The sequence below is a fragment of the Amborella trichopoda genome, chromosome 9 (assembly GCF_054954075.1).
Source record: "Amborella trichopoda isolate Santa Cruz 75 chromosome 9, AtrichopodaSantaCruz75HAP2 v2.0, whole genome shotgun sequence".
In the NCBI taxonomy this organism is placed as follows: Eukaryota; Viridiplantae; Streptophyta; class Magnoliopsida; order Amborellales; family Amborellaceae; genus Amborella; species Amborella trichopoda.
In genome coordinates, this window is record NC_142344.1 from 21,120,080 (window position 1) to 21,186,323 (window position 66,244).

The window sequence follows — 66,244 nt, forward strand, 5'->3', positions numbered from 1 at the left end:
TTTTCAAGAAATTGAATTCATTCATTTTGAAGACACAAAGCTTTGTTCAATGAATATGTTTACAAATTGATTAGAAAATATCTCTATTTCTGATTCTTGGTGATTTTTTATAAATACTGGTGGTTCTATTATAATGATGGGGTATGAGAAATGTATTTTCCCTAAATAGAGTCTTGCTCTTGTATTAGAAACCAATTTTCCTGGGCTCCAATCCTCTCCCCCTCCACCCCCGAGTCTCTATCTCTCACTCACTCTCTCTCTCCTTCATATTGAAATTTGCAACATTCACTTAATCAAAATAAACTGGCCTTCAATAATCTCCCTTGGTAATAAAAGATCACAATAAAATAGGAGCTGCTTCAGCAAGGCAATCCTGATAGGATATTGGACAGACAAAATGAGTTGGAAATAAGGGTTATCTTTTTGCAATAAAATCACCTCGGCCTTTATAAGTACAAGACTTACCTTAGTAGATAGCATTTGGGGTCCATTCAAGATGAAGTTGTTACTTGCCTTTGCTTTTCTTGTCCTTATTTCTACAGGTAGAGCTCTCTCTCTCTCTCTCGGATGGAAAACAAGGCAAAGTTTGTCTTTTGTCCTTTTCACTTGTAAGTAGTATCTATTGTAGTATATAGAGATAGGGGTATGAGAACAGTCATTCAAATATTCAATCTAGAGATAGATCTTAGATTTTCTCGGGTGATAATAGTTTGAAAAATCACTGATCAAGCTTAGGGATTGTTGATTATGATTAATGAATTAAATCTGTTCTTAAATCTATGCCTTTTTTAATTTGAAATATCTTTAATCACAAAAAAACTATGAAAAAAACTATGAAAAATTAATCCTTCATTTTTTTTGGTCGGTTCACCAATCTACTAATTCCGATCCACCCCACTATCTATGTTTAAACACTTAGTGATACAGAGGGACATTTTAGATCAAGATTATAGGACATGTAGGGTTAAGTTTTGGCTAGGAATTTGACACTTTTTGCTAATTTGATAAACTTTTAAGGAAAACATCTTTGTACAACCTCATTTTACGTTTCGTTTCTTAATGGATACAAAGTTTTAAAACATATCTGACGGCATGGAGATCATGTGTATCCTTGGACAAGCTTTAACCCTTTTGAACCTAATCTTTTAGCTAAAACAAAAGTTAAAATGATAAGTTGTTTTTTCTATTCGTTTCTAAACTCATCTCTCTATTCCTTTCTAAACCCCTCTCTCTCTCTCTCACCCCGGGTTTCTCCTCCACAAAAAGAAAGGAGAGAGAGGTTTGTGGAGAATCATGAGGAGAGAGAGAGAGAAAGTGAGATTTGAGAGAAACCCAAGAATGGAGAGAGAAAAAGGGATTTATAAATGAACAAAAAAAATTATGACTTTTTGTTTGGGCTTAAAATATAGGTCATATGAGGCAATGTTGATCTAGGGTGTTAGAAGATATAACACATAGAAATATTATGCCACCATATATGTTTTTAAACCTTGCATCTTTTGATAAATGAAACTTAAAAAGGTGTATGCAGTTGTTTTCCCAACCTTTAAATGGATCATATTCTAATCTTATTATATATTGTTTTTGCTAATTGGTAAAGGAAAAAAAAAAAAAAAATTTATAAATAAATCCTATTTGTAGTTTATAATTAAAAAGAGTTCCATTTACAAGTCTCATTTTTTGAGAATATAAAATAAATTTTGATTATATTGCTGAAATAGTGCTTTATTTTATTGGTATTTCGTAATTTAGAGTCAAGTCGCCCTTTTTAGTCCTGAGAAAGCGTTGCATTCACGTTCTTGTTCGTGAAGTGTGAAAATAATGTCAAAAGCATGGTGCATAATATTTGTACGATAGGGGCAATGATTCACACTGTATGACACTTATGGGGCAATCCACATGTTAGGAACCGATGATGAAAGTCTAATGTACACTTGTAGGAGATACCAAGGTTTTACATTTTGGCAAATTTTGGCTTTGTACTACTTACAATGATAAATGTCTCTTTCTTAAAAACGAAATTTCATAAATAGTTTTTTTAAAAAAAATATTTCTTTTATGTGATAGTTTTTCCATATAAAGTCAATACATGCATACTTGCTACTTGCCTGGGTAAGAGCCACCATACGTTCTCATTAAGCCAAAAGATTTTATGCTCTGGCGGAAGTATACTATCTATTTACTCCCTCCGGTAAAACCTAACATAAGAGTAAGTTTAGGATTCTAATTTTGGGGACATAACCTCTTAAACACTTAGATTAAATAAAAAATTTGGAATTAAAATATTTATAATCTAAAAATAATACTGTCTTAAGATTGAACAAATAATGTCCAATTTTTGAAGAAGGTGAGATCTAAATGCGAAAAACTTAAATTTCTTTTGAAAATGATCATCTAGTGTTTCTTATGCGGTTCCCAAATTTCAGATTGAAAAAATCCTTCAAAGTAAGTCTTTTGAATGAGGAAGTAGATGCGGAATAATATTTCCATGGGAGTGGACTAGAACATCCTCCCAAGTTTTTCAAAGGGCACAATGCACATGTTAGGTCGAATTTTTTTTAGGTTTTCTCTCTCAAAGTTTTAATGCATTTTATAAAGAACAATTCTTTTATGGGGCCTGGACCACATTTGTATAATATGTCGTCCAGAGATATAACGCATCCATCTTAAGATGGATGCAAATAGGTGGTCCATCTAAAAACAATTGTAACTAACGGTCCAAATGATTTTGAATGTAATTTGTATTTCTAATTTTTGAAATTTATTTATTTATTCATATTCATGATCTTTGTGTTAAAGATTATATGTTCTGCTGAAATTAGGATCAAATTATATTTACAACATATATTTATTACCAAGCTTACATTTCTACATGTGCGGGCTTGGCCTCATGCTAACCGCATCCTTTTATTAATGCAGGTGAAATGGTATCAATTGGTGAAGCAAAGAATGCACCGACACTTTACTACACCAATCTTTTGCTTCGGTGCCATTTGCCGTTATTCTGAGTAAAACATTTTAATAATACTCGGAGGCCTCAGTGCACCATTTCGTAATAAAGTTATGGATTTGAAGTTTTTGTTTTCTGGATTATTTTTTTTTTCTTTAAAGAAATTCTAAAAAAAAATACTTAAATTTTAATGGTGAAATTGGCTAGATCGGGCCCGTTTAGATGTATGGATATTTAGTAATAATGTTTTTCTCTCCACCCACTTGAGCATCATAGATATCTTAATTTGGTCGGCTAATATTTACAGGTGACCAAAATTTTAACACACAGCATCCTTACAAAAAGGAAGGGGGGGTGAAAAGGTTAACTTTTTAGTTACGTCAATTATATTTTAATTTTATCCATATACACATCTTCATTAATTTGTGATATATGTCTGTTAATGTTCATATTTAAATTTGAGTGCAGTTGGTGAACAATCAAATTAGAGCCCACCTTCAAATAGTGTCGAGAAATATGGTTTCAATAGCATAAATCTTGGTGATATGCTTAAAATATATTCTCATTGTTAATTATAAATTTAAAGCTTCAAAAGTAGTGCAGATCGAGTATATTTATGAAACTTGAAAATCTTGAAAATTGACGGTCCAAAAATGCGTTACAAAATGTATATTTTCAATTTTTGAAATTCATTGTTTTCTCATGTCCATGGATCTTGATGTCAAGATGATCAATTTGAGGATATTTTGGCATCAAAACAACCTCTTCTAGTGAAATTTTTAAGGTGGGCTCTAATTTGATTGCCTCGGCTCTATATAAACTTTTTCCTATAAATTTTATCACACCACAATCTTTAGCATTATAAACTTCAAGTATATATGTTTTTAGTATTTAGAGAAACAAAATCTTGGGGAAATCAAACTGACATTATGAGAAATAAAGGTCATTTTTTCAATATCCTTTTAAAACAACTTGTGAAAATATCTACTAAGGGTCAAATCGGCATACAAAATCATTAAAGGTATCAAATCATCCTATTTATTATTGGAAATGTTGTTTCTTAACTTTCATTTAGTACAGGAAAAATCGAACCGGAACAATCAACCTGACGAGGGGCCAGCCTAACCAGACTGTTAACCGGGTTGGTTTGGTGCAGTTGAATTTGTTTTTTAAAAGGGTCAAAACCCAAAAAGTCATTAAAAAAAAATGAAAAATATCTCCATATCGCCAATTTTTAGGTTTCATTTCTTGATAAAGCTAAGGTTTCAAAAGATATCTTCTAAGCCCCTGGCCACTTTAAACCTATTTTTTAACCTAAACAAATGTGAGAAAGACATGTTATTTCTAAACCCAATCTTTTATCTCTCTTCACTTATTTACCTCAAACTTCTCTCTTTCTCTCTCTACTTGCATCTCTCTCTCTCCTTCTGTGTTTCTCCAAACACCTCTCTCTCCTCCGGTAACCTCTTACCTCCATAAAACCCTTCTCTCTCTAGAAGTTTGGTAGGATGGTTTTTAGAAAAGGAATATCTTTTTATATTTGTTTCGCTTAAAAAAGTATGTTTAAATTAATTAAGGGGGTTAGAAGATATAAAATCTATAATTTTTATGCTCCAAGATATCTTTTAAACCTTGGATCTATTGTGAAATGAAACCTAAAATTAGGTGGTGTAGAGATATTTTTCCTAAAAAAATATAAAAATGTAGATTAAGTGTATACTATTTTATTACCTACATTTATCTTTAAAAAAATTAAGATAGGAAAATTGCATTATTCGCTTTAAGTTACAAAATATAAGCTAAAGTCTGTGAATAATAATACTCATGAGCCTCATGTAAGAAAGTGATACTTAGAGATGAACACTCAAGAGGCGAGGATCATGATAACTAAAATATATAAAAAAAATAAGTTAAAATATCTTTTAAGATTCAGAATATTACGATCATGTCAATAACAATACAAGCAACACAATTTTGTTACAATGTCTAAAAGAACATAACGGTATGTCAATAACAATACAGGCAACACAATTTTGTTATAATGTCTAGAAGAACATAATGGTACACGATTGCACATTTATGCATCTATGTAAATGAACAAATATCCTTTCTAACATCTAAAATCAACATTTTAACAACAATAATGCAAAAAAAATTATGATTAAGAAAAAATAAAATAAAAAACCTACCGTAATATTAGATTAAGTAAAATACATGCCACAAATTTTGATGTTATAGCATTAAAACAAAATTGGAGATAAATTTTAAAAAATCCCAGTTCTTTCCCATATAAATTGCAAACTAATGAGATAAAATTGAAGATAATTATTTCAAATTTTAAAAAAAAAAAATGCATAGCTATTTTGTTAGCAAAATAAAGTAGTAAACAATTACTCGAGCAACAAAAAGGTAATATAAAAAAATACTAAATGAAATGTCACATTAAATTCATATCGGCCGAATCGGGCTCCCTAGAAACCTATCTATCGGTGATCCGGATTTGGAATCGGCCGAATCAGTCCGATTAAACCTTAAAAAAAATCCAAAAGAATTATCAAAATTCTTTATAAACTTTTTTTAGGAATACAATAAGAAATACGGATATTAATATTATTAACTTTGATTATTTTTTATCAATTTGCGAATATTGAGATGTTCTTTGCCTGTATGAACTTATGTTAACCATTAAATTTGCATCGCATAAAAAAAAACATAGAATTATCATAGACAAAGTATAAAATCATACTTAGACTACAATAGAGAATGGATTAAATTGATGAAAAAATGGCTACTAAAATATCGAATTGGCGTAAAATCCTAATCCGCTAAAAAAAAAAACCAAAATTATTACAACCTAACTAACTCTAATCCAAAGTTATTACAACCTAACTAACTCTAATCCAAAATTATTAGAACTTAACTAACTACAATATTATATACTGAAATTGAAATTGTTGGTTTACATTTTATAATTATTCTATTATATAAATAATAACAAATTCAAAATATCTTATAATATCATCTAATTTAAATTGTATTATTGATAATTTTAAGAAAAATAGTACATTACATGACTTATAATACAAATAAATTAATAAAAAGCAAAATATTTGGTTATCAATGTAGAAATTTTTAGAATGTGTACCAATTTTCGAAATAACACTTTCATTTTTCAAAAATTTAATTTTTTAGATTTCTAGAATAAATTTAGTAGAAGAGATTGTCAATCGAGACATAGAGAGATTTCAAATGGTCTCATTGTATGAACCATATCTTAAAATTAATATTCCTAAATTTATGTTAAAGATTAACATGTTATAAAAATAAAAACTATAATTAGATTAGTTATTCCTAGGTAAAATACTTGTTGTATTAAGAAATGCCTTTTATTTTTTTGACAAGAAATACTTGTTGTATAAACTTTTTTTTTTGAAGAAAAAAAGAAGAAGATGTTGTATTTCCTTTTTTTGTGCTTGTTGTATTAGTTTTTATTTTTTTACAAAAAAATAATAAAATAATGCTGCCAAAGTACCTTTTATTTTTATACCTTTTATTATATTTTTTTGTCAAGAAAAACTTGTTTTATTACTTTTTTTTTTACAAGAAAAAAAAAAAAAGATGTTGTATTACCTTTTTTAAGTAAAACATATTTTTTCATTTCATTTTTTTGATGATATTATTTTCTTATTTTTAATTTTTTTAAAGAAAATAATTTTCTTTGAAGACAAAAAAGTTTTATTTTTTTTATGATATTATTTTTCTTTTTATTTTTTTGAAGACAATAATTTTCTTTGAAAACAAAAAAAAAAAAAAAAATTTATGATATTATTTTCTTTGAAGACAGTAATTTTCTTTCAAGACAAAAAAGTTTTATTTTTTTGATGATATTATTTTCTTCTTTTTATTTTTTTTGAAGACAATAATTTTTTTTTAAGACAAAAATTAAAAATGCAAGATAGCATCCCCAAAGTTCAACCTTGGGACATTCTAGGAAGAACCATAACTGATAACCACGGTACCCCATCACAAGTTGTTGAATAGCTTTGTATTATACTATTTATATTAAATAACGTTTCAACGCTATATCACTCGGCCCAAATCTCACATCGAAGAATTAGACAAACTTTGAAAGCTATAAATACCTCTTTAATACCCCTACTACCAACGTGATCAAGAAAAGGGGCCGACGTACGCCTGCAGTACATATTTTTAAACTAAATTATCAAAATATCATCATCCAGTGACTCGCTGACTTTTGATGTTAAAGTCTGCTTAGAATCGGGATTTATGACGTCATATGAACAATTTTCGGTTCAAAATCGGTGATTTTTCTCTAGAACCGGGTGATTCCCGGTATTACCCAAGAATCGATATGGCGTGACCGATTTCCGTGTCGACTCGGGCAAATCTGTTCAACTCGCCAATTTTTAAAACATTGATATCGACTATAAAAATTGAGCACCAAATTTTTACTTTTCGGCCAAATTAGAACTACAATCTCCTGATTAACTTTATAATGTCCAAAAGCCCCAAAATTTGATTAAGAAATGATAAAAAGATGACCCAAAATGGACCGATTGGCAGATTTTTTTCAACTCAAAAATGAAAAACTTAGTTGATGCCCTAATCTATAAGAATCGAGTACCAAATTTTTTATTTTTAACCAAATTAAGATTGCATTCTTTTGAGTAACGTTGTGATGTAGGAAATCTCTAAAATTTGACTGAGAAATAATAAAAAATGAGCCCCAAATTTCAGATTTTCGATGAAATTAGGACATCAATCTTCTGAGTAACTTTGTGATCTACAAAACACCAAGATTTTGATGGAGAAAGAATAAAAAATGAACCCATATCTCGAGTTTGGCAGTTTTTTTTTTTTAACCATGAAGAACACCAAAAAAAATGGTGTCAAAAATTTGACTTCCAATGTATTTATGATAGCAAATCCATCAATTTATAGTATAAAATCAATTATTTCAGTTAATAATTGGCTAAAAAGCCTAAAAATTATGGAAAAATTAAATCAAATTAAGTCAAATAAAAAATCACAGGTCCTGCTACAAATAATGAGCCATTGTTTCATAATGGCCATTATTTAAATAATGAGCCATTGTTTCATAATGGCCATTATTTACTTTATTACATCGTTTCATAAAAAACCCAGTTTGATTAGCAAAAAACCGAACGAAGCTAACCGGAACCTAGAGGATCCCAATTCTATTCTAACTCACCGGTTCCGGTTAGAACCAATTATTTTAACTTATACTGCTTTCACTTCACTCTTACCTTTTAGATAAAAATATCAAAGTACAGGTTCGGAACATGACATTTTGAATTGATATTTTACTTTAGAAAACAAAAAAAAGAACCAGTACAATTGAGCTTCAAATTCCAAACCAAATGCACCTAAATTTTATTAAACCGGTTCCAAACTTGGAAGTTCCTAATTTTTGGAAACGGTCAGAACTTAAAAGTTTTTATAATAAAAACTACAAAAAATCATAAATACAACATACAAAATATAAAATACAAAATACAAAATAGAAAATAGAGAAGAGAGAGATGGGAGGTTCTGGAGAAGAACAGAGAGGGCGACATTAAGGTGGGTGCCTCTTTCGAATGAGAGGGCACCTAAAAACACTTGCCTAAATAAGATGAGGGACAGATAACTCTCTTTGCCTAAATAAGATGACGGACAGATAACTCTCTTAGAAAGAGGGTTAGAGATTTTAGGAAAGCGATAGAACTAAAAAACTGAGGTTAGAGATTTTAGAAAAGAGAGAATGATAAACATTTATATATACTTCCCATATCTTTTACTATATTTTTAAGAAACGACATCCCAATAATATATTCAACCCCCTAGTTTCTACACGAGATCTCTCTCTCTCATCTCCATGTTCATCTCTCTCTAAATGGAAAATATTAGCTTGATATACATATTCTCTCTCTTAGGAGATTGACAATTCTCTCACTTCTATTATCTCTCTCTTCCCTTATGCGTACTCTCTCTCACGTTAGGATATAGAATGTCTCACGTTAGGATATAGAATGCAGTAGGTTTAGATAATGATAGAGTATAGTATCTTCCTCGATTTTGTTGATTTTTTTATATGAAAAATCGAAACACATTAATTTTAGGATATTGACCACTCTAGGATATTGACCACTCTCTCTCCCCCCCTTATGCGTACTCTAGCTTAAAAAAGTGGTATATAAATATAGGTGTGGCTTCTATATGTCTGGAACCTTATAAGGCGGCAACTACAAATTTTATCGTAACATATAATCTTGTTTTAAAATATTTTTAGGATTATGTTAAAATTTATTTTTATATCTAATTAGAAATTGTAAACTCCAAAAATGGCTAAAATCAAATAGATCTATAAAAAAATGAAAATCTTGAAAATGGACGGTCTAGATAATGTGTTACAAGATGCAATATTTTTAGGATTCAAAAACCTTTTTTTTTCATATTCATACATCTCAATGTCAAAATGATCAATTAGACGGTTTTTCAACATTAAAACAACCTTTCTCATAGATTTTTGAGGTGCATTTGTAATTCTACATTTTAAGGTTGCCACCTTATATAAACTTTTTCATATATATATATAGAAAATTCTTCCCAATGCATATAAGTGAAAATGAACAGTGATTTCATCTACCCTCATCACCGTCCAAAGTTCATCGTACGGTCACGATTGTCCGATAGTGTTTTATTTTTTATTTATTTATAAAATTTAAATCACTTGAAATTTTAGATGTGTCTTGATAAAAAATATATGAATATTCTAAAAATATTAAAAAAATATTTTACATAAAAAAATGACCAAAATAGCCCCATAATGTTTTGGGGGTATTTTAGCCATTTTTCATTTTTTGGATTATTTTTTTAAATATTTTTATTAGGTGCGGCTTGATGAGAAGAACATTCACCTAAAATTTCAAGTAATTTAGATCTATAAAAAAAACATTAAAATTCAAATACTCTCAACCGTCAGATCGGCCCAGATTCAATCTAAACCATTGGACTTTTATATATATATATATATATATATATATATATATATATATATATATATATATATATATATATATATATATATATATATATATATATATATAGGTGTGGTTTCCCCTTGGGAATACAAGATCATAATAAAATAGGAGCAGTTTTAAGCAAGACAATCCTAATACGATATTGGACAGACAAAATGAGTTGGAAATAATGGTTATCTTCACCAAGAAAATCACCTCAGCCTCTATAAATAAGTACACAAGTTACCTTAGTATATAGCATTTGAAAACGTGAAGAACTTGTGCTTTGGGGTCCATTCAAGATGAAGCTGTTACTTGCCTTTGTTTTTCTTGTCCTCATTTTTACAGGTACAGTTAGCTCTCTCTCTCTCATGGAAAACAAGGCAAACTTTCTCTTTGTCCTTTTTACTTGTATCCATTGTAGTATATAGAGATAGGGGTACGAGCACTATCATTCAATTATTCAATATTCAATGTGGAGATAGATCTTAGATTTTTCCCGAGTGATAATGGTTTAAAAAATCACTAATCAAGATTACGAATTGTTGAAATGATTAACGACTTAGATCTATTCTTAAATCTATGCCTTTTTCAATTTGAAATAGCTTGAATCACAAACAAAAAAAAAATAGAGAAAATTATGAAAAATTAATCCGTCATATTTTTTGGTCGGTTCACCAATGTGCTAATTTCCTACCCACCCTACCTATCCGTGTTTTAAAACACTTAATGATACAGAGGGACATTTTAGATCAAGAATATAGGACATGTAGGATTAAGTTTTGGTTAGGAATTTAACCTCTCTTGCTAATTTGATAAACTTTAAGGAAAATATCTCTGTACAACCTCGTTTTTACATTTCATTTCCTAACATATCCAAAGTTTTAAAACATATATGGCAGCATATCCAAAGTTTTAAAACATATATGGCGGCATAGAGATCAAGTGTACCTTTGGATAGACTTTAACTCCTTTGATCCTATCCTTTTAGCTATAATAAAAGTTAAAATGGTAACTTTTTTTTTCTATTCGTTTCTAAACTCCTCTCTCTCTCTCTATTCCTTTCTAACTCCCTTTTCTCTCTTCTCGCATATTCCCCTAGAAAAAGGGCAACAGAAGTTTAGGGAGAATCATGAGGAGAGAGAAAAAAAGAAATGTTTGGGAGAAACACTGGAATACAGAGAGAAAAAAGATTTAGAAAGCAAAAAAAAATATGATGACCTTTTGTTTGGGCTAAAAGTGCTGGTCAAAGGGGGTAGTGTTGGTCTAGGGTGTTAGAAGATATAACACATAGAAACTTTATGCCGTCGTATGTCTTTTTAAACCTTGCATCTTTACCTAAAAAAGTACACGTACATGTTTTTCCAACTTTTAAATGTATCATATTCTAATCTTATTGTATATTGTTTTTGCTAATAGGTAAAGAACAAAAAAAAAAAATTATAAATAAATCGTATTTATAGTTTATAATTAAAAAGAGTTCCATATATTTCATATTTTACTATCAAGTCTCATTTTTGAGAATATAAAGCAAAATTTGATTGTATTGCTGAAAAAATGTTTTATTTCATTTGTATTTCGTAACTTACAGACAGGTCCCGTTTTTTAGTCTTGAAAAAGCATTGCATTCACTTTTTTAGTCATGAAGTGTGAAAATAATGGCACAAACGCATGGTGCATAATATTTGTACGATAGGGGCAATGATTCACACTGTATAACACTTATGGGGCAATCCACATGTTAGGAACCGATTATGAAAGTCTAATGTACACTGGTAGGAGATACCAAGGTTTTACATTTTGGTAAATATTGGATTTGCGCTACTTGCAATGATAAATGTCTCTTTCTTAAAAAAGAAATGTCATAAATAGTTTGTTTTTAAAAAATATTTCTTTTATGAAAAAAAAATTCAAAGAGCCACCATACGTTCTTATTAAGCCAAAAGATTTTATGCTCTGGCGAGAGTATACTATCTATTTACTCCCTCGAGTAAAACCTAACATAAGAATACGTTTAGGATTCTAATTTTGGGGACATAACCTCTTAAACACTTAGATTAAATAAAACATTTGGAATTAAAATATTTATATACTAAAAATAGTACTGTCTTAAGATTGAACAAATATTGTCCAATTTTTGAAGAGGGTGAGATCTAAATGCCAAAAACTCAAATTTCTTTTGAAAATGATCATCTAGTGTTTCTTATGGGTTCCCAAATTTTAGATTGAAAAAATCCTTCAAAGTAAGTCTTTTGAATGAGGAAGTAGATGTGCAATAATATTTCCATGGGAGTGGACTAGAACATCCTCCGAAATTTTTCAAAGGGCACAATGCACGTGCTAGGTCGAATTTTTTTTAGGCTTTCTCTCTCAAAGTTTTAATGCATTTTATAAAGAACAATCTTGGACTGCATTTGTACAATATGTGGCCCAGAGATATAAAGCACCCATCCTAAAGATGGATGCAAATAGGTGGTCCATCTAAAAACAATTGTAACTAATGGTCCAAATGATTTTTAATGTAATTTTTATTTCTAATTTTTGAAATTTATTTATTTATTCATATTCATGATCTTCATGTGAAAGATTATATGTTATGTTGAAATTAGGATCAAATTATATTTAAAACGTATATTTATTACCAAGCTTACATTTCTACATGTGTGGGCTTGGCCTCATGCTAACCGTATCCTTTTCTTAATGCAGGTGAAGTGGTATCAATTGGTGAAGCCAAGGAATGCACCGACACTTTTACTACACCAATCTTTTGCTTCGGTGCCATTTGTCGATATTCTTGCAGGTCATCCAATCATGGGCATGGACATTGCGATAGCAATTTCAAGTGTACATGCACTTGGCCTTGCTAATACTAAGTAAAACATTTTAATAATACTCGGAGGCCTCAGTGCACCATTTCGTAATAAATTTATGGATTTGAAGTTTTTGTTTTCTGGATAAGTTTTTTTTTTTCTTTAAAGAAATTCTGAAAAAAAATACTTAAATTTTAATGGTGAAATTGGCTAGATCGGGCCCGTTTGGACGTATGGATATTTAGTAATGATATTTTTCTCTCCACCCACTTGAGGGTCATAGATATCTTAATTTGGTCGGCTAATATTTACAGGTAAGCAAATTTTCACACAGCATCCTTACAAAAACGAAAAGGGTGGGGGGAGGGGGGGCGATGGAGTGGAGGGGATTTTAAAAATTACAGGCTAACATTTTAGTTATGTCAATGATATCTTAATTTTATCCATTTGCACATCTTCTATAATGGGAGTTTTTAAAAATATTTATATCACTAATTTGTAATATATATCTTTTAATCTTTGTATTTAAATTTGAGTGCGGTTTGTTTAGAGCCGAGGCTCTAAACAATCAAATTGGAGCCCACCTTCTAATAGTGCCTAGAAAAATGGTTTCAAAACCAGAAATCTTGGTGATAGCCTTAAAATATATTCTCATTTTAATTATAAATTTAAAGCTTCAAAAGTAGTGTAGATCGAGTAGATCTATGAAATTTGAAAATTGACGGACCAAAAATGTGATACAAGATGCACTATTTCCAGAATTTGAAATTCATTATTTTCCTCATATCCATTCATCTTGATGTTGAGATGACTAATTTGATGATATTTTGGCATCAAAACAACCTCTTCTAGTGAAATTTTTGAGGTGGGCTCCAATTTGATTGTATAGAGCCTCAGCTCTATACAAACTTTTCCTTTTAAATTTTATCGCACCACAATCTTTAGCATTATAAACTTCAATTATATGTGTTTTAAGGATTTACAGAAACAAAATCTAGGGGAAATCAAACTTTGAGATTATGAGAAATAAAGGGCATTTTTTCAGTATGTTTTAAATCAACTTGTGAAAATAACTACTTGTGTGTCAAATTGGCGTACAAAACAATTAAAGCTATCAAATCATCTTATTTATTATTGAGAATGTCGTTTCTTAACTTTTATTTAGTATAGAAAAAATCAAACTGGAACAATTAAAAACGAGCCCAAATTAAAACCATCAAGAACCTTAAAAAAAGGGTACAAAAAATTGATTTCTGATGTATTTCTAGTTGCTAATCCAGCGATTTATAGGATAAAATAAATTATTTCAATCCATAATTGATTGAAAAAACCTAAAAAATGTGAAAAAATGGAATCAAATCGAAACAAATGAGAAAATCACGAGTTATGTTGTGTATGATGAGCCATTGATGCAAATCACATGCCACTGCTGCAAATAACATGCCACTATTTCATTATGTTGTTATTGATGTTATTACGTCGTTTATAAAGAAAACTAGTCCAATTAGCAAAAAACTAGTTGGCTAGTAAAAATTCCAGAAGGTTTGTGTACTTACCACTAGTTTTGGTCCGAAAATTTGCATGGGGGGAGGGTGAGAGTAAATCCTACTATTACTACCCCAAAACTGGGGATAACTAGAACCAGGAGGGTCCCGGTTTCGTTCTAACAAGGACAATAGTTTTTTAACTTCAAATTCCAAACCAATGCACCTAATTTTTTTTCTAAACTTTTCAAACTTGAGGTTCCTAAATTTTGGAAATGGTCATAACTTAAAGTTTCCAAAATAGAAAATTATACAAAAAGACACCTCTAATTAGTATTTGTTGGGAAGTAATGCCCTTCCCTTCTATGTGTGAATCAAAGGTAAAAACATATCTCACAGTGTATGTTTATGCAAATATCAAAAGATGTGTAATTTGCTAAGTGACAAGAAATATAGAAATCACAAATCACAAAAGAGAGTTCTATCAAGGACAATCACAACAAAAGATTTAATGTGGAAAACCCTTCAATGTGAAGGGAAAAACCACGGGGCAAATCTGAGACAGGAATCCACTAAATCAAATGAAGGTTACAATATAGTTTCTTAGGTTACAATAAAGTTTCTTCTCAAGTTTATTTGCCCAAAACTTGGTGCTTACAATCAAATGAGATAACAACAATAACTTGGAGAAGATACACCGTTACCTCACAAGTTCCAAAAAATTGTCTTTTTTCCCACCTCAAAAAAACCCCAAAGATGGCTTTCCAATGGCTTGGAAATGCAATCACAAAGCACACCAATTGTTTCCATAGATGAAGAGTACTCAGTGGTGGAAGATGCTCGCTAGTGGAGATGATCGCTCATGGAGATCGCTGGTGGATGGAAGTTGTTGCCCTCTCCATATTCTCTCTCTCTACCATGGTGAGAAAAACCCTTTTTGGGTTTTGTCCTTTAAATACCCCCAATGTTCTCTCTCTCTCTCTAACCCTTTCTTATTTTTTATCAAGTCCATGTATTTTTTTCTTTTTTTTTTCTTTTTTTTTTTTTTTTACTCCTTGTGGGTCTGGACCCCACAAGGTATCACCCAACAAACTCCCCCTCCAGACCCATGAGGAGGGCTCCGCCATATTGGATGCACACATGGCACCCATGCCTGTCAAAGCTCTGCATAAGTCATGCTTCTCCTTTGGCACTGTCTTCATCATCATGTCTGACGGATTCCGATCGGTATGGATTTTGTAAATCTTCATCAACACATTTTCTAAGACATCTCGAATCCAATGGTACCGCATCTCAATATGCTTGGTCCTAGAGTAGAATGTAGCATTCTTGCTCAGATCAATGGAGCTTTGACTGTCACATCTAACTACATACTCATTTTGCTGCAAACCCAACTCTATAAGAAAATGCTTCAACCATAGCATCTCCTTATAGGCTTATGTGGCAGCAATATACTCTGCCTTTGTAGTCGAGGGTCATATTTTTGCAACTTTGATTGTCAAGAAATGGTTCCTCCTGCAAAAGTAAACAACTAACTCGAACTAGACTTTCTTCTATCAAGATCTCCTGCCATATATGCATCAATATAGCCTTCCACCAAGGGTGATGAGTTTCCAAAACATAGGCAAACTTTAGATGTGCCTCTTAGATACCTTAGAATACATTTTACAGCTTCCCAATGTTGCTTGCCTGCATTTGGCAAGTATCCGCTACCTACATTGGTGGCATGTGTTATGTCAAGCCTTGTGCACACCATAATGTACATCAAACTCCCTACGGCTGATGCATAGGGGATCGTCTCTATTTCCTTCTTCTCTTCACTGCTGGTTGGAGATAACTTGGCACTCAACTTGAAGTGACTAGCTAATGGTGTACTGACTGGTTTGGCATTCTTCATGTTGAATCTTTCAAATACTTTCTCGATGTATTTTTCTTATGATAGCCACAACTTTTTGTTCTTCCTATCACGCTTGATTGTCATGTCCAAAATTTGTTTTACATCCCCTAGGTCCTTCATGTCAAAAGCCTCGTCTAATGATTTCTTCAACCTGTCAATCAAATTAGCATCTTGACCAACAATGAGCATATCATCAACAAATAACATGAGAATAATAAAGGAAGACTCAGAGTACTTTTTTAAAGTAAACACAGTAGCCTGCATTGGTTCTAGTAAAACCATGACTCATCATAAAAGAGTCGAACTTTTTGTACTATTGTCATGGAGCTTGCTTCAACCCATACAAGCTCTTCTTCAACTTGCATATCATGTCCTCCTTGCCCTTTAATAGGCAACCTTCTGGTTGTTCCATGTATATTTCTTCCTTTAGATCTCCATGTAAGAAAGTTGTCTTGACACCTAACTGCTCAATCTCCAAGTCTTGACTAGCAGCTAGTCCTAAGATAGTGCTAATGGAAGTAATTTTCACAACGGGAGAAAATATTTCATCAAAATCAACACCATTTTTCTACCCGAATCCCTTCACAACTAGCATTGCCTTGCACCTCATTTTCTTTTTGTCCTTCATTTTTCAACCTAAATACCCACTTGTTCTTTAAAACTTTTCGTCCTTTCGGTAGCTCAGCAAGCTCATAGGTTTTGTTCTTATACAAGGATTCAAGTTCTTTTTGCATAGCTTTCTTCCATTGTTCATTTTGCTCATGTACCATAGCTTCTTTAAAATTTTGTGGTTCACCACTTTCAATGAGTGTGACATACTCTGATGATGAATATTTTGTTGAGGCTTTTCATTTCCTTTGTGACCTTCTCACCATAGGTGGTTCTTCTTGAGGAGGCTGTTCCCCCTGCTCAACATCATCTTTGCACATCATCATTATGCACATCATCTATTTGAGTAGTCTCACCACCCCAAACTTGGTCATCTTCATATTGAACTTGTTGTCCATCATCATCATGTATGGGTAAAGGGACTTGTTCTTCTGACAGCTCATCTACAAGCCTCTTTGGTGGTTCTTCCTTATCAAAATCAGAAAGTGTTCGATTTTCACGAAAGATATTTCTCGGCTTCTGTGTAATTTCTTGGCCTTGGGATCCCATAACCTGTACTCAAATTCATCATCTCCATAACCCAGAAATATACATTGGGTTGCTTTGTCATCTAACTTGCTTAGATGCTCTTTAAGTACATGTATAAAGGCCTTGCATCCGAAGACTCTCAAGTATGAGTAGGATACATCCTTATCGGTCTACACTCTTTCTGGCACATCCCCTTCCAATGGTGCCGAAGGAGATAGATTTATCAAGTAGTACGTTGATTCATAGCTTTACCCCAAAACTCCTTTGGTAACATAGCTGCAAAAATCATACTTCTAACCCTTTCCATTATGGTACGATTCATTCTTTCTGCAACATCATTATGTTGCAGTGTGGAGGGAACAATCTTCTCATATCGTATGCCATGCTTGGCACAATAGTCCTCAAACTTCCTTGAGGTGTACTCTCCACCATTATCTGTTCAAAGGCATTTCAAGGACTTTGATGTTTGTCTTTTAACCATGACATGGAACTTTTGAAAAATTTCAAATACTTGATCTTTGTTCTTCATGGCAAAGCTCCAAACTTTCCTGGATGTATCATCAATGAAAGGGACAAAATAGAAAGCACCACCAAAGTTTTCACAGTCATAAGGTCACATACATTAGAGTAAGCAATATCCCGTTTAGTTTTAGCATGTGAAAAGGAAACTCTATGATGTGTTCCTACTAAACAATGATCACAAGGGGTTAAGGATGTACCTTTGAGACTTGAAATAGAATTTCTCTTCATCAAAATCTCCAAACTTTTCTCACTCATGTGACCAAGTCGTTGATGCCACAAGTTGGATAAAGATTCTTCAAGGGCCGTATTCACCTCACATTTGGATAGCTGGGCTTCTATCTTATAAAGAGAGCAGCATTTCTTGCTTCTTGCCACAACAAGAGAGCCTTTTTTTAACTTCCATACTCTATTGCCAAAATGTGACTCGTACCCTTCATCATCAAGCATTCTTGTTGAGATGAGATTCAATCTAAGGTCTGGAACATATCTCACATCTTTGAGGACCAACTTGTAGCCGGTATTGGTAGTAATGCAAACATCACCCATTCCAACAATTTTAAATACTTCATTATTTCCCATCCTTACCGAATCAAAGTCTTCTGACTTGTACATAGTAAAGAAATCTCTGTGGGAAGTAGCATGGAAGGATGCTCCTGAATCAATCACCCAATTTGAATCATCACATGCTACACTAACACAACCTTCACCACATGTTGAGAAGATTATACCGGATGCAATTGCAGTGGTTTCCTGATGTTATTTGTTTACATCACCACATTTTCCGTTTTTCGATCTCTTTTGAACTTCCGACACTCCATATGTCTCGACTTGGATCTCCTTTTTGATTTGCTTCAGTTATAATTTCTCTATTCTTTGGTCTCCCCCATTCTTCAGTGACTAATGTGTGTGAGTGGGAGGAATCTGAAGATTTTCTTCTCACTTCTTCATTTAACAAACTACTTGTAACTTGGCTCATGGAAACAATCCCATTGGGTGCCGAATTGCTAAGGGATATAACAAGGGTTTTCCAAGTGTGAGGCAATGAGCTCAACAACAACAATGCTTGCAGCTTATCATCTAGCACCATTTTCATAGCCACCAACTGATTTACAATACTTTGCATTTCATTCAAGTACTCGGCAACCGACCCATTCTCCTTAAACTTCAAGTTTTCTAATTAAAAATGTCTTATTTTCATTCGTCTTTCTCTCATACAAATCATGCAATTTCTTCCACAAGGAAATTGCACTAGTTTATGTTGATATATGGTGGAACACGGTATCATCCAACCATTGCCGAATGCAAGCAATTGATTTCCAGTCTAACTGCTTCCAATCATCATCAGTGATGGTTTCCGGCTTCTTCTCTATCCCCTCAATTGGCAAATAAAGGTCTATTGAATAGAGAAGGTCTTCCATCTTGGCCTTCCAAATTGACCAATAACCCCCATTTAAACTAATTATCCATGTAGAGGTATTTGAGCAGCTTGGCAAAGTTAAAAAGTTATGGTCCTCAAATTTAAGCAAGACTTTAGAGAAAGTGTCACACTTATATAGGGACTTCAAATGTGAAGTCTATTGTCTGTTTTGTAGCAGGTCCGTCAAGCTCCACATTACTTGTCAACTCCGTAATGCATTTTCCAGCTCTTGGGGCGGGTAATTGATTTCACGGTTTTGAAGGACATTTTTGGTAATGTGTTTCATTTCTTGCCTACCATGTTCATGCCCAAATACTAGAAATGTTGAATTTCCTAATAATCTATTTCTTTGTAATTGATTTACAGGTATCCAAATGGCTCATAAAAGTTTTAAGGGTATTTTGATCATTTTAATTTATTAAAATTATTTTTTAATACTTTTTTTAGGTGCACCCCATTGAGACTATTGCACGTATATTTATATGATTTGTAGAGAAAAAAAAAGTACAAAATACTTTGAGGAGTTGGATCTAGATCAAACTGTTAGTGGCTCACTTTATCTAAATTGGATGGCTGGATGGAGGGGGGGGGGGGAATATATAATTTCTATACAATAGAGGAAGTATAGAAAGCTTTCATTATTTGTTACATAGGAGAAACAGTAAGGACCACAATGTCCTTTTCTTTATGATTAGAGGTAGTGTTTTAAAAAACAGATCGGTGACCCAGATCACCCATCATTTGAAAAAATGGTCCAAATCAGAAGAACGATGATCTAGCCAAGTGAATTCGCTAATGAAAAGTAAAAAAATAGAAAAAATGATCATAATAATAAATAAGAGGTGGGATTGGATCGTCTAGTTCTCTAGTAGAACCGAGAAAAAAAATGGGTCTAGATCGGCTATTCTGTTAGGGAACCAGGCAGTTCCTAATAAGAACCGGCCAGTTATCGATATACTGTAGGAACCAGATCGGTCCCACCGATTCCAACCCAAAATTCCCATTTTTTAAAACCCTGATTAGAAGTTTAGAACATAAAGAACTGAGAAAAGCATAAAACAATCCATAAATTCTCAAGCCTCATTGTATCCTCGAAGTTAAAAAATGTACACGTTTTTCCTTGAGTATTTGTATATAAATTACATGAGGAAAATCTAAAAGAATGTGATTATAAATTATAAATCTAAAAATTCTAAAGTTTTTTTGACATATCCTTCTACGAGTGTTCACTTAACTGGAAAGCATACCGAATAAAGAGATATTAAGAGGGAAAAATATCATTAAAGTGGTGAAAAGATCCATTTGTTACTGCACAGTTTAAATTTTAAATTTTAAATTTCGTTCTTAATAGTAATTCTACGAAAAGATTGTTCAAAAATTTTCAAATCATCCCTGTTCACGTTGCGAATACCAAACAACAAGGCACATTTTAGTAATTTAAATAACTAATATACTCCTTATATAATAATAAAATAATTAAAATACCCCTATTTATTCAAGCTAAACAATATCAAACCAAGGCTATTTTTATCGTTTGGTTCAATTTTGAACAATCAATGGTATATTTATTCGTTATTTGGCTCAAGCCATTTAAGTGAGCCAAATTATTAAAATCCCCCACAGCTTCTCAAGATTTCCAACCCTAAACAAACTTGAGATATCTTTTAACCCTTTTAGTGATACAATAAGGTAATTTAAGCACTTTCAATAATATTTTATATGGCAATGGTCTTGTCCCCAGATTGCTTAGGTTTGGAAATGGCTGATACCCCACAAGGTTCAGGTCTTTATTTAGTTGGCTGCATTGAACAGGATTTTGACAATTGACAATTTAATCAAAAGGGGCAAGATTCTACCCAATGTGTGCTTCCTGTGTAAAGCTGATGGTGAGTCAGTTGCACACCTTATTCATTGTCCTTTTATGGTACGCATTTGGTATTGGTTGATTGATGTGTTTAATATAAATTTGGTTCTTCCTCAACATGTGGAGGGGATTGTTACTCAATTGTCTTTACCTTACTTGCCGAAGGTTGGTAATATTATTTGGAAGATAACAAAAGGGGCCATTTTGTGGGAAGTCTGGAAAGAGAGAAAGATAATGACATTTGAAGGGGTTTCTCTTCCCATAGACAGATTGATTCGCTCTATTAAAGTCACAATTTGGTCTTGGCTCTCTGTGAATAAGATGGCAAATTTACATAACCTTTTTCTTATGGGTATTGCTAGTAATAGACCAAAATGTTGTTGGTCAGTGCCCCCTACTAGTTTTCTGAAACTTAATTTTGATGGCAGTTCTTTGGGCAATCCTGGGTTAGCAGGTTATGGTGGGGTCGTACGGGATAGCTCTGGTAACATCATTCTTTCTTATGCGGGTCATTTAGGTTATGGAACTGCAAATTTTGCTGAGTTTAGTGCATTTTTCTATAGCTTAAAGATCCTTATTGATAAAAATTGTGGCAGCAATTATGTGATAGAGGGTGATTCGTTAAATGTGATTAAATGGTGTAAGAAGGAACAACGCATTCCTTGGGAGCTTCGATCTTTACGGTTGCAGATTATGGATCTATCTACCTCTCTGATTGTTCATGTGTATCGTGAAGCTAATATTGTGGCGAACAAACTGGCCAAGGGTGGTATTTTTTTATCTGATCTTGTTGTTGCTAATGATGTAATCTATTTCCCGTAGTTTGAATAAAAATTAGTAATATTTGTCATATATATATATATATATATATATTATGGGCATGGGGTTTTCTCCATGCCATTTGTACAATGTTTTGGATTAAATAAATTGTTTTCGCTACGATTTTTATAAATGACCAAAACATCACATTTTTTTACTTGGTTCCCCTTATTCCACATTTTGTAAAAGTCATCCACTCATTCTTGAAAGAAAGATGTATGCAATCTTATGGCGGGGAAATACAATTTTTTTTTTTTTTTAACAATAATCACCCCTTATAATTTTGGCAACAAGATCACTCACAGGTGGTCTTATTACAAACAATATAAATTCTAAAACAAAATAACACATTAATAAAATAAATCTCAACTACTTGATGCCATTCATACAAACTAATATTGTGCTTGAGAATATAAAATAAAAGAAGAAACAATTAAAAGAAAAGATGCCGGAGATTACCTCAACCGGGCTTTTTACACCCCACACCGAGTCCCCACATCCAATAACGCGGGATCCTCGAACCGGAAAAGCTAATTTCAGTCAAACTAGGTAACCACCCTTAAATCTCTACAAAACCCTAACTCCAAAAAAATTAGGCTCAAACCCTAATTTTCTCAACCCTTAGATTAGATCATGAGAGAGAGAGAGAGTCTCTATGTTGGGCGTGCCCCCTAAGGTCTTTTTTAGGAGAGAGAGTAGAGAGAGAAAATAAGAGAGTAGGGAGAGAGAGAGGGGCATGGCCCTTAGGGAAGATAGAGAGAGAGTTTGTGGGAGAGAGAAGTGTATTGAGATGGGGTGAAAGCACCCTTATTTATAGTGAAATTTAGGTCTAAGGTTTCCATAGTTTGCCTCTTTCTTAAGATTGAATATAGACCATTGATCAAGGTGATTTGTGGGGTGAGAGATCTGAGCCATCCATTCCATAGATGGGCCATCAACATTATGGAAGGTGCATGAACCATAATCCCACTTTCTTTAAACCATTTTCTCATCAATATATTTAAATAAATTAAATCCATTAAAGATATAGTGCATACCATAAATTGCATACTCCATCTCATATTTTCTATAAGATTATTTCAATAATATCAAGTCAAGATATTCCTTCAATAATCAAGATAAGATATGGTCAATATTTCCTTATCAACATTTGACGATATGCTACAAGATGTAGTTACCATTTCTAACAAACTTGAAGACAAAACAAGATAAGGTATCCAAGGGTGGGGCGTGCCACCCATGTATGGTATGTGGGGCCCCACCTAAAATACCCACATGGTGGACCCATGTGCACTATGGGCGCCAATGTTTTTTAATAAATATTTTTAAAAAATGAATTTTAAAATATTATAAATTTGTAAATTAATAACTTACTTTTTATAAGTCCAAAAATAAGAAATAAAATATCAAATGACTTACAAAAATTCAAATAATAAATCAAAAATAATTTAATAATAAAATCAATACAATTAAATTAATATGCTGGGAAGTGGATCCATATGGTTCAGGAATTCAATCAACGATCAAAGGGTACTCCACCTTCAACTGTGGACTACGGATCGCACTTGCTTTATTGAACCTATCCAGTATTTTCTATGACCCACAGTCCAAGCAGGAGCTCATTAGCGGATCACCAAAGTCTGATCGATGAGCCAAGGACTCGCAATCCTAGTCTCTGGATTACAGGTCCTCCCCTAGAGACAAGTCAAGGTCACCACGACCTGATGCGACCACAGCTCGATGGCGCATAGGAGTATCTCTTGAACATGCATATGCTTCACCCAAAGGTGGATATCTGATTTTCCCGAACGATCTATCTATATGCATGACATGTGATGGAATATGGTTGAGGTTTTGGCCCCCATCTCATTAGGCCTACCATCACATACAAGGGTCACACAGTCCCTCGTCTCACTCATCTAGGCATAAGCTCTGACCTCATCAAGGGCTAACTCAAAAACCCTTCTCGGTTTATTTTTTATACCCAAGTACCTTAGGTTTTAGCAACCGACTAGCCTAAATCGTCAAGCACAGTTCGTTATCAGCAAATATCATTTGTTTAATATGATTTTTGAAGAACCACACTCCCACTGAGTTAATGTTCCACTATAGTAAATGTTTTTCATTACACACTCATAAAGCCTTTAAAGACCAGATAAACCCAACATCTCTCACTTGGCCTTTGAAGGCATTACATTATCTCTTCCTCACTTTCTCTCATCCACATCTCTCTCACATGTCTTATAAAACCATTAGGGACAACTCCCTTAGTCGGAGGGTCTGCAATCATCAAATCTGTAGATATATAGCTGATCTCGATCTCTTTCAATCTCACTTCATCTCTCAGGTGATAGAAGTATGGCTTGACATGCTTGGAATTCTTGTGAAACCGAGGTTCCTTAGATACACAAATAGCCGCCTTGCTGTCGCAGAAAATTCACATTGCCTCACAATGTACAGGATGAAAATTAAGTTGATTAAGAAACTTTATTAATCTACACAGCCTCCTTAGCTGATATACAACATGCCACATACTGGGATTCCATGGTGGATAAAGCCACAATATCTTGTTTTTTTTACTTCCAAGAAACCGCACCCCTCCAAGTATAAACACATACCCAGATGTAGACTTCGCATCATCTGGATCCGCGAGATAGCTTGCATCTGAATATCCCTCTATTGCTATTTCAGCTCCCCCCTTATATGCGAGCGCATAGTTCATGGTCCCCTTTAAATATCTGAGAATTTTTTTTACTATTTTCCAATGCTCCTCTCCTGAGTTGCTTTGGAAACGGCTTACCAGACTCATGACAAATGACAAGTCAGGCATTGTTCCCATCATGGCGTACATAAAGAACCCAATTGCGCTCTTGTATGGCACTCTCTCTAAGGCTCTTATATCCATGTCTTCGGTAGGATACATTTTATTACTAAGCTTCGTCTTTTTGTGAATTGGGGTCGACATGGGTTTACACATACTCATATCAAACTTTTCCAGTGTCCTCTTACAGTAGGTTGCCTGGGAAAGTTGGATAGTCTTCTCTCTCCTGTTTCTTATTATTTTGATGCCCAACACATATGAAGCTTCTCCAAGATCTTTCATACCGAAGTGTTTTGAAAAAAAAAAAATTATCTCTACTACTAGGGCAATTGAGCTACTAACAATTAGCATATCATCCACATATAACGATATAAATACCACATCACTCCCACTGACCTTTTGATATATGCAATAATCATCACTATTTGTAGAGAATCCTGCAAGAGCAAGATTCTCTTGGAATTTTATGTACCACTGTGGCGATGCTTGTTTCAAGCCATAAAGGGATTTATTAAGTTCGTATACAAGGTTTTCTTTCCCTTTCTCCTTAAATCCCTCAGGTTGGGTCATGTAATTTCTTCTTCTAAACCCCCATTTAGAAAGGTTGTTTGACATCCATTTGATGAACCTCAAAATCAAAATGGGCTGCTATAGCTATAAAGATTCGGATTTATGGAAATTTGGCAACAGGAGAAAACGTTTCATCATAAGCTATCCCTTCTTTTTAGGTGAAACCCTTTACAACCAACTTAGCTTTGTATTTTTCTATTTTCCCTTTAAGAGTTCAACTTTTTCTTGAAAATCTACTTACAACCATTGGCCTTACGTTTTTCAGGTCGGGGTACTAATTGCCATACATGGTTTTGGTTAATGGAAGCATACTCATCTTTCATGGCTTCTACCCAGTTTTCCCTTTCAGGACAGGTCAAGGCTTCACGGTGAGTTCTAGGTTCGGAATCTGGATATTCCCAAACCTTATCAAAATGTTCTCCAAGGTAGACAAAATGTTTTATGTAAAGAGGTGGTCTACTGACTCGGTTACTTCGTCTTGGTTCAAGTAAAGGTTCACTTTCTTTAGGGAGTTCAGAAACAGGTTGGGTTGGTTTAGAAGTTTCAGGTTCAAGGTCTCGAACTACATCTTTATTTTTTGCCTCCTCATAAAAGTTGGCTTGTTTTTTACTCATTTGCTTCAAGGAATTCTTCCTCAAAGAAGTGAGCATCGCGGCTTTCAATAACCATACTAGTTTCAAGATTGTAGAATCGATACCCCTTACCATGATCTGGGTAACCAATGAAAATGGTTTTGACAGTTTTGGGTTGCAATTTGGTTATAATTTGACGTGGGATAAGGACATGGGCTGAGCAACTCCAAACTTTCAGGTGTTCAAGGGAGAGAGTACGACCTGTGAAAATTTCGTGAGAAGTAAGTGGGGCAGCTTTTGTGGGAGTCCGGTTAAGGATGTAACATGCTGTTAATACGGCTTCTCCCCAAAACTCTAATGAGAGATTTGCATGCCCCATCATACTCCTTATCATTTCCACTAAGGTCTTATTCATTCTCTCAGCTACATCATTTTGTTCAGGAGTATAAGGCATGGTGTACTGATGGATGATCCAATTTTCAATGCACAATTCTTTAAAAATGTCAGATGAATATTCCCCCCCTCTATCGATTCTAAGGACTTTAATTTTCAGGTTGGTTTGATTCTCTACTTGGGCTTTATATTCTTTGAATTTTTCTAGGGCTTTTGATTTTGCATGAATAAGGTACATATGGCCATGTCGCGAGTGATCATTTATAAAAGAGATAAAATATCTTTTTCCACCTTTGGTGGTCACATTCATATGTCCACATATGTCACTATAAATGATTTTCAATACGCTAGTAGCTCTTTTTGCCCTAGTGGTATTTTTTTCTTATTAGTTTTCATTGCACATAAGACTCGCACACTTTCGATAAATCTACCTTATAATTATAAAGAATCTCATCCCTTTTTAATATTTCCATTCGTTTAATATTAATGTGTCCTAACCTCATATATCATAGGGTAGCATCTAATTCAGTAGGGGATGAGACATAGGCAACGTTCTCTTTTATTTCAATAGTAAATAGCTTGTCTACAAGTCGTCTAGTCATGATCACATTTTTCCCCTTCTTGACCACCACTTTCTCCCCAATGAAAGTAGTTATGAATCCAGTCATAAACATCTTAGGAATTGAAACTAAGCACTTCCTCATATCATGAGCATATAGTGCTGGTTTTAGGATCAAGGTGCTCCCACTCTTTAGTTTCAAATCAAAATCTCCAACTCCAAGTACATTAGTCTGCTGATTTCTTCCCATATAAATATGCGGATATCTTGGCCCCATGAGAGTGAAAGAACAGTAACCGTCCTTGGTGTTTGTGACATGAGCCGCAGCCCCCGAATCAAAACACCAAGAAGCTTCCATGGGGTTAGCTAGCATGGACTCGAAAACCACACATGTCAATTCCTTGTTAGTTCCATCAGATTTATTGGACCGACAATTATTGACTATGCGGCCCACCTTCTTACAAATAAAACAAGTCCGAGTCTCTCTCTTTGATTTCTTATTTCCAAAATCTCTTCTTTTGAAATATTTTTTCTTCTCAAAAGTATTTCTTCCCTTTCTTGTCTTAAATTTAAAAGATGGTTAGGATTTTACCATATGCACAGCATCCTTTGGGGTTTACCTTGAACTCCTCCTTTCTTCTTCAGATTTGATAGTCGTGATCAGTTCCTCCAATTTTTGTGTCTTTCTTCTAGCAGAGATGGAAGATATAAAAGTCTCACATGAATTAGGAAGAGATTTCATTAAATGAATCACTTGCATAGATTCATTGGGCTTCATGCCTATATTTTTCAAATCTCTTACTAGCGCACGAAACACGTGCACATGATCTGCAAACTTGGTACCTTCTACCATTTTTAAATCATTGTACCTTCTCATAGTCATAGTTTGCTTCATGAGAAAGGGTTCAACATACTTTTTTTTAAGTTTATCTAAAATCCCACTTGCAGTATAGATTGACTAGTCCTCAAAAGCATACGAGTCAGTCATGGCACATAAAAGAATGTGCTTGCATCTCAAGTTCCTCCTCTTCCAGTTGGCGTTCTCATCTTTGACTATTTGAGATGAGTTGTCAGTTGGACGATGAGGTCGGTCCTCAAAGAGTATCTCATGCAAGTTTTCTTCATAGAGTACAAATTTAATTTTTCTTTTTCATGAAGCAAAGTTGGTCCCATCAAACCTTTAGGTTTTCAGGATTTCATAGATGAATGTACGACCAACCATTATTTTATATTCTCAAAAAAAATAAGAAAATATTCATAATGGAAATCAAGTAAAACTAGCTCTGATACCAATGAAAGAAAGACCTATCTCATCTTATGCTTGGGAAATACAATTTTTTTTTTAATAATAATCACCCCTTATAATTTTGGCAACAAGATCACTCACAGGTGGTCTTATTACAAACAATAGAAATTCCAAAAAAAATTACACATTAATAAAATAAATCTCAACTACTTGATGTCATTCATACAAACTAATATTGTGCTTGAGAATATAAAATAAAAGAACAAACAATTAAAAGAAAAGATCTCGGAGATTACCTCAACCGGGCTTTTTACACCCCACACCGAGTCACCACATCCAATGGCGCGGGATCAGCGGTCTAGCTTCAACCTCGAACCGAAAAAGCTAATTTCGACCAAACTAGGTAACCACCCTTAAATCTCTACAAAACCCTAAGTCCAAAACAATTAAGCTCAAACCCTAATTTTCTGAACCCTTAGATTAGATCATGAGAGAGAGAGAGAGAGTCTCTATGTTAGGCGTGCCCCCTAGGGTCTTTTTTAGGAGGGAGAGAGAGAGAGAGAGTAAAGAGAGAAAATAAGAGAGTAAGGAGAGAGAGGGGCGTGGCCCCTAGGGAAGATAGAGAGAGTGTTTGTGGGAGGGAGAGGTGTGTTGAGATGGGGCCAAAGCACCCCTATTTATAGTGAAATTTAGGTCTAGGGTTTTCATAGTTTGCCTCTTTCTTAAGATTGAATATGGACCGTTGATCAAGATGACTTGTGTGGTGAGAGATCTGAGTCATCCATTCCATAGATGGGTCATCAACATTATGGAAGGTGCATGAACCATTATCCCCATTTTTCTTAAACCATTTTCCCATCAATATATTTAAATAAATTAAATCCATTAAAGATATAGTGCATACCATAAATTGCATATTCCATCTCATATTTTTCATAAGAATATTTCAATAATATCAAGTCAAGATATTCCTTCAATAATCAAGATAAGATATGGTCAATATTTTCTTATCAACATTTGACCACATGCTACAAGATATAGTTACTATTTTTAACAAACTTGCAGACAAAACAAGATAAGGTATCCAAGGGTGGGGCTGCCACCCATGTATGGTATGTGGGGCCCCACCTAATACCCACATGGTGAGCCCATGTGCACTATGGGTCCGCATATATTTTTTTTAATAAATATTTAAAAAAAATGAATTTTAAAATATTATAACTTTATAAATTAATAACTTCATTTTTATAAGTCCAAAAACAAGAAATAAAATATCAAATGACTTACAAAAATTCAAATAATAAATCTAAAATAATTTAATAATAAAATCAACACAATTAAATTAATATGATGGGAAGTAGATCCATATGGTTCAGGAATTCAATCAACGATCACGGAGTACTCCACCTTCAACTGTGGACTACAGAGCACACTTGCTTTATCGAACCGACCCAGTGTTTCCCATGACCCACAGTCCACGCAGGGGCTCATTAGCGTGTCACCAAAGTCAGGTCGATGAACCAATGAGTCGCAATCTCAGTCTGTGGATTACAGGTCCACCCCTAGAGACAAGTCAAGTTCACCACGACCTTATGCGACTACAGCTCTATGGCGCATAGGGGTATCTCTTGCACATATATATGCTTCACCCAAAGGTGGATATCAAGTTTTCCCAAACGATCTATCTATATGCATGACGTGTGATGGAACATGAATGAGGCTTTAGCCCCCGTCTCTGTAGGCCTACCATCACTCACAAAGGTCACACAGTCCCTCGACTCACTCATCTAGGCATAAGCTCCGACCTCATCAAGGGCTAACCCAAAAACCCTTCTCGGTTAATTTTGTATGCCCATGTGTCTTGGGTTTTCTAACCGATTGGCCTAGATCGTCAAGTAAAGTCTGTTATCCGCAAATATCATTTGCTTAGTATGGTCTTCAAGGACCACACTCCCACTGAATTTGTGTTCCGCTATAGTAAATGTTTTTCATTACACACTCATAAGGCCTTTAAAGGCCACATAAACCCAACAATTCTTTTCGATCGTTGAAGCAATGAGGGTACATTGAGGTAGGATTTTTGAAGTTTGGTGTGATGCGTCTCTCATTCTCTCTCGACATCTTTGTCCCCTCTTTCTCTCTTTCTCACCAAGCATTTAGAGGTGCCTTGAACCCAAAGATATATCTATAGCATTATTAAAGACACCATAATCATCTATTATAAAATCATCTTGTTTCTATCTCCTCCATTATTTTTTCTCTCTGGATTACTATTAATCTATTTATGTTTTGCAACTTCCAACAAGCTATAGCTATTCTAAAGGGGTAGATATGCCCATTCTCTACAAGCCCTTGTTGGTGCCTATTGGTGAGTTCATTTCATACACTATATTTCCTTATTTTAATATGATTAGTGATTATGATAAAAAATGAAATGGTGGATGATAGATTGGGCATTTGATTCGAGTTTTGGGGAGCTATTGATTGTAGATGTATGCTTATGATTCTTATGTGATTTGATTATATATATGTAAAGTGTCTGATAATATTTTTAAATATAATTTAGAGAGAAATATTGATGCATTAATTCATATTAGCAGTCATATTGAAATCGATCCTACATTTAGTATCAAAGTCCACGTTAAATAGCTACTACAAGAAGCATATTTTCAGATCTAGTAAAAATTGACAAACTTGGTGGATCTATTTTTTCTCTATAGAAAAGTAATTCATTTTTCTTGCTTCACAATATGGAATTATTGTATGTGATTAATGAAGATAAACCAAGTGAACCTGATGATGATACAACTCTTAGAGAGGCAAAAATACTTGAAATGGGAAAATGATGATTTTTCATGTAGAAGTGCTATTGTAAATTGTTTAAGTGATAGGTTGCACAAACTATTTGAAAAGTATGCTAATGCTAAAGACTTATAAATTGCCATCGAAAAGATGCACACCGATGATAATTATGTAGCTAAATGTGAGTTATATGAAATATACGTTATGTGCAAGATGAAAGAGGATCAATCGGTCCAAGAGTATCTTAATGGTATGAATATTATGGTTAATCAACTTGCCGGTTATGGTGAGTCGAAAAGTGAGCACCAGTAAATTATGAAGATTATAGAAAACCTTCCAAATTCTTGGAAAGATTTAAAAAAAAATTTATGCCATAATGGAACAATCCATACCTTGGATGACCTTAAAGGACATTTAAGGATGAAAGAGAATAGTAGAATTAAAGAGAAAAATGAAAGAGCTAAAAACCATGCCTATTCAGCAATGACCAAGAAAAATAAGAACGAAGCTCCTAACAAGAATTCTAGTAAGCCTTTCCATCCCAAAAATTCCTACAAGTTTAAAAAATGTTTTAATTGTAACAAATTTAGTCATATTGTTAAATTTTATTGGGAAACCAAGAAGAAAAATGTCAAACAAAGTAGTGGCTCCAAACAGTTCTCCTTTGTGGTTGAAAAATCATTAATGTCTGAGTTCCCCCGACGAATGGTGGGTGGACTCCAAAGCTACTAGGCACATCACTAACACCAAGAACAATATGGCGGAGTTAAAAAACAAAGTGATTGTGCCAAGATAACTTTTTATGGGCAACTTGTCTAGCATCAACATTCTTGGATAAGGAATCATTAGCTTCTACTCCCATCTAGCGGCATTTTGAATCTTAATGATGTGTTGTATGCTCCAGATATGAAAAAGAATTTAGTTTCTCTCTTTAGGATTGATAAGGGCGGCGGTGAAATTTATGTGAGGGATGGAAAGATTATCAAGAAAAATGGTGTTTTTATTGTAAATGCCACAACGGTTAGCAACATGAACAAATTTGATCTTGATAATAGAATGACAACACCATTTGCTTATGATCAGTATTTTAATATTTAGCATAGAAGATTTGGTCATATCAGTTATGAAAAATTAAATAAACTAATGAAAAAAATATATAATTCCTTATCTAGAAAAAAAAAAATCAAATGTGAAACTTGTCTAAAAGGAAAAATGCAAGAAACCCATTTCCTAAAGGTGCTCAATATTTACGAGAAATTATATATACCGATATATGTGAAAAAATAGGTGGAAGTAAAATTTCATTAATTCTATATATGACTATTTAAGATACTTTTATACATATTTAATTTTTCATAAAGATGAAATATTAGACAAATTTAAAAGGTATAGATTAGAAGTTGAAAACCAATTAAATACTAAAATTAAGATTGTTAGAAGTGATAGAGGAGGGGAATATAGATCCAATGAATTTAATAGTTTTGTAACAATAATGGACCGATTAGGCAAACTATTCGCCTTACACCCCTCAATAAAATGGAATCGCCAAGAAGAAAAATATGACTTTAATGGATATTGTTAATTGTATGATACAAGAAGCTGGTGTAGAGTATCGTTTTTGGGGAGAAGCTATTATGGTGGCATGATGTATATTAAATGAAGTGCCTTCCAAATCAATTAATATAACACCCTTTCAGCAAAGGTTTGGTAGAAAAATCCAACCCATACCATATCAAAGTATAGGGCTCTATGGCACATGTTCATATTCCTTATGAGAAAAGGGATAATCTAGAACCTAAAATAACAAATTGCATATTGGTGGGGTACTCAAGTGACTTTAAGGGATATAAATTTTATAATGCAAAAACAAAAAAAAATATATGGAGATTATAGAGACTTACTTCTTTGAAGATGTTGAAACATAAAGGTAAAACAAGCTAGAATTTAAAAACAAAGTGGGGAAGTAGAACCACAAAACCCCCAACATAATTAATGTAGGAAGCTCTTCTCAAATTGATAATAATCCTCAATTATTTGAGCATAGAAGAAAAACTAGAGAAATTAAAAGACCTAATTATTTAAGTGATTATTCCTATTATAATGAAGTAAATTAAGAACTATTTAATTTTAAGGAAGTCATTAGCTCACCTTAAGTAAAGAGTTGGATGGAGACAATGAAGGTTGAATATATCCATAACAAATAATAAGACATGGGTATTAGCAGAATTACCTACAATAAAAAGGCAATTGGTTGTAAATAGATATATTCAGATAAACTTAATTATGATGGAAATGTTAATAGATATAAAGCAAGATTGGTTGCCGAGGGGTTTAGTAACAAAGAAGGATTAACTACAAAGAAATTTTTTCACATGTAGCTAGGAAATCTTCCATTATAATAATAATAGCCATAACTAATCACTAAGATTTTGAGATTCATCAAATGGATGTAAAAACTGTTTTTCTAAATGTTGAATTAGAGTAAGAAATTTGCATTAGTCAACCCAAAGGTTTTGAATGTGAGGCTCAAGAAAGTAATATACAAATTAATTAAAAGGAAAATATCTTCATATCCCCTATTTTTAGGTTACATTTCTTGACATACCCAAGGTTCAAAAGATATCTTCGAATCCCCTTGCTACTTTAAACTTATGTTTTAACCTAAACAAATGTGAGGAAGACATGTTTTTTTTAAACCCAATCATTTCTCTTTCTTCACTTATATACCCCAAACTTCTCTCTTTCTCTCTCTTCCTGCATCTCTCTCTCTCTCCTCCTGTATTTCTCCGAACACTTCTCTCTCCTCCTATATTTCTCTGAACACCTCTCTCTCTCCTCCTGTATTTCTTCAAACACCTCTCTATCTCCTCCCGATAACATCTCACCTCCATGAAGCCCTTCTCTCTCTCTAAAAGTTTGGAAGGATGGCTTTTAAAAAAAACATGTCTTTTTAGATTTCTTTGGCCTAAAAATACAGGTTTAAATTAGCTCAGGGGATTAGAAAAAATAAAATCTACAATTTTTATGCCCCAAGATATCTTTTAAAATTTTAGGTCTATTGTGAAATGAAATCTAAAAATAAGGGGTATGGAGATATTTTCCCTTAATTAAATCATTATATAGTTTAAAACCATCCTCAAGGAAATGTTATTTTATATTCTCACATACACTTAGAGGATATGGACTTAAGAATATCACCATAGATTATTATGTATACACTGAGGACAATGGGTATGCAAATGATATAATTATAACATGAAATGCTAGAAAAGTTATTAAGATGTGGTTATCCTCTAAGTTTGAGATGAAAGATATGGGATATATTGATTATATTCTAGGAATTAAAGTTACTAGAAATAGAAATAACATATTATTTTATCTTGACCAAGAGCAATATACTCTTAAAGTACTAAAGTAATTTAATATAGATAATTCTAAACCCATGGCTACCCTAATTGACAAAAATTATAAATTATCAAAGAAAATGTGTCCTACAACTAATAAAGAAAAGGAAATCATGCAAGATTATCCTTATGCACAAGTTGTAGGGTCATTTAATTACTTGATGAATTGTGTAAGATCTGATATAGCTTATGAAGTGGGGGTTGCTAGTTGATATATAACCAACCCTAGTATTGATCATTGGAAACTAGTTAAAAGAATATTTTCTAAGAGGGACACACAATTATGGCCCTAGTTATAGTATTAAAGATCTAATTCTTGAGGGGTATAATGATGTTGATTTGGGAGGAGAAGTTGATATATATATATACCAACATTTGGATAGTATTTACCTCTGGTGGGACATGTATCTCATAGGCTTATCACACTCCACTATAGAAGTAGTGTACATTGCATTTGATCATACTTCAAGAGAGAATCTTATTTAGGCAATTTATTAATAAAATAACGCTAGCCAATTAGGGTATGGATCTACAATGATATATTTGATAATCAAACATTTCTAAATACCCAATGTATCATGGCATGTCAAAACATATTAAAAAGAAGTATCACTTCATAAGAGAATTTGTTGAAAATAAAAAGATAGAAGTTAGCCATCTTCCTACGCAATTAATGGTTGTTGATCCATTAACAAAGGGTATCAATATAAACTCATTTGAAAGGAGTGTGATTACCATGGGGCTTAGACGAATCGATAAATCATCATGATTCATGCTACTTGACAAGTCTTTATGATTGAGATTTTAGGAATAACTTTTGTGGTAGTGTGATGATTATGGCTTTTGTGAATTACTCGCTTGTGTGGCATGAATACCTTCATGACGTCAATAACCTTTGTGGTCTGATGAGGATCTTAGTTATTCGATCGCATCTTTGTGATGCAAGGGTTTCTTAGTAATCCACATGCCTATGTGGTAGTTGTTTGAGCCTCCAAGGGTTGGAAGGTTAAGTCATTTGACTTTGAATGGTTCGTTATGTGATGAAAATCCCTCGAAAGCATGTAGCCACGAACCACCACTTACTAGTGTACATTTGCACATGCTTTGCCGCCATCTCTAGCTAGAGGGAAGTGATGTGCTAGTGGTTATCCGAGTAGTTGAGAATCTCTTATTGAGATGTATCTCTTTGTGAGATTTTATGGTGACTAACTGCATTGATGAAAGGGCACCACATGTGAGATTTTATGGTGACTAACTGCATTGATGAAAGGGCACCACATGTGATGAGCATATGTATGGCATAACAGTAGAAGGTATCCACTTCTATTTATTTTTGGATACCTGGTGGATAAATTAGGTAGGTCAATAAGTATATGCATGAAGTCGATGAAGTGGTTTATGATCACTCAATACATCACAACTATAATGAGCATGGAAAAATGTGGTGGATGCTATTGAGTAAATACATTGTGCGTGTGGATATATCAATTCTTGAGGAAGTACAGCTCAAGTGATCCCGATATACCTCTTTGCATTAATAGATGAACGAATTATAAAGCCAAAACCATGTAGAAAACAAGGGGGAAATGTTGAGCATAGGTTTTTCTCCATGCCATTTGTGGATTGTTTTGGAATAAATAAACTTATTTTCACTACCATTTTTATAAATAACCAAAACGTCTCATCTTTTACTTGGTTCCATTTATTCCACATTTTGTAAAAGTCCACTCATTCGTTCCAATTGTTAAAGCGAAGAAGTCATATACATCTAGGTAAGGTCAAGGGAGTTTGATATGATACACATCTTATTCTCTCTCAACATCCTTATTCCCTCTCTCTCCCTCAACAAACATTTATAAGTGCATCGAGTCCAAGGGTGAATCCCTAGCCTTATAAGCAACACCCTAATCATCCATTGTAAAGCCATCTTGTTCCCATCACCTTCCTATTATTTTTTCTCTAGATTGCTATTAATCTATCTATGTTCCAAAACTTCCAACAAAATATTGATGTCCTAAAGATAAGGATTTGTCCATTCTCTACAAGCCCTAGTTAGTGCATACTAGTGAGTGAGTTCGTTTCATACACAATATTTTCTCATTTTGGTTTGATTTAAAATTAAGATAAAACACAAAATAGTGAATCATATATTGGCCATTTGAGTCAGTTTTGTGAAGCCCTTGGTTGTGGATGTATGCTTATAATTCTTATGTAATTTGATGATTTTACATTAATCCATATTTGTAACCATATTAAAATCGATCCTGCGTTTTATGAAAAAAGGAAACAAAATATTCCCCCAAACTTTCAAAATTTGCATTCCTTATGGTTCTAACTTTGATATTTATGAATCTATAACTTATAATTTTCTTTCAAACTTTCATTTACATTTAAAGGTATACATATTTTGAAGCAAATAACAAAGAATTAAAAAAAAGATAAAGTATAAAATGAGACCAGTTATCTTTGATACAAAGTGGTCATATTAATCTTGACCATTGGATGGCTGCAATTATTTCATTGACCAAGCTCAAACTTCAAAATAAATTTTCTCGAACTTTGTGACACATCCAAACTATCAAATTTCACATCAAATGGTTGTAAAGAGTTGTGACCACCTTGTATCAAAGGTAAACGGTCTCATTATATACAATCCCTAAAAAATATATAATAAGAGAAAAAAATATCATACCGTGATTTCACCTTTGGAGCATAAAGACAGCAACAACCATCACTGGAAATTGAATGGGCAGTGTGTACAATTGACCACCATAATACTTTCACAAACTTCTACATATAGAAACACCCCTTTTGTGATCTAAATTATAAAAATGAGCGTTTGAAAATGAAGTAGCCTGATCAGCTGGGACTGAACCAATTCCAAGGAGGAATGGGTACCAACCTAGTATGTCCCCACCCTGCTTAAAACCTCCCCATTTTATATTTTTGCGTCTTCTTCTTTTAAGTTATATAATATTTCCTTAGGCCCCCTAACCCAACACACACACACACCCACAAAACTTATTATTTTTTATTCTTTTAACCGATCCATATAAACAATCTGGCCATCTGAGACAGATCCTTGGCGTGGATGATCCACCTATTAAATCCGTGGTTGCAAACAAAAAATAACGGTCCTATTGGACATATAAAATCCTATAAATAAACAACCAAAAAAACAACAATAAAATATCTTCATATATTTGAAATGTTTTAAGAAAACATCGAAATTTTTTACTAGGTTTTCAAGTATAGCTCAATCAGAAGTAGCGAAAGGCACGCTAAAGATGGACAAAACTTCCCATTCTTCCCTTCTGTGGATGCGTGTTTTTTGAAAATGCCCTTCTGGGGATGTTTCGTTCTGGTAAAAAATACCTTGACAAAATTATTGAGAATGCGAAACTGACAAGCTTGCCAAATACAAACTCTTCCAGCAAGATGGTTGAGCACGGATTAAGACCCAACCATCAAGCACCAATCAATAAGAGAAGTGCTTAGCAACATATGATTCAATGTGACATCGTCTAGGATAAGAAGTTTATCACAATTAGGCATAGGCAAAAAGTAGAATAGAAGATGTCATACCCATGACCAAAATGAGAGCAAAGCTCAAACAAAAATACATATGCACAACTGGTCTATAGTCCAGACAGACACTCAATATCCATGCTCGAGGAAAATTAATTATAAATCTGAAGAAGCTAATGAATTAATTACAAATTCCGAATGTTCAATTGAATTCTAGGAAGTGCAAAGAAGAGGAGCTCATTCAGGTTTTTTTCACCAAGTTGTTGATTATCAGTATTTGGTGGTACTTCATTATCGGTATTTGGTGGTACCTAGGTGAAATCAAACTGTTTTTCTTTGATTCTGGCTGATCAAGCCTCACCAAATATAAACACAATTTCTATGAGTCCATGTAGAAATGAGTCACCTCTTAAAAATCTATTTTTGAGATGGATTTTTTTACCTAATTTTTAAAGACATGTAATCTCCAACATGGAGATCATGAATATGAATAGATAAATAAATTTTGAAAATTAAAAATAATAATCTATTACAAAAAATATTTGGACAACTAATATTAATTGTTTTTTAGATGGGCTACCTATTTGCATCTATCTTTAATATTGATGCTTTATACTTCGGGGACCGCAAATGTAGAAATGCAGTCCCCACCGCCTTAAAACAATGTTCCAACCACCATGCTCACTGTTTGATTAGAATGTTTTAAAATGGTATTGCACTGGAAATAGGCTTTGGAAACAAAAGTTATTGGCGTCAAATTGGGGCTCATAAAGCAAGTCATCCACCTTTCTAGATTGGCTGAGCCTTCTTTTCATGACATCTGGTGAGAAGCTGTTGGTGAAGCCGATCATCTAGCAAAAGATGGAACTAGTGCCTATATCTCTACCTCTCGAGTCTCCCCCATCATTAGAGCAGCACTTTTCTTTTGTTTCCCTCTTTTATCTTGGTCTTTTCCTAAAGCTTTCTATGTTTCTCTGCTTCACGGCACCCTTGGGTGCACCTGGATGTATTTCTTTTGAATTAGACCCATAACCTAACAGGGTCGCATTTGTGAGTAGATGCACCTAAATATTTGAAACCCACATCTAGAACAAATTGGAGGAGATCGGTTTAGTGGACGTGAAGAATGATGTCCTGAGGCAGAATGATCACCTCGCTAAAAGCTACATCAGACAATTTGCAATTTTAGTTCTTTGTTTTGAGCAGTGTTCTAAAACCCAGCTCAAGCAGCGGATTCGACCCTGCCGGAGCCTAGTTACCTGATTGACCTTGCTCGGACTGAGCCAAGTCACATCCAAGCCAAGGAAAGGGCCAAAAGGGGCCCAAAATTTTGGAAAAATTCCCAAAAATCCCAAAATATAAAAAAAATAGTAAAAAATAAAATACTATATAAAATAAAACATGTAGGGTAAGCTTTCTATGCTTCCCCTACAATGTAAAACTTCTATACTTCCCCCTATCCAACCGTTCATTCTAAATGGACGGCTTAGATGGCCCCAATCACAATGTCACCCTTTATACTATTTTATTTTTATTTTTTTTATACAAAACATTTTGACACCAAAATTTGGGCATCCAATCCTCTCTTCAGCTCGCACCTATAAAAAATATAAAAACAATATTCCCAATAACATAAAATGACTAAAATGCCCCTGAAACTTTCAGTGGTATTTTGGTCATTATATTTTATCAAAAATATTTTTTAATATTTTATTTTGGTGCACCCCATTGAGGTGATGGCATGTACCAAATTTCATATTCATATAGTTAGTAGAACAAAATTAAAAATAAAATAATCTGAGATATCAAATCTTAGATTAAATAGTTAAGTAGCTCACTTGATCTAAATTGGACGGCTGGATGAAGGGGGAAGTATATATCTTTTATGCTGTACGGGAAGCATAGAAACATTTTCCAAACATGTAAACCATGAAATATGGGAAAAAAAAAAAAAAAAAAAAAAAAAAAAAAAGAAAGAAAGAAAGAAAGATACTGTTGGCTGGAAAAACAATTGAACTTTAAGAAAAATTGAAAAATTATAACAAGATTAACACTAAAAGGTATAAGAGTTATATACAAAATTAATTATAAATTCAGTATAATTGATTTAGTAAAAAATGAAATATATGAATTTTAAGAAAAAAATCAAATTTATCCAAAAAGTTTTAACCTAGTCTTCGCTCTCAATGTGAATCAAAGCCTCCAATCCTTGTCAAAGATTCCTCAGACATCAGACAACCAAAATCAAAACCCACAAGCCAGTGTTGTGTTTCAAGTTCGGATCTAGGAGACCCAAGCTCTTGAAATATTTGGATGAATTGTAAATCCTAATTTCAGGTCTCTCAAATCCTAATCTTTTAAGCCTTTCTATGAAAATCAACTCTATGGTTAAATCAAGATCACAAAAATACGTTTAGGGATCAAATTTCATCAAAGAAAACGTAATTTTTCAAAATTCAGCACAAACTTTGCCAAATTTTTTTATCTCAAATATCTATCAAATTTGATTTTTTTCTTGAATCTATTGTATCTAAAAGATAGATCAGGCAAAAATCTATCAAGGGTTTCAAATTGGTAAGGTTTTGAGCTTAAAATCTAAAAAAATAGAAAAAGAGCGACGGATTTCTTCCCCTTCTATATGCAGTACTCAGGCTAGTATTATAGCAACTTGCACGTGTATCATGCAGGGTACCCCTAGGTATCCTGTTTAGGGATTGACAAGCCACCAAACGCTAGTGATGAGTCAACTTAGGGTGTTTCCAGAAACTGGACTTTAGAATGCCTGAGAGTAAAGAAACTCGAGAAACCTCAATGTGAATTTTATCACAGGAGGGTCTTTAGTGGCATGATTCATTAGGTAAAAAACAGAAAGAAATCTGTAAGTCAAAGAGGCAAGGTGGCCTTAGCATCCAAAAGGCATTCGGGGTGCAAAAAGTCACTGTGACTAGCTGGAAATTGCATATAGCAAGTCAGAAAGATGGTTCATGGAGGAAATGGCTAGAAACCATATTCATCAGGGTAATGTAAGCAGGGGAGGCAAATGGGCGTTGAAAGCTTAGAATGCATTTGCATTGGAGTGAATGGATCTAGCAGAAATGATGGAACAATTAGAAACAGTAAGATGTGAGTTGCAAATCTTTTGATAAATAGATGATGTAACGAGTTCACTTTAGAGCTTATGTTTGTGACTCTTTGCTCAGGATAGGCATATCGGAGTGAGATGTACTATGTTGATAATGGTAGGAAGGTGTGAAGCCTCAGATCCATTGTATTGGATGAGTACACTGATGTTTATTTGGGAGGTGGTTCACTTCCACATTTATTTGGCACATCAGAAGGAAGATTTCTTCCATAAAGCCATTAAGAACAAACATGCCACTTGATGTAAACTCAGATATTTGGCATATTTACATATGTTCACGTGCTTGTTTAGTTCTTTTAAAACATACATAAAGGTAATGAAATATCACCTAAGAAGGTAAACTGGTATATTAGATATGACATCTAAAATCTATTAAATATAACAGATATCAACCCTATAGGGATGCACTTCATTCTATTCAATATTGTGAACAAGGTCGAGCCATAGGATGCCATTAATCAGAACTAAAAAAGAAAAAAAGAAGAAATACTTTCTGCGTTAACATTCCATTGCTGCTAACAGAACAATAGAAAAAAATTTTCCTCATTGACATGGAAACCACCTGATTAAAAATCTTACAAAAAATGCATAGCGATCTTAAACAGTAAAAACATTACTCGGACGAGTACATCTCTTTTTTTGGGAAAAAAAAAGTATTCAAAAAAAAAAAACTCCAACTCGTACATGTCATTACAAGGATCAGATTCAAAGCAATTAAAACAATTCAGGATATAAATGATACCTAAAATGGTAGCACATGCAGACATGAGGAGAAACAGATTACTTAGCAACAAAAAAAGATGCAGAAGTACATTATCTCACAACACCATTAGTAAACAGGCAATGAATCTGATGTGGTACCCACCAACCTAAATCCTTGCTGCATTCCCAGATCTAGCAGAATACATCACATAGCGAGACGAACCAATAGTCTGATAGTCCACAAACTCCCCACTAGTTGCTCGTGAATAGCAACTGGAAAAAGGACAAGAGCCTAGCTGTGTCCAGGTTGGTACAGATAGGCCTAAATCAGAACAAAAAACGTATGATTATCTGAAAAGTATGGGACCTAAACTGCTTCTACAGCAGGGTATCCAACACTAATCAATAATAAATCCAAAGAACAGATCCAAACAATTGGAAAAACCTGATGGAATTCCATATGCCTCACCACGCAAGGATCATAAGTCAAGAGCTTAATGCAAGACAATTGCACACGAATCTGATTATAACCATCATCCAAGCAGCCGCAGAAGTAATTAGTACAGGACCAAACCATGCCCAACAATTCAAACAAATATGCAAATTGAACACCCAGCCTCATCCTTTACGAATTAACTATTTTAGAGTGGGTCCCAATGCTACAACGGTGCATTATCAATAACACACCCAGATCTTAAATAAGAAAATTACTCACATCATGCGAGGCACAAAACCACAAGCCATGAGCAATAGTGATATGTGCTTTACAATCTATAAACTGCATTTTATAATAGCAGTCCAGGCAATTACAACGAATAAAGCACAGGCAGTTATATGTGCCAAAGATGGTGCCTACACTGCGGCACTAATCATGAGAATCAATTACTAGCACAGATTTTAATAAATGCATTTTTTAATTACTATCTATAACTAACATGCAATGCCATCAGAATGAAAAGCAGCATGAATCAAAATAACATAATGATAATAGAAGTAGAGCATGTTGGTGTCATGTGCATGGCTTCGATAAGAGATCATCTTTTGCAGCATATTGTCATCCCATCTCCAATAGGAACCTAAACTTCAGAAAGCTCAAAGGTTAACCCAAGAACAAGAAGAGGAACAAAGGAAGACACATGTATGTCGTATAAGAATAAAAGATATATCTACCACCTACCACACAAATACTGACTCGTTTATCCTCAAAGATACTTCTATTGAAATCTCTTATGCTCATTGTCTTTTTATCATTTACCTGCTAGAAAAGAACTACATTATAAAGGAATCTAAAATCCAAATTGAGTACGTTTTTTTAAAGCATATTTGCCAACTAAACTGATGACATTTTTCATTTTTATGATATACATTTGCATACCAGAGGGTCAGCAACTCTTCCATGCCAGAGTACATTATCAATTACAATAACACCCCCAGGCCTTACCTACAATAAATACCCACACTATAAGCAATCAGAGTTCTCTACCAAAACTAACCAGCATTAATTTACGACATTTGCATCACCATAGCCAGCTGAAATAAGTGCTATATAATATATTACTTCCTAGTTAACAAGTTACTGAGCAAAAACTATTTCTTATTCATTCAACTTCTTTCTGGCAAATGTATGTACCTTTAGACTGAACCACTAAAAAATAGATTGTGAAAGCTTCATTAAACATTTATATTGAGCATTACATCACAAAGGCAATAAAAAACTCCAACAAGTACTTCCTGGAATATTCCTTTGACCTCAATCAAACGCTTCCAGACTATATTTAGCAAGGTAAATTAGGTGAGGCAATTACCAACTGTAAAAGTAACTCATAATATTCCTTGTACATTCTCTTCTCAGCATCAACGAAAGCAAAATCAAAACTGCGCCAAGACAGTACATAATCCAAGAATTAAGAACTGATTCATGTCAACCAGATTGTTACAAAGGTAACCTAATGAAAAGCAAAATAATTAACAATGGTTAACATGCACCAACACAAATTGAAACTCCGAAGGATCGTATTAACAGTTCTAAACTCAAATTGCTTAAGAAGAGGAAGTCTACCAGCGATGCTGAACTCTCGTCTAATTTCTGGCTACCACGGTTTTTATATTATATGCTTAAAAAAGCAGAAGTGTTATATGATCACTAGATATAATCACAGAAACTAGTAAGATTAATGATTCAGAAAATGCATGAAAGAAGATGCAGAAGAATATACCAATTGAACTAATCTCTTAACCTTATCTCTAACTCAACCAATTTACCAGTATTTAAAGGTAGCTGTTATCAAGGATGGTAATCAAGGAATCTTATTAACAGTCACTTATTACAATATTGGAGGGCACATACAACTGTATTATAATGATTTGCCATTTCAACCGAAAAATTATTAACGAATATCTCCAACATGGAGAGAGATTTAAATAGGCTATATACGTATGACTACATGACAAATAGATGAATTAATGAATAATTCTACTGGAAAAAATTAGTGTTTACTTACTAAACAAGCACTTCAGCCCATGACATATCTAGTTTCAATTTCAAGCAACAATTCTATCCTTGAACAATATAGGTCACATGCTATCCAGATGAAACGGAGTGCAGTCCAAATTAAGGTTACAAGTCCACTAGCTCCCACAACCAAATAATTGAGTTCATGAAACTTCATTGTAAAAGTTATACATATATTTGTAGTTGCAGACTATTTAGCATATGAATATATCTATCTAGCATATTGGTCCCTAGATATATCGAATCATATGCACCATCCCATCATATTCCATTTTCGTATCAATTTTGTATTTACAAATACCTATCTGGTATTGGTGGATTGTAAAAGTTATACATATATTTTGTAGTTGCAGACTATTTAGCATATGAATATATCTATCTAGCATATTGGTCCCTAGATATATCGAATCATATGCACCATCCCATCATATTCCATTTTCGTATCAATTTTGTATTTACAAATACCTATCTGGTATTGGTGGTATGGTATGATGTTGACATTGCATCACCTAGCTTACACTTAGTGCAAGGCATCATCCTTGAAGTTTGTCCCAGAGAACCACATAAGCTGACCTACCCTTTTTCTACAATGTTGACACTGGTCCCCACCCTCCCCTCCCCAGACATCGATACACCCCACCAAACCGCTCCCCCACCCCAAAAAAAAAAAAACCACCCCCATCATAAACACATACACCCCTGCGTGCTTGGGAAAGAGTGCCAGACATAACATCTTTAAAAAATTACAGGCAGACCTAGAGCTTTCTGAAATGCTTTGCTGGCCACCAAACCTACAAAACTGTTCCCACCTAACCCAAACCATCAACCAATGAATCCAAATGCCATTAATCAGCAGGAAGAACAAAAGTTTCAGATACACTTCATGCCCCATCTCTCCAAGTTAAGAAAGAATAAATTTTCCTGCTCCATAAGATTGTTTACGCAACAGTGCAAGCACGGAATTCATCATACCTGTATTTCATTTCTTAATATGTTTTGAGGCCATGAACACCAGGATACCCCCAAAGGAAGACACCTGAAGGGTTTTTTTTTGTTTTTTTGAAGCTGTTAATTTTAAGATACCTGAAGGAAATGCTAAGGCACATCCAGACATACCAGCAAAGAGCATGAAACCACTATAGAAAACTAACAAAATAAATTACTGTAGTTGATGTAGCCTATATTTCGAAATTAAGGACATATCATGACCAACAACAGCACAGTGGCAAGACATGATAGTTGGATAATTTTGCATTTTCCTGGATTTTCACGAGTTTTAGCCTGCAGAGTTTTGGTAAACCCTTCTAAGGGCACATTAGTATAATGGCATGTACCCATAACTCGATTGGTTACAATTTTTTGGATAAAAATTGGTTATAGTGTTTACAAATGCCATATTACTTCACAGGTTCAAATCCTATAGTGACCTGCCAAAAAATGATAAAACTCATGCATCCATAAGGTAATCAGTATCAAACCAATTCACCGTACAGATAAAACAAAAGGCAATTATTGATTATAAATTATATCAGAGGGTACCAGCCAGGTTCTTCAGTCTCAATTAGAGATTCCAGGACATTGATTGCCAGAGCATGTTTCACTTCCACCTGACAAGGAGTTTTTCCACAATGGAAAATTATGGTTAGTCGCAATGTTTAAATACACTGCTCTGGCAAGGTACTCGAGCAAAGTAAAGCAGGTCAGCCCAAGTCGACTCGCCAAGTCCAGCACATGCCACCAAAGAACCTCAAAGAGGCCCAAGAAAAGGGAAATATGCCCAAAAAACCCTAAAACTAATTAAAAATTCAAAAAATCCATACAAAATACAAAGAAGTAAATAAACATGAAATATGAAAAAATTGATGTTAGAAGCTTGAAAGACAAATCAGAAAAATCTAAATATACGCCAAAAAAATAAAAAAAGGAAAAATTGTAAAAAAAATAAAAATAAAAAGGATATACAAAAATTATAAATCAATGATAATCTATTTAGTAAAAAATAAATGTTATGAATTTCAATTGAAAAAAAATAAAATTTAGCCAAAAGTTTAAGGCTGATCCCCAATCTTCGCACCCGCACAAATCGATGCATCCAATCTTCGTCAAAGGTTCCCCAAACAACCCCAATTAAAATCACCAAACCAGTTTCAGGTTTCAAGTTCAGATCTAGGATATCTGAGCTCTTGAAAATTTCATAACAATAGTAAATCCGAATTTCACATCTCTCAAATCCTAATATTTTTTAAGCTTTTTTTTTTTTTTTGGTGAAAATCATGCCTATGGTTGGAACAATAACACAAAAATAGGCATAGAGATCAAAATTTCATCGAAGATCAACCATTGATTGCAAAGAAACCACAATTTTAAAAATGGGGCAAAAACTTGGCTGAATTTTTCAATAGCTCAAATCCATCAAATCTGATTTTTTTCTCAGATCTGATTCATCTACTAGATAGATCCGTTGAAGTTAGGCTATAGAATCGATTGTGGCTTAAATTTCAGGTCTTTGGGCGAGTGTGAATACAGTGCAAAAGTGGGCAGATTTCCACCACACCTTTTATACTGGTTGTGCATAGTACTCGGGTGAGTACAGTAGCGACTCGCCCGAGTATTGTGAAACTTGTGAGAGGCAGCCCGAGTTTCAAAATACTAGGGTGAGTTTGCAAAATACTCGTCCGAGTGAGCACTGTACAGTATACACTTAGGTACCATGTTATGGACTCAATAGGATGCCAACACCAAGTAACTCACTAGAGTCTAAGTCGACTTGCACAAGTTTTTTGACACTGGTTAGTAGCATTGCAGTAGGGAATATCCAACCAAGCAAAGAAAAGCAGTTAACATTCTCTAATGTTTAAACAAATAAAGCCAAAGCATTATCATGAAATCGTTTTCATAATCGAAATAACAACAAGAGAAGTAATTTATCAAGAAGCCCGTCTTATCTACATAACCAATTGCTCTTAGCAAAAATTGTTGAACTTCTTAACAAAATTACAATTACTAGAAAACCCCTGAAAAAAAATGTATAACGATTATCAATGAAAAAATTTATCAATTTGCACTAGTAATACTAGATTAAAGACAACATGATTACTCTTCTCAGCAAATAAAACAGAATTCTCATCCAAATAAATAAACAACTCGAATAACTCACAAAGAGTAAAATCATTCTTGTAATTTTGTTCAAGGGGAAAAGAGAATTTGCAATGAGAGGTATAGGTTTACAAGATATTCCACAATACTTGGCCAAGAAATGGCAAAATTTATAAATTTGTTAATAGATAGTGTTAATTGATCACCTTGTGAGACACACCAGCTCTCTTATAATATCTTTTTGCTACTTCAAGGCACTTAGCATCCCTGTCACAAGCAACTAAACGACCCGATTCAGGTAGTACTAAGGCAATAGCCAAAGAGGAATACCCCTGGAACAAATTCACAACTTTTCAGAATCAAGCAAATGCAGAATGCCTACTTTTTCGTTTAATCCAACATAATATTTTCCCACAGTAATTGAAGATAAGAATTTCAACAAGTTCAAGGGACACCTTAAACACCAGAAAAAGATTTCATGGATCCAATCATAACTTCCACTTGGGAGTGTTTCTAGGGCCCCACAACTCTCAAATCATGTCAATTGTACTCTAAAAACAATTTCATAAATTAAAATATACAAGCAATTTGGAAATCAGAGAATGCCCCAATTCAAATGCTCTCCAACATTGAAGCTGGATTGTCAATTTCATTTGATGGACGTCAGAGATAGGATTTTTAAGCTCAAAATGGTTTTACTTTTAAATTGATATTAAAGTAGATCAAACTTGTTTTACGACGATTTGGGTCACAAGATACTGCTAAGTAGGATTTTTGCCATGGGTCCAAATGAACAATTTGGAACCATGGGACCACCGTATACACACCCTTATTTAATTACGTAATATAATCTATCAAATACTTTAGCGGATAACAAATACAGTAAAAGGACAAAAGCAAGAAAACAGTACTATCCACATCAAGTAGTAATTTTGTGATAACTAAGACAATAAAAGAGCCTTAACAAAGAGGTATGCACCTCACAGAAAAACCAGGAGTGTGAATCCATTTACTGCATCCTATCTGCTAGCCATGACGAGTCCAGAAAAGCACCATTCTTCTTGTACACATGAATCTTTTACAAATATATATAACATGACGTCATGATTGCTGCAAGCATGAATTATTTTCCGATTGCATGTCACTCTCTTAAAGAGGCCTAACCAGTATTTCAAGAGCCCTCACAAGTAAAGCTTGCTCTTCAGGAGGGCCCAGGAATTAGCAAAGATTAGAAACAATAGAGGACTAGTTCTGTGCAAGACATCCATGCACGGAAATTAAAACTGCACAGAACCAAAAAACCAGCTGAAAACGAGAAGCAGATTTGGGCAGTTCACTTAATGCACATTAAAGTTCAGGATGAAGCAAAGAATATACATTCAATAGTTGAACTTACATTAAACCAAAGTTGATAAACAAGTATTCGATCTTGCAAATTATAGACAATGAATAGAACAATAATGAGTTTATAGGAGCCAAGTGGAGTAGACATTACTACATCAAGAGTGAATCTTTTCCAAGATGGCAAATAGAAACCAAGGACAAATGAGACCTAGAGTCTAGACAACCATTTAGAAATGAGGGTTTAACAAGACCAGAGGTGGGAATCATGACAGGTTTTAGGTTGAAAAACCTCGTGGGGAGATGATATGAAGATAGGATCTTATTGAACCCCTATCTTGAAAATAAGCATGTCCAAGATCTTGCCCCGTGGTCCATACATTTGGAAGGGTCGAGCCTCTCTTGGTTACCCCAACCCAAGAAGATCTTACTCAGAAATGGAAACCTCCAATTTTAACAACTGCAGTTGGAGGGTGTCACATAACTCATTTCACAAAATGAGGTTTCTAAGGGACATCTAAAGACCAGGGGATCATCCATTGGACCTGGGTTTGGTGTAAGGGTAATGAGTATGAATTATTCATCAAGTAGCACTTACAATGCATCGTGCACTGTTCCAGTAGCCAGTTAATAGGATGACATGTTTTTTTGGTAGAAATTTTGCTTCAAAAGAAGTTTTTAATACTTGGCCAAGTGCAACAATTGCTTGATTGCCATTGTAGGCAACCTAAGTCAATAACAAATAAACACCAGCGAACACATTTGAAAATTGCCTAATGTCATAATTGACATTGGGAACAGTAGCATTTCCCCAATATTGCATGCAGGAAGGGTGATTGAAAGAATTAGATTGAGTTGGTGGCAGGCAAATCAATTAGAGGAGAGGAGAAAGAAGAGCATATCATGGGGACATGATGAAGAGATAACACAGGTGCTCATTGAAGTTTACGTCTACAATGATTGCAGGATAAATATTTACAATTCCCCGAAATCGGTAAGAGAATATCTTTTTTCTTATTTCTCATCTGAACAAAGACAAGAAAGACAACGGTTTGTAGTTGAGGAAGGTAGGCTTCTAGAAAGAAGCATGGAACGCATGGGACCAGAGCGATAAGGGAGGTAGGTAGGTCCTTTAGCATCTAAGGTTTTTGGAGGGGAAGATCAAGATTAGGAAGGGGTTAGGTTCATGATTGGCAATGAGAGCAATGCAAGTTTTTGACTGACATCTAGTACGGATGAGCTTCGATGAAAACTCATTTCCCAAGCAAGACTAGTCTTCAACCTAATTGTTGTCATAAGGCATTTCTAAAGTGGAGGTGGAGAAGTGCGGCTTCCAAGTTTTTATGAGCGGTTTTAGGACAAGAAGTTTGTGATTGCCCCAACCCTTGGGCAGTCTAAAGCCCATATTTATCCTGTATGACTACAAGCATGTCTAGTGTCAATGACCAAACAGGCTTCACATTTCCAATATCTTGGACTTGTAGAAGAGAAGAATCTATGGACCATCTTCTTTACCATCCTTTCTCTAGAGATGTCAGAACTTGTTTGCAGAACTCTCTATCATATGTTGCATGACGTCATCTGCTAGAGAGATTGACTCTTGCAGAACATCCCTATGACATGCAAACCATTTTCTGGGACAAGAAGATTTTTGAGAGTGCGCAAGCATGTCCATAATTATATTTGAATACAATAGTAACACAATTTTATTACATAATAAATAATTCTCTCTCTCTCTAGCCTAAGTGCTAGAAAGTCCCATCCACTAAGGCTGGAAGCATAGAGTTTTTTCCCTCATTGGAGATGTAATCAACGATTCGATTAGATCTTCAATCCGGCTAGAAACCATTCACAAGCAATACTTTCACCCATCTCTAAGCGGAGGAATTTTTTCTCCTAATGGACAGGATGAGTTTCTTTCTCTCTCTCTACCCTTTCCTCCGAAATCACTTTTGGACCCCTATATAAACAATGATGTAACTCGACATGGATCGTTTCTCCTTCCATCTAAAGGCCCTTGCAAATTGCAAGGTGAAGAATACGCTCTCTAGCCCCTCACCTCACCATGCAAGAATTTTTTCTTAGCTTCATATGAAAATTTTACTATGGTCGTAGTGATCCACATCAAGGGTTCAAAAAACGCTAGCCCAGTGCCTAGTCGGCTGCCCAGGCACCCAAGCAGCCAAAGGCTGCCTCACCTACGCCTCGGTGGGCCATTCAAAGCAAACATTCCTAGGCGCCCACCTAGGTGGGAACCAAGGAACTGCCATAAAAATGAAGGACAAGACCCACTTTGTTGGGGCATTGTGGGTTATTTTGATCCTTGAAACAGCCAAGAAATCGATTGATTTTGGGATTCTTTTTTTCAAATCGAGAAATTTCTTAAAAGTCCCCAGAATATCCGAAAACGTCTCATATCCTATTGGAATCATTTTTTGATTCCAAGTGAGGTTATTATAAAATTTTTGGCATGATTTTGAGCTTGATAGACATACAAAAAATTGAAGCTTGAAGATCAAGCAAAAAGCTTAGTAAACAATCTCTGTATTTGAGAATTCTTTCCAAGATTCGAAATGTCTTCTTTGAAGTGGGGACCAGGATGGAAATATTATATTAACCCCGATAAAAATGATAAAAATAAAATAATGTGCAATTTTAACAGTCATATTTCAAATGCCAAGATAAATAGATTCAAAAAACATCTTATTGATATTAAGGGGGATGTTGCCCCATGCAAAAAAGTTCTCAAGCTTGTGAAGAACGATATTCTTGAATATGTAAAAGCCAAAAAAATTCAAAATATAGCAAAGAAGAAGGATATAGCAAATTTGCAGGGGTTAACATTTTTTGTGATGATGTTGGTGAGGATGATGAAGGGGATAATGAGTTGGGCCACGTCGCATTATCTCAAAATTCAAAACTTCTAATAGGGGTTTTGGGTCTAAGAGGCCTCGTATGCAGGGGCCCGTTGATTTTTTTTCCCAACCCAACCTCTAGGCGCTCTTCATTGTGGTTGTTTTTGGTGGGATGTTATCCTGCTTAGATGTTCCCCTCCTTGCTTTGGTGGTCGAGTTGTGATGGTGTTTGTAACTCATGTTTGGTTCCTTCTTTAAACTCTTGGGAAACTTGGATATTGATCTCTACTCTGTCTTGTCCTTGTCTACTCTTTCTTAATATCTCCCTAACCGACTTCCTTTACACTTTTTGTATGCAATGCTTTATTTTCTCCCTTGTACACAACTCTTTTCTCCTTTGACCATAATCAATGAATTTACTACTTGGTGAAACAATTTCTTTCTCAAAACCTTGTTGGATGGATTCCTTTGACGATTAGACTATGGATGGATGGAGTGGTATGCGTATGGTTTACTTTCAATATTTTATACACTTATTATGTCACATGCCTGAGTGCAGATTGTGGATGATTTACTTTCAAAGTTTAATGATATTACAATTTTATTGTTTCTGTCACATGCCTGAATGCCATCATCCACATTTCCTAAAATGACTTTACATGATCCATTCTTGTTGCCAAACGTGTTGACACAAGTTCCAGTGCCAATATTTGTTCAAGGAAACGACAAATGGGACATACTAGAGTAAAAGTAGTGGCACTTTGCCAATATCAACCTTCCTACAATAACAATTGAGAGTCAAGCATTGACCCAAATGCTTGACCCAAATCTCACTTTGTGAAACACATTCATTATCACCTTCTGTAAAGTTAGCATAGGTCATATCACTTTTAAGTGTTTTCCATTTACTTTATTGCTAACATTATCCAAGTGTAACATTCACCTTGAAACTTTTCCCTTTTTCTTTTAATGCATTTTGATATATTCAATGCTCCCCACGTATTATGCTTTTCTCAATGTGTATATAGCAATCCAATGTTCAAGCAAGAAAGTATCATATGCCTATTTTGTGCTAGTGCCATAGAGCAGGCATATTTAGCCAATGGGGCATGGTGGCAATTGTCTTACAATAAGTGAAAGAAGCTCAAATGAAAGAAGCTCAAATGTCAAAAGATACCAACAGGATACTTGCATATTGGTTGCCCAAAACAATGAGTAAGCATTACAAGGAGTGATTGCTCTTCAAATGTACATTACAGTTGCTAATTACAGGATTCCATCAGTATGAACAAGGCAAGTATATAGATCAGCATAACATTTTGGCATACTAAGGTAGTAACAAACATGATTTAAGACATGAATGTGCAACCATGCAAATGCATGACTAAGTCTATGCACGAATGCATCTATGAAGACACAAATGCGTCTATGAAGCCACAAATGAGCTGTAGCAAGAATGGCATGATACAACCAGTCATAAAGAACAAAATAATACAGGACAAGTTGCAAGTGCGGTTCAGATGAAATTTTACCACAAGCATGAGCACGCTCAATATGTCAGGTTTTGTTTCCATGGAGTTGCGCATACATTTTCATGCACATATCATTCAGTTATAAGAATTTAGCATTCTACTTGAGGCTTTAATGAACTAACAGCTTAAGAAAGAAGTATACATACTGTATAAACACCAATTTCAATACAACGTTGCGCCCCGAGAATTTGAACTAGCATTGCGAGTAGTTGCGCTTGATCAGGAGAAACCTGCAATCAGTGGCAGTAAATAACACCATCGACATCAACCACAACAAATAAGATAGTAACAGTTGAAACAATAGGATGCCAACTCGAATGCTTATAAGCCGGGGAAAATCATTTTTGCTTGAGGAAAATCATTTTTTCCTGAACCTACAAGCATAGAGCAATCATATCAACCATTAAACGAATATAAATTTCTCCAACACAACACGCCTTTAAGAATGTGAGGTACTGGACTTCCAACAGAATTGTAACAGTTCTACTAATTGCAGTCCCTTTATAGGTTACAGCATACTGGTTAACAGAAAATAACTTATATTATTGCAAATACCAATATTAGACTATAAATCACAAGCCTTATAATCTTTCATCAGGAACAAGAGGAAAAGTAATGTAAGTCGAAACCAATGGCCAGATGTCAAATACTCTATCTACAACATCTACAAGAATTTAATGCTGATTACTTCAAAGTTCAATCATTTATTCAATTCTAGAACTTATTGTCGTACCAGTTAGAAAAACATACATATACAATTATCCCCTTTGTCATGTGACGTACTCAGTATTGAAAAAATCCCCCATCTGGCTGTCTAGGTGGGGTAGGAGGCTATCCGAAGTTCCCAACCGAATGGGCCCTAGGCAGAGCTCAATTCGGACGTATTCTACGGTACTCGCCTAGGTGCCGTAGGGCCACTTAGGCAGCCAGATGGAGCCCTTGGACAAAAAACGTCCCTCTGCCAAGGGTTCCAATTGTTCTATCCAAGGCCTCTCTCACTCTACATATATGGATATGAAAAAAAAAATGACCTACAATTGTTCGATGTGCGGCCTCTCTCACACACACATGGACCCATATGCTTCCTCTACATATAAGGAAAAGAAGAAAAAAAGGAAGAAGATGACCTCCAAGTGCTCAATGTGAGCCCCCTCTCACTAGTCACTACATATAAGAAATAGAAAAAAAGAAAATGACCTCCAAGTGTTTGACATGAAGCTTCACATACAAACACACATGGTACCCTATGCTCCCCCATCCCTCCCTCCCTCCTCGACACGTACAGACACTTACGCAACACAGCGACTGTACGTGTTGGTTGTTTTGGTCAGCAATAGTATGTGTCAACACTTCCTTAAGAAGTGCCATACTTAGAGTCATGTTGTACCTGTAGTTTTTAAACCAAAAACGACTTTGGGAATCTCAAAGGTCGAACCTAGTACGTGATGCATAATATGGTCACACCATGATGCAGGCTGCATGCCACTAACAACATAGGGAACTTTTTTTGTATATATCCTTTCAACTATTATACATTAATATTTGCTTAATTAATTGTTCCATAACTATTTCAAAAAAAAAAAAAAAAAGTTTTGTTTGCCACAAAAGTAATACCGTTTGTGCATTAGAAACAACAATGCTTTAATGTCTACTTAATTAATTACACCATGACAAAAACGCACTTTAAATTTTCTTAATTAATTGTGCCATTAAACAATACATTTGAATAACTCAATTAATTTTGCATTTAAAAGTTAAAACAACAACTCAGCTATTTATGGAATGTGATAAGCCAACACAATGCATAATATACTAAAAAAAGCCAGTGCATTAGAAACAACAATGCTTTAATGCCTACTTAATTAATTACGCGATGATAAAAACAATCTTTAATATTTGCTTAATTAATTGTGCCATTAAACAATAATTTGAAGGAAAAAGATCCTGTCAGCCCAAGGGCGTACTGCTACAGTAAATGACAACGGCCTAGATTCAATCTGGGCCGATCTGACGATCATGAATATCCAATAATATTTGAATTTTAATTATTTTTCTACAAATCGGATTGATCTGAAATTTGGAACGCGTGTACATAAAAAATAGGTGAATCTTTGAAAAATATTAAAAAAAATATTTTACATGAAAAAAATTGACCAAAATACCCCTGTAAACTTTCAGGGGTATTTTGGTCAATTTATTTTTACGGATTATTTTTTTTATATTTTTATTAGGTGCGCCTTGATGAGAAGAACAAACACCTAAAATTTCAAGTGATTTGGATTTATAGAAAAAAATTAAAATTCAAACACGAAAAGAGGTCGTGACTGTCAAATCGGCCTAGATTCAATCTATACCGGTCAGCTAGTGGGTGTACAGAATCCACTTCCTAATTTGAATAACTCAATTAATTTCGCATATAAAAGTTAAAACCACAACTCATCTATTTATGGAATGTGATAAGCCAACACAATGCACAATATACTAAAAAAAGGCCAGTGCATTAAAAACAACAATGCTTTAATGCCTGCTTAATTAATTATGCCATGATAAAAACACACTTTAATATTTGCTTAATTAATTGTGCCAATAAACAATACATTTGAATAGCTCAATTAATTTTGCATTTAAAAGTTAAAACAACTCATCTATTTATGGAATGTGATAAGACAACACAATGCATTATATACTAAAAAAAAGGCCACTCACTGGGTTAGAACAAGAGACCTCACGTCCTTTAGGGCGCATTTGTTTTTTGGACGATGATTTTAGAAACAGCGTTTTCCTGGGAAGTGGATACCATGGAACTTGAGGTATCCAGTTTTTAACCTTAAATATATGGCAAGTGAGTATCACAGTATCCACTTTCAGTGTAGCACTTCCCCATTACCAAACAGGGAAGTGCTACGTGTTGGGTGAGTGTGGCCATTAAAGGCCTTATTAGTGCTTGTAATGAAACATTTGATATAATAAAATATGAACTCAGTACAAGTGTGGTCCCTTGTGGACCATACTAAGCAAATAACATTTGTTGATACCGAACTGTGCTTGACGGTCTAGGCCAGTCAGTTGAAAAAAACTTATGTTACCTAGACATAGAAAACTATCCGATAAGAGTTCTAATAGGTCATCCCTTTATGAGGTCGGAGTATGCCCGGATGAGTGAGTCAAGGGACTGTATGACCCTTGTGTGTGACGGTAGCTTTCAGAGACGGGGATCAAAGCCTCATCTATATACCATCATACAACATGCATAATGATAGACGTTTCGAGAAAGCGAACCACCTTTTAGGGTGAAGCTTATGCATGTGCGAGAGATATCTCTATGTGCCATAGGAGTTGTGGTCGCATCAAGTACAGGTGACCTTGGCACGTCTCTAGAGGAGAACTTGAAATCTACAAACTGGAATTACGACCCATTGGCTCATCAACCAGACTTTGGTGACCCACTAAAGACCTCTGCATGGACTGTGGATCATGGAAAATACTGGGTCGGTTGATAAAGCAAGTATAGATCGTAGTCCACAGTTGAAGGTGGAGTGCCTCAAAGTATTTATTCCTAAGCCATATGGATCCTTATCCCATCTAATAAATTTAATTGTGTTTATTTTACGATGATATGATTTTATAATTATTATTTGAATTTTTTTAGATCTCAGTATATTTTATTTATAAAATTTGGATTTATAGAAACAGAGACATTTATTTTTTAATGTTTTAAATATTGAAATTAATTCTAAAATTTTTTATTAATTTTTAAATATTTAAAAAATAGTATTGAGAGCCAATTGTGCACATAGGCCCACCATGGCCTAAATTAGTGGGGGCCAACAAAGTCACCACATGGGTGGCACGCCCCAATTTATAGGGGGTTCCTATCCCCATGGGTGGCACGCCCCACTTTTAGGGAGTTTTCCTATTTTGTAGGGTTGAGTTGATAAGAGTAATAACTTTGGCTTGGAGGTCAAGTTATTATGAGATTTGGATACGTGTTTTATCTTGAAAAATATTTGAATGAATCTTTTAAAAGCTTGATATAGCTTATGCATATTTTGGATAAAGCACAATATTAAGATTAATATTATCTTATTTAATTTCTATTGATGGGATAATAGTCAAAGGAAAAAGGGGATAAAGGTTCTAACACCTTCCATAGCAAGTTGATGGCTCATCTATAGAATGGAAGACTCAAATTTTTCACCCACAAGTCACCCATGATCAACGATTCATATTCAATCCACAAGAAGAGGCAAACCATAGAAATCCTACGAAACCCTTATCTTATTTTTTCCACTATAAAAAGAGGCCCCCTTGCCCATAATTCTCTATACACCAATATCGCTCTCTCTCTAAATATTTCTCTCTCTCTCTTTGGTAGCGATAGGGGGCACGCCCCAACCCTAGAAGTCTCTCTCTCTCTCTCTAGAGACCATACAAAGGGGCAAGCCCCACCTTTTGGACTATGTGTCTCTCTCCAGGTTGACCTAAGGGGCACGCCCCACCTTTTGGACTATGTGTCTCTCTCCAGGTTGACCTAAGGGGCACGCCCCACCTAGATGGTGTTTTATCTCCCTCTCATCTTGCTTTGATGAACCTAAGGGTTGGGTAGTAGCAAGTAGATGCTATCATGATCGAACTAGGTTTTATGGGTTTGTACCTAAGTTCGAATTTTGTGATCAAGAGGACCTAAGTTTGAATTTTGTGATCAAGAGGAGTTCATGGTTCCATTAAAGGGTTTGCCTTAAAACTTGCTTTCCCATTGAGATTGAAGGTTGATCGTTGATCCCACACTATCGGATGGTGGTGACTGGATGTGGGGTGTAATAAACCCTAATGAGGTAATCTTCAGCCTTCTTCTTTTTATTTCTTGCCTTTTCAATTACATTGTCTTTACATTCCCAAGCACGAGAGAAGTAGTGATTATTTTCTTTGTTTAAAGAAAATTAGTTTAATGTTTTAAGATATTGAATTTGTTCGTTTTAGTTTTATTTTCTTAAAGCAAGAATTATTGTAACAAGACCACTTGTAAGTGATCTTTGCCGAACGAAAAAGGGATAAAAAGAATAAAATAAAATTATATATATATATATATATATATATATATATATATATATATATATATATATATATATATATATATATACACACAAATACCCAAGCAAGATCACCTTGGTCCATCTTTCACCACGGTACTAGAAGATGCAGTTTCCACTGCATGTTCCATAAAACAAACACGCCCTTAAAGTTTACTCAACCAAGTTTGCCATGTGAAGTTAACACTTATTAATTTAAAAATTAAATGTAAAATAGATTTTTAATGAGCAGTACACTGTTAGGAATGGTCTAAAACTACTAAATTTTCAGCACCCAGTATTTGATCACCTACCTAGGCAGCCAGTCCCATGGCACAAAGAAAATTTAAAACACCATGTTCCATTTGAGCTCATTTTCATAGTATAAAGCATAAATGTACTTGGGTGAATAAAAATGAACATATCAAATATAGAGAGAGCATTAAAAACAAACCTGCATCTGGCTCCCTTGCATTCCTGCAGTCTCTTCCCGAAGCTCTCGAAGAATCTGAATCATTACCCTCAAAATTAAACCCTAGTAAGAAATATATATAGGGATTTCCACAAATAACAGTGAATAATCGGAATGTTTTGTGCTAAGTGCTCAGAAAATAGGCCCATAGATGCAAGCACTCACATACCTCCGGTTCACGAACATTTGCCAGAATGTACTCATACAATTGAGGGGTGACGCTGATAACCTCCTTATTGCCATAATTCTCGTTTGAGGAAATGACTGCAACACCATTAGGGCTTGTACTGAGCATGCAGTAACCCCGTATCCTAATTTTGCCACGGAAGAATGCTGAGGAAAGTACTGTGACACCATTAGATCTGCTACTGACCTTGCCGTGCTTATGTGCCCTAATTTTGCCATGGCACCTCGAGCTTGGACGAGATGGAGGGGAAAATGAAAATGAAGAACGCCAGCAACGGAGCTTGTGATTGTGGTTCGAGTAAGATGCAGAGGCGATGTAAGAGAAGGCAGATATGGCCATTGGAGCTCCAGAGCGATTGAATAAAGAGAGAGAAGCCATTCACGAAATGCTTCCCTGCTTTTGGGTGCTGGAAAACATTATAATTGGAATTTATTGGGCGGGTTTTTCTTGGCGGGAGTTCTTCTTCGGCTGTGAAGTATATATCATAGTCCTGAGGACTACGTGAAAGCCATGGTATTTGAGGCCTTATCACCGTCAATTGACAAGATGAGCAGTGTTAAAATAGAATAGCATCCACTGGAAGAAAGCATAAGTGCAATGGATGCTTCAATCGTTATCGATGAGTGCAGCTCCAATAGACGGTGATCAATTGAAGAGTTGGATTTTTAGAGCGCTTGGAATGGTTGTAACTTAGAGGGCCCGCTTGCATGGTAGAAATTTTTTCCTAGGAAAATTATTTTCTATAGATGAGGCCACTATTTTATTTGGCACCAAATAGTGGCATTCAGGGATTTAAAAATTGTCCATCCAAATTGGAATCAGTTAACCCGAGAAGTAGTTCTAGTATATAGAATCCAAATTATCACATGATTCCCATTTATTTTAAATTTTAAATATTATTTCGGGTTTCTTTGTTATTTGGCGTGGGAACCGACCAATCTCAAAAATCCGATCTAGATCTGCCCCACAGGTAAGCGAGTCAACCACGTGATCTTGATTTCAAAACCGTTGCCGAACGCAAAACCCATAAACAAAATACTCCCACCACATCCAATTTTGCCTAATTTCATGAAAAAAAATTGGATCAGAGATCTCTACTCTTGGTGGATTAAGAAATTATTCACCTCTTGTAAAAACCTGCCTTCACATCAAATGATTTCCTTACGTTCTATGTTGTCTATATTGGTGTAATGGTTGTCTATTCATGAATCAATTGAATGGTTTGAAAGTTCCACGTTAGGTCGCAAACACATCAAAAGTTGGACTTTTCTTAGTTTCACAAATCATATTTGCCCCATAATTTGTGGTGATTTTCTCTTTGTTTATGTTCATGAGATGTAGGTTGATTGAAGATACTTTGAAATTGTTCCATGAAATGACTGGAAAAGATGTGGTTTGAAGGAATGATATGCTTTCAGGGTCTTGGTAAAATGGGTTTTGTGGGGAGTCCATTTTATGCTTTCTCGATTGTTATTTATACGCGCCATCTAATTGAGTAATTAAAACTGTTTCAAGTGATCTCAATACTTGAGCTCGAGTTGGGTTTGCTTAAAGCTGGTGTTTCATTTATGGTTGCCTTGTGGAACTGAGTGTTGACTTGGTATACTTTTGTGCGTGAATCCCTTGCTGATATATCAAATGTGGGTTTTTATAAGAAGCTCGATTAGTTTTCAATACCATGGATTGTAGATATCATGTTTGTTTATGCGCGAAAATGTTGGCGGAGCAACTATAACCCCCCACCGGTGGTTACCTCAAGGCAGCCCCTATGCTCGACACCTGGAGTTAGTGTCTGTTCAGCAATCGGCATAGATGCTCCTTCAAGGGTCCACCGGGCAAAACCATCGAGGTCAAATATGGCATAGGAGTTAAGAAGTAATGGAATTTAGATTGGGGTATACTAGGATTTGAGTTTTGGTTGCATTGAGATCAACGGGGGGATAGAACGACCCCTATTCGTAGACAAATAGACCCCTTTATCACCACCAAATATATGTGATCAAATATGGGTCATTCACTCATGACTTTTCTGGTGGCCTCATCGACACTACTACCAGTGTCATCCAGTTTTGCCGCCATCAAAATATTTAAGAAAGGAGCTGTCAGTGATGATGTCAGTCCAACATGATTACAAGTTGCGTCATACACAATCTCTCAGTTCACAGTTGACGTGATTTTGAGTGGTGACATGTCAGATGTGCAACGACCCCACCAATGGCGTTGGGTGTTACTATTGGCATTTCACGTTTGAAACTAGTTCGGACATGACCGGTTGTATCGCGAGCGCTAGCACTGGCACCCTCGTCATCCCAAGGTCTGACAACGGGCAATAGTTTTGTCCAATGAGAAACTGACCTTTTGGATGATGGCGTCCAAAACAGGTACTCCCATGCCTAGGCAATTATTTAATATCTAACTATTGATGGCAATTTGAACCAATGGAAGTGCAGCGTTGCTGGTCATGGCGCCAACACTGCAATCCTCATAATCGGAAGCAATCATCATCCCTTGCAGCCACATCACGAGGGTGTCAAATTTGTAACTTGAGCCAACGCTGCTTGTGATGCCATTGATGTTGGGACCCCTTCTCCTTGCCGACACTAGGGCATGGCCACTCCCGCCATTGGCATTGGTGGTAGTGTCAGTGGCCTATGGCTGACTGTTGAGCTATTTCGAGCATTTTTTTATATAGATTTTCTCTTGTTTTAAAGCCGCTCATTAACCCATTGGGGGCTTTTGTAGAGTCCCCAGCTTAAATTCAGGCCCTCGTGACCGACCATGAAAGATAGTTGGATCTCAGGATGTTGATTTCTTAGACTTTTGGTAGTTATAGGGCTTGTAGTATGTAGAGGATAAAAATCAAGGTTTAGCAAATATAGGGGAAATAAAAATAGTGCAGAAAAATAAAAGAACAGAGACACATATTTACATAGTTCTCATAGTTCGGCAAGTTGCCTAAATTCATGGGGTAGCAAAGTTAACTTCCACTAATAAGAAAAACAACATGCAAGCATAAAAAATACAAGGGATTACAAGCGCTCTCTCTTAAGCCCCAAACATGATCTTTCTCTCACTAGAATATCCACCCAAGGACTAGAGGACTAACACTCTTCTCTCTGGATATTTTTCTTGCTTACATAATATTCTCTTTCTACAAATCTCACTTTATAAAGAGAATAAGTACTCAAGAATGGAGCACCATGTGAGGCCTCCTAGAATCCCATCTTTAAAGGAATTAACTAGTTTTCCCTGCTTCTTACTTTTATGTTTAACAAATATTTTCATCTCCCATAGAAATCACATGCCATCTAAAGATCACCTTCCTAAATAATAGGATCCACCTAATGGATATATTTCAATTCCCTTAAGATAAGGAAACCACCAACAAGATCACGTGATTCCTTGGATTAAGGAAATACAACTTCATACTTATCCAATATTCTTCCACTTGAAGACATGTTTCTATTCTGACTAGTCAGCTCCAAGAAATTGTTGCCCACAACTTACTAATCTTCAAGTAACCATAAGCCCTAAGGAAGTCCTACATCAAGTGAACGTCCTAATGAGTTTAATTAATATATCCGCTGGATTGTCATTAGTATGAATTTTCCGCAATAAAAATTTTCCATCTTCTCCCACATCACGAATAAAGTGATATTGAACATCAATATGTTTAGTCCTGTCATGGAAGGTTGGATTCCTTGCAAGAAACAATGCATTCTGGTTATCACAATGAAATGAAATACTTTACTGCATAACTTGGAATTCACCAAGTAACCTGTTTAGCCAAATTACTTATTTAGATGCATGAGTAAGTGACATATACTCAGCCTCTATAGAAGACAAAGCTACCACAGAAAGTAACCTTGATAGCCAACTAATTGCACCACCTCCCAAAAACAAACATATTCAGTAGTAGATCTTCTTTTATCCAAATTACATGCAAAGTCTGCATCGACATAATCAGTGACTTTTAAATCCATTATATTGTAACAACTATCAGCATTGCATGTTCCCTTCAAATACTAAATGATTCATTTCATTATGATACAATGATCATGGGTAGGATTTGTCATATATCTACTCACATCTCCTACTAATTGTGTTATGTCAAGTCTGATATTAACCATAGCAAACATGAGGCTCTCTACTGCTGATGAATATGGTACTCGAAACATCTGTATTTTCTATGCTCTGGTGGTAGGACATTATTTCAAAGATAACTTCATATGTATTGGAAATGGTGTACTAATTGATTTGACATTCTGCATATTGAAGCGCCGCAGAATCCTCTCCATATGACTCTTATGAGTTAACCAGATTTTCATGTTCTTCCTATCTCTTAGTACATGCATCCCAAGAATTCAGTTAACGACTCTCAATTCTTTCATTTGAAAATCCCTAGCGAACAAAGCTTTAAGTGTTGCAATATTCTCCTTGTGTGGTCATGCACCAATCATGCTATCAACATATAACAACAAGATAACAAAGCTTATATCACCATAGCCATGAAAGTAGGCACAATGGTCAGTTTCACATCTATGAAAATTAAAGCTTAACATGAAATAGTCAAATCATTTGTACCAACGTCTCAACACCTATTTAAACCTGTACAACGATTTCTTGAGCCTACAAACCAAATTCTCTTTACCTTTTTCAAATAAACCCTCAGGTTGGGTCATGTAAATTTCTTCTTTTAAGTCACCATGCAAAAATGCGGTATTCACATCTAATTGTTCTAACTTTAAACCAATAACAGCTACCATAGCCAAAATAACTCTAATACATGGACATGCACACAACATAAGAAAAAATCTCATCAAAATCAATACCTGATTTCTTAACATAACATTTCACAACCAATCAAGTTCTGTACCTTTCAACAGTATCATTAAGGCCTTTGTTATTCTTGAAGACCTACCTGTAACCGATTTCTTTTCGCTTCTCTGGTAACTCGACGAGGTCCCATGTTTTATTTTTTCGCTGGGCCTTATCTCATCTACCATAGATGCTCTCCATCGACCGACTTCACGACCTTACATGTCTCACAAAAAGAAATTGGCCCACCCTCTTCTATTAAGCAAGCATATGACATGACAAAGTCATTAAGCCTTACAGGAGCATTTTTAGGCCTATCAGATCTTCTTAATTTAAGATCACCTAAATATTCATTAAGCTTTTAGACAATTTTAGATTCGTGGTCCTGACCATCATCTCGTTCATATGCATTATACTTCAACAGTTTTTGCATTTGGCTCATCTTTCATCGTAGGTATGGAATTTTCATTAAAAATAACACCTCGGCTCACTATAACCTCGTGGTCAATAGGATCCCACATCTTTATACCATCAGCATAGCCAACAAAAACACACTTCTTGGATTTTTCATCCAACTTAGTTATTTTCTCATTTGGAATCAAAGAATATACATCACATCCAAAAACACGAAGGAAAAAATAATCAATAAGTTTTGTCTGTCAAAACCTCTTCTGGTGTGTTGCAGTCAATAGCAAAACTGAGAGACCTATTGATTAAGAAACAAGGTGTAAGAGCTGCTTCTGCCCAGAAACATTGCTCTAACCCAACAGCACTCAACATACACCTTACACACTCCACAATGGTATGATTCATCCTCTCATATGCACCATTTTGCTAAGGTGTTTCAGGAACTGTCAACTGGCTAACTATACCATGTTCACTACAAAATTTATTAAATTTACTAGAACAAAATTCTCTCCCATTGTCAATTCTTAGATATTTGTTGCTCCTACAAAGGCCTTAAATTTTTGGAAACAATTGAAGGAATTTGATTATTTTATTTAGCATATAAACCTACACTTTTTTTAAAAAAAAATCATCAATAAAAGTGACAAAATATGCAGCACCCCCCAATAGAAACAATAGGTGATTCCCATGTGTCCAAATGAATCAATTCCAAAAAATCCGTAATTTTAGTGGTGGATCAAGCAAATCACAATTTATTCTGCTCACTTTTAGTAGTGGACAAAGCAAACCGCAATTTGTTCTGCTTTTCAAATAAGCATGACTCACAAAAATCTAAATTAAAAGATTTTAAATCAAGGAGAAGATTTTTATCGAGAAGTACCTTCAGTTCACGCTTACTCATATGACCCAAACGTGCATGTCATGTTATGACGATGTCCACCTTTGCAATATCAGCCTCTCTCAAAACTGTTTCTCCAACAAGTATGTGCAAGTGTCCTGGTAACTCTCATTTTGCAACTACCAGTGCTCATTTTGAAATTTTCAGACTTTTTTTTTTACTTATAACTTTGAAAACTTTGCTCATCAAATTTTCCCAGGGACAAGAGACTCTTTCTGAGACCTGGAACATGTCTGACACCCGGGATGATGCATATGCCTCTATTGATCAGCTTGATTCTCACATCGCCAACTCTCATTATTTTTCATGACTCATTATTTCTCATGTAAATAACACATCCATCACATGGTTGATACCTATAAAACCAACCCCTATGTGGAGTCAGACTTGAATCAAGTAGCCAGTACAGCAAAACTTCCTCCCTATCCATAGATAAATTTTCCAATTTTTAGAAAACTCAATTTTTTCTACTATACTTTTTTTAGAATCACTTGAACTAGGTTTCTCATTAGAACCAAATTTAGGGGCTTCCTAATATCCTTTTTGTGCCTTACAATATTTCCTCACATGGCTTAACTTTCTAAAGCTCCAACACTTCACTTTCTTATGCCTTTTTTATTTGGATCTTGATTGATCTCTACATGTAGTTCTCTTTATTGATATTCCTTGTGCTACAAAGATATTCCTAGAGGAATCTCTACCAGACTTTAGCCTAAACTCCTATGTTAGAAGTGTTGAAACAACGGAGTCAAATTCAAGATATTTCATAATGCTAAGATTCATGATTAATCCATCACATGATTCCGACATAGAACAAAGTAAAATAGTGAGTTTGTCTTCTTCATCAATTTTTACATTGCTAATAAATTCATTAAACTCATTTAAGTGACCTTGCAAAGATGCATCGTCACTCATCATGAGATTGTAAAGTTTATGATAAATACAAATTTTATTAAGATGAGACTTACATTCATAAGTATTTTTCAGCCTATCCCATAAATCTTTTGCAGTAGTTTCTGATGAGACATTGAATAAAACAAATTCATCAAGAGTCAAGAAACTATCTGCCTTGGCTAATTCATCTTTCTCATCATCCATCTTTTCCAATTTATTTTATGTCTTTTAAAGTCATCACACAATCATTTTTCACCAACACTGCATGCATATTTAATTTCCAGGTTGATAAATCAGAACTATTAAATTGTAGAACTGCATATATGGTTGAACTTCCTCCAACCATTTGGACGCTCCGAAAAGATGCATTGTCATATGGAAAAGGGGTATTTGATATTTTTAAAAAGACAAGATAATTTAAAACATGCTAAGACTCCAGTTAAATGCTTTACCAAAGGATAACACATTCGGAGCCAAATT

General features: G+C 34.7%; 1 protein-coding gene across 13 annotated transcripts; it reads right to left on the reverse strand.

The window, feature by feature from the left end:
- Positions 1–28,177: 28,177 nt before the first annotated feature.
- On the reverse strand, positions 28,178–59,387 carry LOC18436427 (uncharacterized). 13 transcript variants are annotated; one of them, XR_016041543.1, is made up of 12 exons: positions 58,729–59,386; positions 58,542–58,595; positions 53,165–53,248; positions 47,497–47,622; positions 45,734–45,801; positions 43,488–43,557; positions 43,058–43,123; positions 42,860–42,937; positions 42,128–42,202; positions 41,850–42,004; positions 33,055–33,136; positions 28,178–28,525 (listed from the first exon to the last, which is right to left on the reverse strand). XR_016041543.1 is itself a non-coding variant. In XM_088848220.1 (11 exons), the coding sequence occupies exons 3-11, from the start codon at positions 58,560–58,562 to the stop codon at positions 41,975–41,977; spliced, it is 618 nt and encodes a 205-aa protein (XP_088704346.1). In that variant the 5' UTR covers positions 58,563–58,595; positions 58,729–58,823; positions 58,933–59,184; the 3' UTR covers positions 41,508–41,974. The 13 variants fall into 13 exon arrangements, 5 of the variants coding, with proteins under 5 accessions (XP_088704346.1, XP_020524276.2, XP_020524275.2 ...); XR_016041542.1 differs by having other exon boundaries at positions 41,846–42,004; XR_016041540.1 differs by lacking the exon at positions 28,178–28,525 and having other exon boundaries at positions 32,871–33,136; positions 41,846–42,004.
- Positions 59,388–66,244: the final 6,857 nt, after the last annotated feature.

Coding starts and splice junctions, on each gene's coding strand:
- LOC18436427 (XM_020668616.2), bottom strand. CDS start 59,124: ATGGCTTCTCTCTCTTTATTCAATCGCTCTGGAGCTCCAATGGCCATA. Junction 58,596..58,728: donor CAAATGTTCGTGAACCGGAG/GTATGTGAGTGC, acceptor GTAATGATTCAG/ATTCTTCGAGAGCTTCGGGA. Junction 42,005..42,127: donor GGCATATGGAATTCCATCAG/GTTTTTCCAATT, acceptor GTTCTGATTTAG/GCCTATCTGTACCAACCTGG.